The following is a 72,089-nucleotide window of genomic DNA, read 5'->3' as shown; positions in this document are numbered from 1 at the left end:
GTTCATCTACTCCATGGAATACTACTCAGCTATTAAAAAAAACAAAATGCAGTTCTTTGTGGCCAAATGGGCCAAACTGGAAACCATAATGCTAAGGGAAATGAGCCAATCCCAAAAGGTTAAATACCACATGTTTGCCTTAATTTAAGATGATATGATGTTATGTATAACATGTTATGTTTTGAATGTTATATGTTGTGTATAAACTAAAATTGAAGTATAGGTGAGGTGGTCACAGAAGGTGGCTGGGAACCCGCATTTACTTTTAACATATTGGTTACTCATTACTATGTCAATTAATTCCATAATGATGTAAATTTTTGCTGATGGTATGTTGGAGCTTTCAATTGACTGGGATGATACTCTGCTGGCTCTGTCATCAGACCAGAGAGGGTATACCTAAGAAACCGTTGAACTTGACGGGACAATAAGATGCTGGACTCTATGTTTGGTATACGCTTGCAATGGGGAAATCTCAACTGAACTTGAGCTGTGGTTATGCAATAAGGTGGAGGAATCCACCATGGTGGGAGGGTTTGGGGAGGGGTGGGGAGAACCCAAGTATCTATGTAACTGTGTCACATAATACAATGTAATTACTGAAGTTAAATAATAAATAATTAAAAAAAAAAAAAAGAATAAAAATATAAACAAAGGTAAGCAAATACACACATGTAATCTCACAAATGATAGATGTAATGGAGTGTCAGTAATCAAAGAAAATTTACAAAATGCGTATCTACTGTGGAAATGTGCTACTTTAAAAAATATGGGTTTATTAATGTTCACATCTGTATTCACATCCATGTAAACTGCCTCAATTTACACATATTCAGGTTGTTTCCATTTCTGAGTTATTGTGAACAATACAACAGTAACATGGGAGTACAGGCATCTCTAGGAATTAATAATAATTTTACTTCTTTTGGGTATATGCCGTGAAGTGTAATAGTTAGAGTAGTTCATATTTTTCTCCTGTAACTGCAACAGTTTATATTATAACTAACACTTTAGGAAGCTTACTCTTTAAGGTTGTGTGTATATTAGATTATATCATGTGGAAATAATTAATTCTTTTCATATTTGTATGGTTTTTGTTTCTTTTAACCAATTTACCTAGGTAAATATTTCATTACTATGTTGAAAAAGAATACGAGAAAGTGAATAATTGTCCTAGAAGAAAAACATTGAACTTACCATTATGCAGTATCTGTATAGTTGTGCCCTGTTATAAATCTCCTCTATCAAGTTGAAAAACATTCCTTATATATGTATTTTTATTAGACTTTATTCATAATGTAAATTTTTATACATTTATCATGTATAACATGGTACTTTCAAATATGTGTGTTTATATTTCAAACATGTATGTGTATATCACACATATATATGTTAAAAGGTTAAGTATGGCTGATTAAAAATATATTACCTCACATTATATTTGTCAATAACAATCTTAGCAACAGTCTTTCTTTTAAGCTTTTGCATAATTGTTTTAAATTCATTTTTAAAAATTATGTAAGTCTATAAGTATGGATTTACAAACCATTGTTGCAGGATTAATAGCTTTTATACATTTTTCATGTGTTTATTTTTTTGAGATCTTATTTATTCACATTTTTGTTCAAGCATGCAATACATTAGTAACTATGATCACAATGATGTACAATAGGTTTATTAACTTCTTAATATTCCTATATTTTGTAAATAAATATTTAATCAACATCTCCTCATTATGCATTCCCCAATTATCCCAGCCTCTTGTAACCCCAATTCTGCTCTCCAATTATATAACATCAACTTTAACAATTTAAAATACAAGTGAAATCATGCAGTAATTGCTTTCAGTGCTTTATTTTAATGCAATGTCTTCAAGGTTCTTCCATATTATCAAAAGTGACCTAATTTCATGCTTTTTTTTAGTTTTTATGTATTTTTTTAAAATTATTTATTATTTAACTTCATTAATTACATTGTATTATGTGACACAGTTACATAGATACTTGGGTTCTCCCCACCCCTCCCCAAACCCTCCCACCATGGTGGATTCCTCCACCTTGTTGCATAACCACAGTTCAAGTTCAGTTGAGATTCCCCCATTGCAAGCATATACCAAACATAGAGTCCAGCATCTTATTGTCCAGTCATATGTATTTTAAACTTTTTATTGTTATTATTTTATAATACTGTTCCATAGGCCCTGGGATTTCCCCCACTTCTTCCCAACCCCCCCGACAAATAAAAAAACTGGGTTCTCCCAAATTATGAAAATAGCATAGTCCCTTATCTTAAGTCCATCATTGTGGGCTTGGACAATAGCAGAGAGTCCAACAGCCCATTGTCAAGACACATCCAACAGTTTCACTGGGAGGCTATCCTCGATCCGGAAGTAGAGATGCACACTACACCATATTCTCACATCTGGACTTGTCAGTCTCTACCACACAATCACTATATATCTCCCCAAGTGAAAAGCCACAACAAAATCGACAACAGGAAGAAAAACAGAAATTTACAATGCAATGAAGTTAAACAACATGCTACTGGATATGATAGTCTCCGTTAAACAGTTATGAAGTTAAATAACATGCTACTGAATGACATGTGTCACTGAAGAAATGAAAATCAAGAACCTTCTTGAAGAAAATGATGCTACTGTATGATCTATGATTCACTGACGAATTTAATGAAGAATAAAGTGTTTTGAAGATGTGAAGCTAAAAATAAAAACATCAACCCATGAGATATACTTTCTGCTGATCTTTGTTGGTAAAATGTATCTCCTGTAGGCAACAATTAGATGGGTTTTGTTTTTTAATCCAGTCTACTAATCTATGATGTTTGATTGATGAATTTAAGCCATTTATATCCAGAGTTAATATAAATAGGTGATAATTTGGTTCTGTCATTTACCAATGGGCTGTTCATTGATTTAGTCTTCTGTTCTTCACATTTGCTTTTGGTTCTGGTGGGTGCTATTCCTTTTCTTTGTCGAGACCATGTTTAAGCAGCATTTGTAGGGCAGATTTAGAAGAGGCATATTCTTTTAACTTTTCTTTACTGTGGACGGATCTTACTTCATTTTCAAAGACAAGGCAAAGCTTTGCTGGGTATGTTATTCACTCTTTTTTTCGTGTCTCAATTGTATTACATTATATATATGAGCCACATTTTCTTTATAAATTAATTCACTGAGGACAATTAGGTTTTTTCCGTATCTTACCTGTTGTGAATATTGTTGTAAAGTACTGATTTTATATACTTTAGATATACACTTAACAGTGGGATCGCTGGATCATATGGTACCGGATAATTTGGTACCATGAGGAAATTCCCTGCTATTTTTCAAAACTGCTGTACTGTTGTACATGTTTTCCAACAGTGTGCAAATTTTTTTCTCCACATTTTTAATCCTTTATATTTATGTTGATATATTTCTAGAGGTGTGGGGAGGTATGTCATTGTATGTCATTTTGCTTTTCTTATGATTAATATTATTTGGTATGTTTTCCTATATATATATATAGATAATTAGTATGGCTTATTTTGAAAATTATTCAGATATCTCATTTTTAACTTATAAATTTAACATTTTGCTGCTGAAATGTCCAAATTCCATGTATTTTCAATTATATTATTATTGCCTTGTAATACGTATAGTTTTCAAAGCTTTCTGTCATTTTTGTAAGTTGTCTGCTTGCTGTGTTCATGATTTTCTTAACTACAAAGAACCTTATTACCTTGCTATGGTCCTATATTTTTTAAAATCTTACTGGGCTTCTAAAGTTGCATTCAAAAAATCATTACTCAAACCAATATCATGAGTTTTATCTCTGTTTTGTCTGCTGGTAATTTTAGTTTCAAATCTCACATGTAAGTTTTCTTAATTCAGTTTTTAATATATTTTTATTTTGAATTTTGAATTATGTGGTACAATTTCATATAGGCTGGTATTCTCCCTCCCCCCAAACTCCCATCCCCCCAACAGATTTTCCACATTTTACTACAATGGTGTAGTCCTTCATAAGGAATAATAATTTTGTCCGTCTCTTATTTAAGTGTACCCCGACAGTGTTAGTACAGACATTGTCAGACAGTCCAGCATCCCACTGTCTACACATGCATCCCATTGTCCACCCATGACCAACAGTTTTCTTAGTTCACTTTAAGTTGAATTTTTATGTAGTGAGAGATAAAAATCATGATTTTGTTTTTCTGTGTGTTGATATCCAATTTTCACTATATGATTTATTAGAGACACTAAATTTTCTCAATTGTGTATTCTACACTTTGTTAAAAATTAAGTCGAAATGCATGCATTTTTCTCAGTTATATATTATGTTCCATTGATTATGCTTTTAACATGTTTGGTTGATGGTATTAGTTCCACAGTCTATTAGAAGTTAGACAATATGATTTCTTAAATTTTGTTATAATTTTTCATAATTGTTTTGCTTATTCAGAAATATTTCTGATTTCATCTGAATTTTGAGTGTTGACTGTTTTTCTTGGAAGTATGTGATTGGCCTTTTGGAAGGGATTTAGTTAAATTTATATATTGCTTTTGGTAGCATAGAAATTTTAGTCGTAACAATTCTTTTTAATCCTTCAATTTCTTTATTTACCTAGTAATGTAAAGAATTTCACTTCTTTCCTAATTCAGTTTTCATGATGTGGTGATACTTTCCACAGTACCTTCTCTTTTGTCTGCATTCCTCACCAAAACCCCCTTCTTTGTTTTTGTTCTACATTTTACAATGACATACTTTCATTTGATTTTGCAATCATAGTTTTTTTCTTCTGTATTGGGTAAAGATAGCAACGCTTAGAAAGCAGGGAAAAAACCTACTATTCATCAAGAGTAAACAGAAGGGTTGTAATAATAATCAAATCCCAGGATGTCAATTTTGACAATATACATTGCATTTTCTTTACTCTGTGTATTTATTATCACAGATCAGAGAAAAATATGAAATTTTCTTTTTGGGATTAAACATAGTGGTTTTCAACTGCATGCCTAGCTCAAAGGACAATATTTCATTTTAAAATGATTGAGTAATATTCCATGGTGTGCATATATATATATACCATATATATATATATACACCATATTTTTAGCCATTCATCAGTTGATATCTGCTTCATACAGCAGTATAGTCTCCATATAGATTTGTTAGCTGAGGTTAATGTCAAAGAATATTCCCAATTATTGAAGTATTCTGCAGCAAAGGCTGTCATTTTTCTGATTTCCCCTTTTTTCACACAAAAGAAGTTTGGATGAGAAAATATCAGCTCGAGGCACAAATCATTTGCGTAGTTGGTGCCTTAGAGACATCATTTTTGGAAAGAGTATTCTGAGGGTGTTGCTGAAGTAGTTTTCATAGCTCTAAGAAGTTGTTGATGTCACTGCTCCAGGATTGAGGAAACCCTGGATTGATGAAGTACACCCTAATACATCCATAGACCCAAGAACATGCTGGAAAGCTTTGCCATGAGAATTGCACAGCCTGTTCTACATTTTTTTTAATTCATTAATTACAATGTATTATGTGACACAGTTTCATAGGTACTGGGATTCTCCCCACCCCTCCTCACACCCTCCCCCCATGGCGGCCCCTACCAGGCCCGCCCCAGCCCCTGTTTATTCATGTGCCAACCACTGCTGTGGCCTAGCTTCGCCCAACCCACATCCCTTCTGTCTCTAATGCACATCCATGGCTACTGTGGCTTAACTCAGCCCAATCCCTCTCCAGACCCAGCCCTCACGGTGACAGGTGCCATCACCTTGTCCAGCCTGGTCTTGCCTTATCCCTGGTTCTTGTGCTCACCAGTGATAGGTACAGCCTGGCATGGGAGTACCCACTTTTTCTTTGCCAGGCATGTTCCCAACCCTAGATCTTGTGCCTACAGGGGATACTGCAGTCCAGCCTTATATGACTTGCACCCAATCCTTGCACTTGCTAGCTGGTACTGACACCTAACTTGAATGGCCTACATCCATTCTGGCTCTGTGCACACAAGTGCACCCAGTTTGGTCAAACCCCATGCTGGCTGACCCTCAGTCTTAGCTCTTACACTGAACAGTGAAAGCAACATCCCAGGAAGGAAGTCCCCAAAGTTACCCTACTAGTTCCATTCACACCGTCAAGTTTTGTGTGTGCCAATAGGTGTTACAGCCCAGACTGAGATGGCATGCCCCAGGCTCTGAATTCGCCAGCAGGTGTTACAGCCTGGCTCAGCCTGGCTGTGCCCCCTCCCCCAGTTCTCACCATGAGTTACAGTAACGTAGCTCAACCTGGCCTATCCCCAGATCTCATGTGATCTGGCAGGTGTTGTGGACCAATCTGGCCTGGTTTTCAGACTGTCCTGGCTCTCACTCATGCCAGTGTATGCTGTGGATTGACCCTGACTGGCCCACCTCCAGACCCAAATCACACATGTGCCAGCAGGTGTTGCAGCCCATCCTTGTCTAACCTGCTCCCAGTCCCCGATCTTGTGCGTATCAGTGGGAAATATGCCTATCATGGGAGTTACCCAAGTTCATACCAAACCCGCTGTCAGGTGCTGGTGCCTAGGCTGACATGGGTTGCTCCCAGTCCTGGCACTTAAGGGTGGATACTGTGACCTTGTTTTATTGGCTGCACACATTGAGGCTCTTGCCAGTGGGTGCTATAACCTAGCCCAGCCTGACCCACCATCAGATTGGGCTCCTCAGTGACCCAATAGATGCCACGGATTAGCTTGGCCTATCCCACAGCTATTCTGGCTCTCACGAGCCTATCCCTGTCTGGCTTACCCCTAAACCATGCCCATATGCATGCCAGAGGTTGCTTTAGCCTACCCCAGCCCAACTCAACCTGATCCACCCATACCCTCAGCCTTTGAAATTACCAGTAGGAGCTGCGGCCAAGCATGAAAGTCCCCAGTGTTCCCTCTACCATGCTCATTTCCAGCCCCAATTCTTGCACATGCTGGTGGGTGTGCCAAGCCTGGCATGGCCCACCCACAATCTTTCCTCTAACTTGTGGGTATTGCAGCCCAGCGCAACCAAGGATGGTCTGCACCCTGTACTGACTCTCATACATGGCAGTGGATGCTAAGCTTGTCCCAGCACAGCATGGCCCCAGACCTGCCCCAGCAAGTGCTGGTGAGTACAGTATCTTAGCCTGGCCTGCACCCATCCACAGCTCCTGTACTCTAGAGGGAGCTGTAGAGTGGTAGGGTAGTTTCCCAAGTTTCCCTACCAAACCTGCTTCATTCCAGGATCTCACATATGTCAACAGGGGCAGCAACCCTGCTTGATATGGTTTGCCTTCAGTCCTGGCTCTTACATGCATCAGCAGGTGCTGCAGCCCATCATCACCCAGCTTTCTCCCACCCCAAAACCAAGCACCCATGAGTGTTAGGTGAATTCCTGTCAGGTGAGTTTCATGGTCCAAGCTGTCTCAGCCTCTCACCAACCCCAATTCTGCATAAACTGGAGGGTGCTGCCCCTGAGGTGAGCCCACAAGTCCCTTATAGAATCTACCCCCCAGATCTGGTGCTCTTGTTTTCAAGTGGGTACCGCAGCCCAGCCTGCTGTGGCCTACCCCCTGCTCCAACACTCACAGGCAGGCACTGCAGCCTAGCCCAGGCAGCTTTTTTGAGTGCCAGTTGGAGGCAGGTGATGCTGTTTAGCTCAGCCCAGGTGGCCCCTGTGGGTATGTGCCTTGGCCTGATTCAGACCTTGCCTCTGGTTTTCCCTGTCTAAACCATTGTGTCTTAGTTCTCTTGCCTATATGTGAACATGGTTGTCCAGTCTGTGGAACACCCCAGGAATCATTCCTTCCCTGTGAAACATGCCCTCAATCACTCCCACTCCGATATATCCTCAGACTCCTTCCTGATGTAATCTGCAGCCCCATATATAGGGACCAGTGTGGTGTGTCTTAGCCTGGAATTCCCTAGTTTTCCTAGTTATCTTAGGAAAGGAAAGAGAAGAAAAGAGAAGAGAGGAGAGGAGAAAAGAAAAGAAGAGAGAGAAAAGAAAAGAAGGGAAAAGATAAGAAAGGAAAAGAAGTGATGTATGCTGGCATCCTGGTATAGTGAACATGAATTTGGCATTAACCAGGCCCAGAATGTCCACCAGTTATTGGCTGCTTTTCTCCCGGCAGTGTAACACTTGCTTAGGTACAAGGCAACTTAGGTATGATCCTAGAACTGAGGTTGGCATTCTAAATTAGCTACTGCAAATTAGAGAAAACATACTTGTCTTGTGGAGACTTGCTTATTTCACTAAGCATAACATTATAGTTGTATCTGTTCTGTTACTATGTTAGGGTTTAATTATTTTTTGTGACTCTATAGCTTCCCATAATGTATGTATATCAGTTTCTTTTGTACTGAATTTTGTTTGCTCTCAAATTTGCATGTTGTAACCTAAGCCCAAGTTTCTATGAATCTGACCATGTTTGGTCATAGGTATTTGAAGATAATGCTTAATATAAAATGAGATCGTTTGGATAAATCATGATATAATATGACTTTTGACTTTATAAGAAGAAATTAAATGATAGTCTGAGAACCAAGCATGTGAGAACACAAAGAAAGAAACTGCAAATAGTGCAGAGATAACTCAGTGGAAACCCAACCTATTAATCACTTAATCTTGGATTTTAATACCCAGAAATGTTAGAACATATTTCTTTTTTTTAACTTTCAAATTATTTTCAGTTTTTATTATTTTTATTTTATTTAAATTTTAATTAGTTTTTGATAGCCAACAAAATTTGTAGATACAATCCTAAGGACATAATGTTCTCTTCACCCCCTACTCTCTTCACCTTTTTCTTCTTTTCTTTTTTTTAAATTATTAGGCTAACATATTTTAAATTTATATTATGATAAGAAGGCTTAATGCTTCTCAATATAAAATTTTAAGTAAAAAGCAAAAATACTCCAATTTCTTGGAATATGAACAATGATTATAAATAGTAATTGAATGGAAAACAATGATTATTTCACCTATATATGGTAAATTTTCAAGTAATCAGATCATTACAATCAGTCATGCCACATTCTTACCCATTGGATTTGGCATAGGTCTAAAGCAAAGCATTATAAAACTGTATTTGCTGTAGTACTGATAAATATGGGCATTTGTTTCTTTTGCTTTTTTAAAAAAATTTTCTCATTTTAATTGCCTTTTCTTTTAGAAAATTTAATGTTAGCTCCTACACATACAGAGAACATACTTCTGTGGTTTAAAACACCAAGGATGGGGCCCAGGGCAGTGGCCTAGCAGTTAAAGTAATTGTCTTGAACCCACTGAGATTCCTTATGGGCGCCAGTTCTAATCCAGGAAGTCCTGCTTCCCATCCAGCTCCCTGCTTGTGGCCTAGGAAAGTAGTCAAGGATGGCCCAAAGCCTTGGTACCCTGCACCCACATTGGAGACCCAGAAGAGCTTCTGACTCCTGGCTTCGGATTGGTTCAGATCCAGCCATTGTGGCTACTTGGGAAGTGAATCATTGGACAGAAGATCTTCTCTATCTCTCCTCCTCTCTGTATATCTGACTTTGCAGTAAAAATAAGCAGATTTTTTTTTCTATAAGAGAGGAAGAGAAAAGGAGTTAGGTTTGTTGGGAGGTGTGATGAGGATGAATAGAAACTATGTCCTTATAACTGCATCTCATCTGTTAGATATGAATTAAAACTTAACATAAAAATAAATATAATCCCTTAACTCTAAAACTTATTAATGAAACATAATCTTCAATAAGCACATAATTTTCAAAACTTATGTATTCATCTTTGCACCCTTAAAATTGCTTCATCCTTGGTTTTTTTAAGACTTATTTATTTTTATTGCAAAGTCAGATATATAGAAAGGAGGAGAGACAAAGATGAAGGTCTTCTGTCCGATGATTCACTCCCCAAGTGACTGCAATGGCCAGAGCTGAGCTGATCCGAAGCCAGGAGCCTCTTCCAGGTGTCCCACACGGGTTCAGGGTCCCAAGGCTTTGGGCCGTCCTCGACTGCTTTCCCAGGCCACAAGCAGGGAGCTGGATGGGAAGCAGGGATTCAGGGATTAGAACTGGCAGGCTGAAGGAGCTTGGGCCAGATGACCTGAGATCTGTGGGATTGCCACCCTCAGGGTTCACGAACTTGGCACTCATCTCCCATTCAGGCCCAAGGACCAAGCCAAGCAGCCAGAGCCCTGCCCAATCCCCAGACCCCAAGCTCACAAACATAGCATCCACTGCACAGTCGGGCCCCAGGACCTGGCCAGACAACCCGAGACCTTCCAAATCCTTTGCACCTGCTGCTCACTAACGTGGCACCCACCTCACCCACCTCACAGGCTGGCACAGGAACCTCGGTCAGGCGACCTAAGTCCTGCAGGATTCCATTCCCACAGGGCTCGCGAATCCAGCACCCACTGACCCCAGGCTAGCATGACTCGCCTCACCTTAGCATCCTCTATCACATTGCGCATCCTGGCTCAGTCCAGTCTGCCACCAGTTCCAACTCCTGCTGGTGGATACTGCAACCTAGCCCAGCCCAGCCAAATCTCTGTCTCAGCTCTAATGTGAACTGGCTGGTGTTGCGACTTGACCTGACCCCTCCTGTACCCTGTCCTGGTTCTCAGATCTGCTAGTGGTTGCAAAGTGAATAATTTCATTCTTTTTATTAAATGAGTAGTATTTTAGAGTGTAGATGTACCATGATTTCTTCATCCCCTCCTCTTTTCATGTGCTTGAGGTCCTAATTTCTTCCTTCCTCCATGTGTATTCTATTAAACCTCTCAGTCCTAATTTTTATTTTACTCATTAAATTTTTCACCTCCAAAATTTCTGTTTGATTCTTCTTCATGTGTTCTATGTGCTTAGTACAATCCTCATTCATGGCAATCATTGATTTCCTCGTTTCTTTATTTGTACTCTCTCACATCTCATTGAGTTCCCTTACAATCATTATTTCAATTTCTATTTCCTTTATTTCAGAGATTTCCTTCTGTTCAGGATTTTCTTCTGGAGGATTATTGTGTTCCTTTGGAGTTGCCATACTATCATATTGCTTTATGCTCCCTGTGTCCTTATGTTGAGACCTGTGAATTTGGTATACTAAGCTCTTTTTCATTATGGAGTAAATTTTATTGGAAATGAGTTTTAGAATTTAGCTGAATTTCAGGATATCACTTAGCTTGTCGGTTTATCTTTGATTCTACATTAGCCAGAGGGTGTATTATCTAACTAGTTTATGTTAATCAACATCAGCTTTGTCCATAATGTTGCACAGTATTCTAGTCTGCTGCGCTTTCTGGGATTAGACTTGTATCATTGAGATGAACAATCGCCCCACTTGAAATGTTATCTCTAGCTCATAGATTATTCAGTGCCATCCTTGCAGATAAATTTTTGGTGTTTAGGGAGACAAAAATATTTCCCCTTTGTCCCAGTGCCAAGCCTGAAAGATGCTGATATTGGGGCTAGAACATGTCCCTAGTACAGCACAATACAGATCATCAATCCCTCCTCAACTCCTACTAGCAAAGTCCACCTGGCATTGTGGCTTATAAAACCAGTATCTCCCATGTCAGGACTAAAGTATATGAGTGGAATTCTTTTCCAGTCCTATAGGATAACTGCAAGATGCACTAGGTTTTTACTCTGTAAGCACTGGGTCTAGAGAGCTGGAGTTCAGGTTCTTCCATATGCTCACTGGGAAAGATCCACCGACACTTGAGAAATCCAGGATGAGTTGTTATAGTTCTAACATTGTAGGGTGTAGTGGGGGTCACACGCAAGATCTCCTGGTGTGTGACAACTGTTTTTGAGTGGTCTGCCTCTAGTTTTAGCGTCCATAAGCTAAGGTGAATTCCTCTGCTCATTCAGAGTTCATGAGAATAGCTCTGGGTAGATAATGCCTGCAAAATTCCACAGTTGCTGGATGCATTTGATCCCTACATGTTGCCCTAACTCTAATTTATGATGCTGGCAGGAGCAAAACAGAGGTCTCCGTTGCAGTTTTTTACTGCTGAATATGATGCTTTCCATGCTTTCCATGGATGGGGGAGGCAAGGCAAGGAAAATAACAATTTACCTACTCAATACTTGGCAGTTCTCAGATCCCAGTCAGCTCTCCAGGTCAGAGTAAAAGACAATGCATGACTGCAATTCAATTTCAGGGAATTTTGTGAGTTGCTGGCTTGGTGTGTGGTGACTCTGCTTATCTTGACATGGTAAGATGGGGATGTGAGCTCACACTTGGCAGTTGGTGTCCCACGTGGCTGCCTGCATGTGGCATCTGGCCTTGCTCATCTTTTCCCACAGATCTTTTCATTGTTTTCTTTCACTTCTTCACAAAAGGAAACAGCTCTTCCTTTGTTCTTGTCATACCCCAGAGCATATTAACTTAGTTTGGCCCTATGTTATTTAGTTATCTTGAATCTCCACTTCATTTTGGTTTCTTTAGTGTTGTTATTGACTTGGGAATTAATGAGACTTCAAATGTTTCATATCCAAATTGTTGTGTACTGTTTTCATTTGAATTTTTTATGTTTTTGTTAGGAGTTGTTTCAAAGTACGTTCTGAATTTCCTTGTGATTTATTCATTTATTGGCTGTTTACTAGTATGTTCTTGATTTGCACTTTGTTATGTATAATTAAGTTTTCAGTTTATTGTTGATTTTGTTTATTTAATTTCATTATGGTTGGAAAAGAGATGCCTGATTTCAAGCTTTTGAATTTAAAAAGCTGTTCAAACTGAGAGACCAATTTGTAGAAGTTACAGGTAACAAAATAAACGTACAAAAAACGTAGCATTATTTTGTGTTAATGATGAACTCACCAAAAGAGGCATAAAGAAATAAATCCCACTTATAATTGCCACAAAAATAAAATAGTTGATGTAATTTTACCAGAGAAATGAAAGATCTCTACAATGAAGACTCTAATACAGTGATGGGAGAAATCAGAAAGAACGCAAAAAAAGAGGAAAATATTCCTTACTCAGGTATTGAATGAATCAGTACAATTAAAATGTCTGTATTACCTAAGGAAATAAACCGATTCAATGAAACCACTAGAAAAATATCGATGCAATGTACATTTAGTTTGTAACCTTTTAAGTATTGGAACAATAATCATGAAATTCGTATCAATTCTCTAAAAACTCATAACAAATGTAGTAATCTTCAGTAAAAGAAATCCTTCAGGAGGCATCACAATGCCTGAATACAAAGCTATAGCAGTTGAAGCAACATGACACTGGCCTATTTAGATTTATTACTAAATGTTCAATTGTAGAGAATATCCAATAAGAAAACCATAGAAATATATATTCCACCATTTTAGGTAAAGTATTTTGTAAGGTCACTTATAATATACATGCTATACAGTGTTACTTCCTTCACTGATATGTCCAATTGTTTGAATTATTGAAAGTGTTGTGATGTTGTTCTCATATGCTATTGTGTAACTCTTTGTCTTCTGTGACAATCTCTCCTTCACATTTTGAGGAGACTCGCTTTTTAGTGTGAATATATTTGTATATTTTTATGTATTCTTGGTAATCTCAATTTTTTATCAATGTACACATGATGCTAATTCTCCTTTTTAAAATTTTTATTTGTACATTGCTCTCGTGCCTGTTTTTGTCTTTGATCATATGAAACACTTGCTTATATGATAGGGTCATGTCTACTTATTTTCCATTTATTTTATGCTCCAGAATTTTTTTTGTGTAACACTTGCATACATTGATTTAAATCATAGCATATTTAGGGCCCAGCGCGATGGTGTCATGATTAAAGTCCTCGCCTTGCACGAACCGGGATCCCATATGGTCACCGGTTCTGATCCTGGCGGCCCTGCTTCCCATCCAGCTTCTTGCTTGTGGCCTGGGAAAGCAGTTGAAGACGGCCCAAATCCTTGGGACCCTGCACCCATGTGGGAGACCTGAAGGAGCTCCTGGCTCCTGGCTTTGGATTGGCATAGTTCGAGCTGTTGTGGTCACTTGGGGGGTGAACCATTGGACGGAAGATCTTCCTCTCTGCATATCTGCCTTTGCAATAAAAATAAACAAATTTTAAAAAAATAAATCATACCATATTTAAACAGGTGCACAGAGTATAATCTGGTCAAACTAAGCAATTATTACCCTAGGATTCCCAACATTGTTCCATTTTTGATGCCTTCCAATTCACCTCCTCCAGTTATTTCTATAATCAAACTCTCCCAACTTTTCTCCGTTCAATATAATGCTGACTAAATGCCATGACTGTGTTGAGGGACATCCCTTCCATCTCCAATTTACTGAAGGCATTGCTGTTTATGAATGCAAAGGTGTTATATTTTGCCTACTAATTTTTTCTGTATCAAAATAAACATTTTTTTTCAATTTTAATGTGGCATATTATATTTATTGATTTGTCTATGTTAAACCATCCCTACACGTTAGGTAAAAATCCCAATTTGTCCAGGTGAATGATTTTTCTGATGTGTTCTTGGGATCCAATAGCTAGATTTTATTTGAGGATTTTTTCATCCCATTTTTGCCAGGCATATTGATTCATACTTATTGATCTTTTTCTGATTTAGGATTATGGTGATGTCTCAAGGAAGGAGTTTGGGAAGAGTCTGTCCCTTTCAGTTTTCTTGGTTACTTTGAGAAGAAATGAAATTAGTTTTTATTTGTTATTTCTTTTGTTTTTTTAAGTTTTGATACAACTATGTAGTGATGCTATCTTTATTTGAGCTTTTCTTTTTGGGGATATTCTTTTTGTTGTATATTCAGTTTTTCTTTCCTTTGTCTTAATTACTCAATTTTTGTAGATTACAGGTGGCCAGACCTAACATTTCTTAAAGGTTTTCCAGTTTGTTAGCTTATAGATGTTTGTATTAATTCATTATGCTTTTGTATTTCAGTAATTATTTATTGAAACTTTACTTTTTCATTTCTGAATTTATGCATTTGATTCTTCCCCATTTTTGGATGCTTAGGCCAATAGTACATCAATTGCATTTAATTTTGTTTTCAGAAAGCACCTCTGCATTTGACTGTTGGTTTGTATTTTGATTCAATTGTGTTTATCTTCTAACTGTGATGATTTCTTTCCTCATACCAAATTTAGTTTGTTTCCTATTTTCCTAGATCCTTAAGATACCTTATTGCATTATTTATTTTATGCTTTTCTGATTTCTTGATGCAAGCATTAATTGCTGTAAACATCTCCCTTCATATAGCTTTTATAAATTTCTGTTGTTATCTTCATTCATTTCTATGAATTTTTCATTTTACTTTTGATTTCTGCTGTGATCTCCTATTCATTCAAGAGAATATTATTGGTGTTCAAGAGTTTACATACTTTTTAGAGTTTCTCAACTTGTTAATATCTATCTTCATTCCATTGCATCCAGAAAAGACACATGGTATTTCTTTTTTTTAAAATTTATTTATTATTTTTAATTCATTAATTACATTGTATTATGTGACACAGTTTCATAGGTACTTGGGTTCTCCCCACTCCTCCCCTAACCCTCCCACCATGGTGGATTCCTCCACCTTGTTGCATAACCACAGCTCAAGTTCAGTTGAGATTCCCCCATTGCAAGCGTATACCAAACATAAAGTCCAGTATCTTATTGTCCAGTCAAGTTCAACGGCTTCTTAGGTATACCCTCTCTGGTCTGAAGACAGAGCCAGCAGAGTATCATCCCGATCAATTAAAAGCTCCAACATACCATCAGCGCAAATTTACATCATTATGGAATTAATTGACATAGTAGTGAGTAGCCAATATGTTAAAAGTAAATGCGAGTTCTTAACCACCTTCTGTGACCACCTCATTGACATTTCAATTTTAGTTTATACATAACATATAACATACATAATATGTTATACATAACATCGAGACACATGGTATTTCAATGATTTTACATTTGTCGAAGTTTGCATTATGGCCTATCGTGTGATATATCATAGAGAAGTTTCCATGAAAATCCTGACAATAATATGTATTCTGCTGCTCTGTGATGAAATGCTCTATAGATATCAAATAGGTTCTTTTGTTCTAGAATGCAGATTATCTCTTGTTTGTCTAGTTGATGTATCTGTTGATGAAAGTGAGATTTTGAACTCCCACATTATTATTGTATTAGGGTCTGTATCAGATCTATTAACATTTGTTTTATATACCAGACACTCTAAAATTGAGTGCACATTGATGTTAGGATGATTATAGCTGCTGTGTTTTCCTATCAATACCCTGGATTTTTTTTTTTTTGAGCTTTCACAGTTAGTCTGTATGCATCATTGTGGGTGAGGTGTATTGTTTGTAGTCAGGAAAAGAACATCTATTTTTAAAATTCATTTAGCCAGTGCACCTTTAAAAAAACTTTATTTATATCGAGTGAGCAAATTTTATGTATTTTACATTATACATTTAGGAGATCATTTATCCTTCCCACATTGCTTTACCTCCTCTTTAAAATCTCCAACCACCCTCCACCTTCCTTCTTTCTTCCTTTAATAATTCTTATAATAGCATACATTCATTTTACTTTGCAATCACAAAATTACACTGTTAGGTAAAGATTTCAACACATTTCACATAGGAAGAAGGAAAAATGTCCTAATGCTCCTCAAGAACATAAACAAAGGATGTAAACAATAATCAAATCTCAAGAGGTCAGTTTCACTCTTAAAGATAAAATTGGTTTTCATATTCTATATATTAGATACCGTACATCAGGGAAAATTTGATATTTCTCTTTTGGGGACTGGCCTATTTTAATAATCATAATGATTTCCAGTAACTTCCATTTGTTGTTGCAAAACACAGGATTTATTTATTTTTATTAGCTGAGTGTTATTCCATGCTGTATTTATACCATATTTATCCAGCCATCTGTTGATCGGCAACTGGGTTGTTTCCATATCTTAGCTATTGTGAACTGAGCTGCAACATACATAGATATACAAATAACTCTCAATATGCTGATTTCATTTTGCTTGGCTAAAATCTCAGTGGTGGGATGACTGGGTGATAGGTGGATCCATTTTCAGATCTCTGAGGAATTCCAAATTGTCCTCTGTAATGGTTGCACTAGTTTACGTTGCTACAAAAATTAGATGAGGGTACATGTTCCCACACCATTATTTCCCTTTTTTTTTAAGGTGATAGTAGTTCTAACTGTGTTGAGGTAAAACCTCATTATAACTTATATTTGCATTTCCCTGGTCACTTGAGCATTTTTTATGTGTCTGCTGGCCATTTGTATTCCTTTTTTGATGAAAAGTGTCCTTTGCACATTTCTTAACTAGGTTATGTGTTCCTTGAGTTCTTTATACACCACATATATTAATCCTCTATCAGTTGCAAAGTTGGCAAACGTTTTCTCCCATTCTGCTGACTGCCTGTTCAGTTTGTTGATGGGTCCCTTTTAATGCAGAAGCTTCTTAGCTAGTTATAATCCTGTTTATTAATCCTTGCTTTTAATTCCCAATGTTTCTTAGGCATTTTCCAAGAATTCTTTGCTTCTGCCTATGTGCTAAAGAGTTTCTCTGATGTTTCCTCTCGTAATTTAATGGTAGCAGGTCATGGATTTAGATCCATCTATTTTTGGTTCATTATTGTGTAAGGTGTAAGGAATGCATCTTGTTTCACACTTTTGCACATGTAGAACCAATTTTCTCAGCATCACTGAAGAGACTATTCATTCTCCCTAGAGTGATTTAAGTTCCCTTGTCAAAAACTAGTTGGCTGTGGATGTTTGCATTTGTTTTTGGATATTCTATTCTGTTCAGATGTTCTTCATGCCTATTATTGTACCACTGTCAGGATGTTTTGATTACTAATGCCCTGTAGTATATTCTATAGCCTGGTTTGGGTGTTTCTCCAGCTATTTTTTTTTTTGTTGTTGTTGTTGTTGCTTGAGTTTGCTTTAGATTCTTGGGGTATCTGCTTTGTTCCTGCATTTATTTTTATCCATCTGTGAAAACACTTGTTGGAATTCATTTTTTTTAATTTGATTTTTTTCCTCTTTGTATAAATTTTATTTTTGATAATTTTTACATATTTGAATAGGGCACAATAGGTCTAGGGCTAGAGGAAAGTAGGTGAGACCATTGTTTTCACATTCTCTTCTTTCCTTCCTGTACCTGGGGAAGGTGGGACATAAGGGGAGAAGCGACACCCAGCCTCCCAACCATCCCAGGGTCCCCAATGTAGGGCATGCTCCAAGGGTCCCGTTCAAATGGTTTTCATAGTTCAACGGTTCTGTACTGTTGGCAGTCTTGCCATTCCAATCACGATGAAATCTCTTCAGATTCCACTGGCTGACATAGTCCACCTTAGAGACTCTGTTTGCTCAGGTACTCACTGCCAACACTTGGCTAGGGCATTTGATGGTTTTGTTCTATCCTCTGTCCTCTGTTGAGGCACCAGGTGTCCTCTGCAGGCTCCAGTGTATTGACGTATCCTCCATGTGCTTCTGGATGTGCTATCTACTGCTCCCTCTAAGCCATTGAGGAGGCGCAGCTGTGACATGCATTCCATGGTCAGACCATGGAACCTGCAATTTTCTCCATGGTTGGAGTTCTGCGTCCAGCACTTCAGTGGGGGTGGGGGGAGAAAAAATTTTCAAAGAAACTTCATTTGAGGTGATTTCTGCCCTGATTCTTGTGTGTGCTTGCCAATACAGGGTCCCTGAAATCCACCTTAGCATACACTGTTAGTTCCAATTGCTGGGTCAGTTCTGCCTCCAGCTCTATCATTTATACAAACAAATGGGTGTTGTTCTCCAGCCTGATCCTGCCTACCGCACACTCGGCCCCCACACAAAGAAATGGGAGTTGTAGCCTACTAGGAGCAACCTGCAATAAACCCTATCAAGCCCGTCACCTGCCCTGGTTCCCGTACTTGCCAGTATGTACAACGGATCAGTCCAGTCAGTCCCATATACCATGGGTAAGCCTATGGGTACCATAATCTGACCTGGTCTGGGCTGCTGCATTTCTTTGTTCTTGTGCTTAACTGCAGGGACTTGTGTCCAAGCTCATCCATCAGAACCTTTCCCATTGCCAGTTCTTGTGCACACTGATGGGTCCATGGACCAGCCCTGCTTAGTCCACCTCCTGTCCTAGTAGGAACAGTAGCCTTTCCTGACTGACCCTTACCCATTCTGATTCTTGCTGTTGGGTGTAAAAGCCAAGCCAAGTCTAGTCCACACCCAGACATGGCTCAGCAGGGGCAGACACCTCGTCCAGCCCATCCTACACCCACCCTGTTTCTCACAAGCACCAGTTGGTGCAGGAATCTAGCCCAGTCTGGCACACCTGAGACCCAGGCTACACCCATGCTGAGGAAGAATGCAGCTATGTTGAGACCAGACTGCAGTCTCTACTCTGGCCTCCAGGCTCACCAGTGGGACCCACAACACAGCCAGGGCATCCCTTTAGTTCTCTAACCAGGCCTGATCCCAGCCATAGATCATGTATGTGCTAGTGGTTGCTCTGACTCAGCTTGGCACAGTCCCACTCCTGTCTTGGCCCTTGCCTGCAGATGCTGTAGCCTGACCTTACCCAGCAGGACCGCACTCCCAGCTCCCACTGGCGGATGCTGCAAAATGGCCCAGCTCAATCTGTTCTCATTCCTGGCTCATGAAAACCAGTAGGTATGCCAGCCTATCCCAGCTGGACCTGCATTCCATCCTGGTTTCTGCACTTGCCAGTGGGCTATGGTGTGCTTGGCCCCACCTGGTCTGCCCTCTGTCAAAACCAACTCACACACTTGCCAGCAGATGGAGCTACCCTGCCCAGCCTGACCAATAGCCAGGCCTGAACCACGTGCTCACTAGCAGGATCTGTGACCCACTAGGGGAGTTTCCCAGGTTCCCCCGTTTGGTCCACTCCCAGACCCACATCTCATACATGTCAGTGGGTACTTGGCCCTTACATGGCATAGCCTGCCCTATCCATCTGGGCCTTCATGCGGGAGGGTGTGCCTCACACCCTGTTTTAGGATGCTCATGTGGGTGTTGCAGCCCGGATCTGCCCCACTTATTCCCAGCCCCATTGTCATCCCAGCTCTCAAGCTAACCAGCAAGACTTGTAGTTCCATAGGTTTGAACCCATTGTTCCCCACAGAATCCATCCCCGGACTTGGTTCTCTTGCTTGCTAGTAGGTGTCATGGGCCAGTCTGATGTGACACATTCCCTGATCTAACATTCACTGTCACATACTGGGATCTAGCCCTAGGAGATAGGCCCCCAGTCAAAGCTTGCATCTGTGCTAGCTTGTGGTGGTCATCTATGTTCCATGCTAACAGCCCCACCCAGGACTCCCATGTGGGCTGGCATATTAGTCTGACCCATAAAGATCTTCAGGTCACTCCTCTCCAAACCATCAGGTCTCAGTCCCCTCACTTACCTGCAAGTACAATGGCTTGGCTTTGTCATTGAGTGTTCCTCAGGATTCATTCCTCACACGTACAGTGTCCTTATCATACCATAGATGTCCCTAGGTAGTAACTGATACCCACAAAACCCTAGAGCTTACTACTGGGCAGCAAGTGGGCAGAGGCTGGGGCTAATTGTCACACTGGTGACCAAAAGCCCCGAACCCTCCCCCACACCCAGCAGTGGTAGATGAGGAGCTAGGCTCCCCAGCAGGCAGCCTTATGAGGCATGGATTCTTCCAGTCATAACTATGCGCCCTGGAAAGTAAGGTACCCGCTCTGCTGCTCAGACTTTCCTGGACTCCGCCCACCAAGATGGCAGCAATGGGCGGAGTCATGGTGCTGAGCATGCCCGGAGGCATCTGAGAACCCCCCCGCCCCCCAGCATGGTTTCTGTGGAGGGAGGAAATTCTCAGACCTCGGACTTGGACAAGCTCAGGACCTTCCCCAAACCCAGCAGTGGTAAATGGGGAGCTAGGATCCCCAGCAGGCAGCGTGGCACAGCACAAGTCACCAAGCCACAGCAGGAGCCATGTGGCTGGGGGAGTAGGTACCTGCTCCACCGCTATGACTTACCTTGATTTTTTTTGTGTTTGTTTGCTTGTTTATTCAAACTACATCTCTGTGGCTTGGTGGAGTGTCTGCTTCTTTAGTGGAAATGCAGAGAAGTGGTCAACATAAGGTACTCTGGACTGTGCTTAACTATGGGGTGATAGTCCGCAGTGCATGGTAGATCCCTTTGTCAGCATGGGAGAGTGAATTACCATGAATGGCTAGCATAAGCAAAATCTTACCCTACTTCTTTCATGGGTATCTATGCACAGCATTATCTCATCATGGCTAAATCCTCACCTGTGCTGACACATGAACTGTGCAGGACATCTTTATGGTGTCCGTGTGAACAAAAATCCTGATATAGTACAGTTCTGACCATCTGGGTTCTAAGACGTTGAATGTCCAGATGCCCACCTATACATCACAGCCTATCATGCAGTCCCAGAATTTATGATCTTTGTGCTCAGAACCTCCCAATCATAGCAATCTACTAAGCACTGTGAGCCTGCCCTGCCCACAGAGAGATTAGTAGCATTCTCAGTGCCAACTACATTGAATTCTCTACCTTGAGAATTTGCACTCGTGAGCCCATAGCATTGTGAAGGATTTGTGTCCCAAAGGAAGTGTACACCCCAATCAAGGTATAAACATAGAGTCAAAATGCATGGGAAACACAGATTAATTCCTTTTCTAAAATTCCCTGGTCACTCATAAGTATAGATCCTTTTGAGTGCCATAGTTGTTGACTACTTTACTCACCTTTAGATTGTATTATACCTGAAGAATTTACCTAAAGTAGTTTTGGACCTCCCTGACCTCCCTTTGGTTGGTGAGGGGACAAGGGAACTCTTCCACCACAATAATTTGTGGACTCCCTGCTTTCTGCTAAGGCTCCAGTCTGAGCCCCAAATCACTGTAATGACCCCATCAAGATACTTTGGTGATCCTCTGATGCCAGACACAGAAGCTCCCCAGAGACCCACCTGTACTGCATACAAGGTGTTGTGCAGTGACAAAATTCCTATGGCCATAGCGTGTAAATCTCTCATAGTTACAGGCAGCAGGCGATCTTCTCTCAGCCCCAGAAGCCTTACCACAGATGTATTCTCCAAGCCATCTGCTCATTGGTGCCACCTTGGCAGTTTGAATCTGATCACTTGTGGAGTGGGAGATAGGGGTGCCTCACAATTTTAAGAAGGTACCCTGTCCCTTGCCAGTCCTTCAGCCAAGACAAAAACCAGTGTAGACCTTTGGATTGTCTTTCCAATGAAGTCCCCTAGTTGTGCATGCCAGTGTGCTACCTCAGTCTCCGTGCTAGTCACTGGACACCTTGGTAGGGGAATAAGAATAAATAAATGTACTTTCCCTTCTCAGGGTTAGGTGAACTGCCTGCTCCGTATTCCTTGCTAGTGCTCTAAGCTGGATTAAAGCCAATGTTATCTGCAATATTTTTCCTCAGGCAGTGTTATCAGTGGCATGAGCTGCTGCAAGTCTCCCTTCCTTTGGTTCCAAGAAAATGGTATCTCCTCCAGCTCCTGGCTGGAGGACTTGCCTGTAGTGCTCCTACACACCCCTGCATGTTTGTGATGTCCACACTGCTCCAGTGTGTCTGTCTTCTTTCTGTATTATTTCCAAAGCAAAATTATCTCGAATGATCCACTGAGAATGCAATTACTCCATTTTCTTCCACTGTTTTCTGCTAGTCAAAATAGTATATTTTTTCTCTATTCTGCCATTTTGAGTTCCACTCAGAAATGTATTTCAAGAAGTACTCTCTCAGTCTTTATTTTACAATATTCTTTTAACATATTGAGAGACTGTTTGCAATTCTACTTTATCTTTCACTTCCTGGCATTGCTGAGCCTAAAATTTATCTAGAGGTGAAAATTTCTTCTTAAGTCTTTTTAGATTATGTCTTGGTCTGTGGTCATGTGTTTACTTTTTGAAATATTTTGAATTAAGGGATTTTCAAAGACCTCAGTGTGACACTCTAGCTTTTTCACTCCATTTTTTTGCTTATTTGTTTATTATATGCTGTAATATACTGCTTCAGGCAACAGTGGCTTGTTCTTCTGCCTTTCTGTTTTTTATCAAGACTTTGCTTACCTATTTCTCTACAGTTGTAGGTTTTAAGTCACACAAAAGAAACGCAAGCACCTTATGGCTGTCCTTCAGGGAAAGTTTAGATAACTCAAAGCAGATAGACATAGTTACTTGTGATCCACCTCAATTATGTCACCTCCAGAGTCAGATACCCTTATTGGGAATACAAACTGACATTTTCAACATTTGCTACTGCACTATGTATAGGGTTTGGGAATACTGACTGAAATTTGCATATCTTCTAATCTCATCACCTCTTACTTGAGTTGATACTTGTTTTCTGTAACTCTGAATATTTTGTATTATTCAAACACAATTATACAGATAATATTTGTTTAAATTCTCAATGTTTCTGTGGTAGAAAAAAGTCTTGGGGTTCTTATTTGTACTGTTTGGCTTACGTACTGTTGCAGTATTTTGTGTTATAGCACTTCCTAGCTCTTCCTTTTAAGAATTAGAGTTCAATTTTATTGTCTGTGTTTCATCATCTGTCTTGTTCTCATGCTGTTTCTTTTCCTCCGCAATTTGAAATAGTGATCATAGTAATTTCAAATTTGTTATCAATTTTTGATAATTTAATAATCATCTGTCTATCTATATATATATGAATTGGTCCAGACACTTGTTCAATCTTCTGCTCCGACTGTATGTTATTACCTTTTATTGTGTCTTATAATGTTTCTGTTGGAAGTCATACCTGTTAGATCATAATAGGAACTGAAGCGAGTACATATGTAGTGTTAATGACTAGGAATTAGATTGTACTTGATGGAAGCTTTGCAACCCTTTGATTCTTTTTTTTTAAAGATTCATTTTTATTTTTATCACAAAGTCAGAAATACAGAGAAGAGGAGAGACAGAGAGGAAGATCCTCTGTCCGATGATTCACTCCCCAAGTGACCGCAACGGCTGGAGCTGAGCCAGTCCGAAGCCGGGAGCCAGGAGCTTCTTCCAGGTCTTCTACATGGGTGCAGGGTCCCAAGGCTTTGGGCCGTCCTTGACTGCTTTCCCAGGTCACAAGCAGGGAGCTGGATGGGAAGCAGGGCTGCTGGGACATGAACTGGCTCCCAGATGGGTTCCCAGGCGTGTTCAAGGCTAGGACTTTAGCTCTAGGCCACGCCACTGGGCCCCAATCCTTTGATTCTTGATGTTCATATTTCTTTTCCAGCTTCCCTGAATACTTCTTAGAGAACATTGTGTACTATAAGTCTTTTGTCTGAAACCTGCTGAAATCAAACTAGAACCTATTAATATAGTGGTAAAATATAAAGGAAGTGAAACGTCCTCTCTTTTGGGAAACCTCAGTTTTTTAGTAGGTCATTGTCTCTCTCACAAGTTTATAGTCAACATGTATCATTCTGTTTTGTTGAAATAAAAGACTACAGGGAAATGGACTCGTTATAATTTCCTTTCTCCCATTGAGCTTTGCTCTACTGCGGACTTCTTTTTTCTTTCTATAACTGATCACTGTTATCGAAAAGTGTTTTGATTCATTTTGCAAGGGTTGTTCTCATCCCATCCAAGAGATACAAGAGAGGAATCCTTCTCTAATCTTTACTACGATATTCTTTGAAGTAAAACCCATATGATGTGGTGTTGCCTTTGTTTGACTTCCGTACTGGTTACATGAACCCCCATTCTTCAGTGTTCCAGTTGGTTCATATCTCTAGTGGTTTCTTCTGTAATAAAGTAGGCTTCAACTGTAGCTCTATGGATTTTCCTATTTCTTCCCTTTCATAGTTGTGGTTTAACGTAAAGCCTCCGTTCATTTATTGGGCCAAGAACATTTCATGTTTTCAGTTAGCTTTATTTTTTATTGTTGTTAGCACTGAATTGGTAATCTATAAACTTTTAATGTAACAGAAGTCAAACACATGTTTTTAGTTTCTGTTTTCTGTGGTTTTGGTTTTTTCCCCTTCCACACTTTTTAAGCTATAACTTTTATAGTGAACTGATATTTTCCTGAAGGTCGAATGCAACATATTAATTATTTATTATTTCAAGGACATGCTTTGAGAAATGCACACTGATAATGTGTGAAGGCAATTGTCTCATATATTGTGTACACTTTTGGCTCTTAAGTGTATGTGGTCTGGAGGTTATCAGATCTAACACTCATGAGTTAATCACGAACAGAATGTATTTACTTTGCTGAAGTGGCATCCTCTTTCTACCTGCTACAACATTATGTTACTTTGTTACCATTTCTTTCTACTTTCCATAAAACCCAACTATAATAATGCACAGGAATCTGTCTTCTTTCTACACTGCTTGATCGATCTTATCAATTAGTCTGATTTTAAGTGACTCCTTTGCATTAAAAATTATTAAATTTTTTCAATCAATGATGTTTTTATGTTTCCCATTTACAACTGTTTGCCTAAAATATTTGAGACTAAATGCATTAATATTGTATTTTTTGTTCAAACAGACATTTTGAATTCAGGCTCAGTTTTAGTTCTCAATATTACCCACATGTATAAATGTCTTAGTCATCTTTCAATTTACTCAAGAGTCAAACCTGAAAGTTGGAAAGTCTTCCAACTTTCCCTTATTTGCCAACAATTTATTCACAAGTTCTAGGAATTGAGACATATTAGGTATATGATTGTTTCTCTATTTCTCCTCTCCATTTCTAAACTAGAATTATGCTTAACCAGAATTATTGTTCTAGAATTATGTAATGTTTTCTTTTTGTATTATTTATTTTTTCATGAAAGTATTTTATGGGTATAGAAACTACCCCCCTCCAGGCTCTCTGAGATGACTCAGTGGCTAAATCCTGGCTTTGCATGTACCAGGATCTCGTATGGGTGCTGGTTTGCTTCCTGGGTGCTCCATGTCTCATCCAGCTCCCTGCTTGTGGCCTCAGAGAGGAACAGAGAATGACCCAAAGCCTTGAAACCCTACACCCATGTGGGAGCCCTAGAAGAAATCTTGGCTCCTGGCTTTGGGTCAGCTTAGTTCAGGCTGTTGTGGCCACTTGGGGAGTGAACCAGTGGATGGAATATCTTTTTTTCTGTATCTCCTTCTCTCTGTAAATCTGGCTTTCCTACAAGAATAAATAAATCTTATTTAAAAATGAGTTATTCCTTCCACAGCCCCTTTGCTTTCCCCCATTTTCCCTCCACTCTTTTTTTCCTCATATTATTACAATAGTGTAGTTCTTCAGCAATTGTCACAAGTGTAACATACAGGTATATATGTGTATCATGGTATTGTAGGTATAGACAATGGTAGAAAATCTAGTATCATATTGTCAAGGCATATTTAACAGGTGCATTGGGAGTCCTTTTTTATCCAGGAGTAGAGATACATACTTTAATGTATCTTCTTCACTTCCTGATGTACTCATTTCCATTCTATAGTACCTATGAGAATATATGTATACATGGTTACCTGTAGATCTGTTTGTTTCGGGTTTTACATGAAGATTGCCTTATAGCAGAGAGAACGTATGGTATTTGTCTTTTGAGGATTGACTTATTTTATTGAGCGCAGTGGTCTCTAGTTGGGATCATTTTGTTGCAAATGGTAGATTTTTATTCTTTTAGGAGTTGAATGGTATTCCATGGGAATATTCTTATCTTTAATATTTATTTTTATTGGAAAGACAGATTTACAGAGAGGAGAGACAGAAAGATTTTCTGTCTGCTGATTCAATCCTCAAATGACCTCAATGGCCAGAACTGAATTGATCTGAAGCTAGGAGCCGAATTGATCTGAAACTAGGAGCCAGGAGCTTCTTCTGCATCGCCCAAACAAATGCAGGACTCCAAGGCTTTGGGCCATATGCCTTTTCTTTCCCAGGCCACAGGCAGGGAGCTGAATGGAAAATGGAATACTCAGGACATGAACCGGTATCCATATGAAAGCGCAGCTCTTGTAAAAAGAGGATTAGCCAATTGAGCCATCATACACATCTCATGGAGTATTCTTTAGTGTGTTTCTGTTTTCGTTACGTGCCACCACAATGCATTTATTACATAATATAAACCAAAATTGGAAACATCAAATAGTTAGTATATTTCAACATTTCTAAACGTTTTCAGTAACTTCTCATTCTATTTAGGATAAAATCTTTAACTGTAGCTTGTTCTACAACAAATGGAGTTTCCTCCTAACTTCACAATTTCACCTAGTTCTACTGCCTCACTTATTTTACTTTATTGCCTAGAGCTGTGTTTCAGCCGATTTTCTTGGCTACAACAGAACCCTTACAACTGAGCAATTAATTTAAAAAATAGGTATGTTTTGACTCAAAATTCTGCAAGTTCAAGACGCATAGGACTATTTGCTCACCTTGTGAGGGCATTGCCTATCTTCACCTCATAGCATAAAGTGAGTGGGCAAATGTGAACATGTGGAAAGAGAAAAAACCTGTTCCCATGGAAATGCATCTAGTCCCATGATAGTAGAGATACACTCTATCTTACAATAAGAGCATAAGTTGTTTCATAAGACCTCTTGTCCCATGACTCAGATACCTTGCACTAGACCCCACCTTCCATACATATTGAGGAATTAAGCTGCAACACAAGTTTTAGTGTAACGGCTTTGAGCTCTTGCTCTTTCACCTACACAATCAAATCGTTCCTTCTCAATTATCCCTAAAACCTACTCCATTGCAGTACTAGCTGAAAAGTCCAGTTACCTTATCTGAGATTGAAGGCAAATTTTTCTGCCTTTGAGCCTGTAAAGTCAAAACATATTCTCAACATCCAATACAGAATAGCGGCAAAGGGATAGAATAGATATTTCCAATAAACTAGAGGATGGACCCTAATGCACTTGAACAGAACTATTTTCACACTATTCTGGGCTCATACCACATAGCTGCTCTTGTACATTAGTGTTACACGCTAGTTCCTATATATTTCCAATGTAAGAAATATATACTTCAAATACCATAACAATTTGGGGGTCCAGGTGGGAATCCTGCTTCTGGTTTTGCATTACGTATTGCCTTTCATGGGATTCTTGTTGCTGAACTACAACTGAAACTAGTCAAAAGAATATTTGTAAAAATCCCAAACTGGGTGTGTTTACCCAAAGTGCAGATAATCTATTATTGACATTGGGGTGGTTAAAGAAAGTAGGTATTTCTTGCAAAGTAGAGAGCAAGGAGTCAAACATTGCCTAAGTCCCAGGCTACTCAAGGAGTTAGAGATAAATGTTGTTCTAGATTTAAATTGGAGCTGAGGTGTATGATAGGCTCATGTCCAAGTTACTCATTGGTCAGTGAAGTGCATGGCCTTGGTTCAGTGATGCCATGCTGTTTAGGGAATGTATGATGGATGGCCAGGTGGGTGCAGTTGTGCTGGGAGCTATGTGAGTGCAACAGTTACATTATGGTCAGACCTGGAATTCCCCTACCCAAATCACAAATCATTGCAAGATAACACTGCCCATCTAGTTTCTTTGTTGGAGAAACTGACTTCATAAATCTGGTGATCAGAGCCTTGTAAGACAAGCTGGATCACCCCCTAAGTTAGAAAATTCCTTTTGATATAGAACAAGGACACCTTAGGCTAAGGAGGGAGCTGCTTCATTTCATATTATGGGAGTTAAATTTCACTATCTATGGTAACTTTGCTTCTGTGACTGATTTCTCCCTAAGATCCTAGGAAGTTCTGTCATGTTTTGAAATCTTGATGGAAGTTGCCTCATCTCAATTGCTCTCTTTTATTAAATTTTTAGTTTGAATTTTTAAATTTTATGTTACAATTTCATAGAGTCTTAGATTTCCATCCCCTCAAATTCCACCCCATGACTGATTTTCCCCACATTGTTATAATAGTTCTTCATAAGGAGTCACGATTCCATCAGTCTGTTATTTAAGTGTGCCACAACATTGCTGATACAGACAATGTCAGGCAGTTCAACATTCCATTGTCTACACATTTCCAAGTTTCATTGGAAATCCATCTTTGATTTGAAAGCAGAGATGCATATTGCATTGTATCCCCACAGCTGGATATGGTAGTCTGTATTACTCCATCACAGCATTATATCTCCACATCTGGATATGGTAGTCTCTATTACTTCATCATTATATATTCCCTTAAATGAGAAGTCACGAAATAAGTTCAACAACTTGTATGATTTAGAAACATCATCATTAACAATAACAACAATGACAAACAAAATTACAGCACCATGGAGTGGAAAAAAACCTACTCTAAACTTTTCCAATACCCATTACACATGTATAAAGCTACTTTTTCTTTTTACGTATTGTCATAACAACATCCCACTCTATACCACCAATGTTCTGTCTTAGTCCTTTTTCCATTGCTATAATAGAACACTTGAGAATGTGTAATGTTTAAAGAAAAGAGGCTTATTTTGGCTTATGGTTCTGAAGTTGCAATAATATGCTACCAACACACATTTGGCTTCCTGTAGCTCCAAGACAGACTGAAAATACAAAGAACAGTTAGGCACATGTGGAAGAGAGAGTCAAACACTCTATTACAACCTGCTCTTGATATACTAACTGTGCTTTTGCAATATTGTGCTTCCTAAAGTAATAGTTAGTTAGAGCCAGAACCCTCGCCATTTAAACATTTCTTAAAGGCCCCATAACCTTACAATTACAAAGAATTTCAAGATGTTTTATGATGTAGAAAAATTATACTGACACCATAGTAACTTGGCAAATGAGGAGTCGTTTGAAAATGTAAACCCACAAGACAGGATGCTGTAATATTTTGATACAATATTCCCATAAATTAGTATATCACAATAGATTATAAACTGAAGATTTCACTTTCACATCACCATATACTTAATGTCTTGTTGGAACATTACACATATTTACCAATAAATGATACAAAAAAGGTAAAGATAAAATTATTTCAACACACAATGAAAAGCTAATGAAATTAATTCTTCTTGTTTCATAAAACCATGATATTGCTTATGTTATTTAACAATACTCAGGAAGTAGAAAGCAATGAAACACTACAAAGTGACATAAGAGACATTATATTCTATAAGAAGTATTATTTGATTTGTTGTGCAATATTTTATTATCATCCTAAAATAAGACATAAAATCAAACATAAAAAAATCATTGCCTATGATTATACATATATATGTGTATATAAGTGGAGTTCAAGAAATGAATATGAAATAATTTTGTACAGCTTTTTAATGTGTTGTGATATGAAAGTTAACAAAGCAAATAGGAAAGAGTAATATACAAGCAATAAGAATTTAATTGATATGGTCATTAATTGTCTTAGATTTCTTCTAACTTTAGGCATTTCCTGGGTATGAAATTTTCATTGTTATTTTCTCATAAATTGTCAGACAAATTAAGATGATATGCTCACCCTTTCTGCTGATAATGGTCACGGGAAAATCTAAGAATATTTTACCACACCTCCTCCTCCCTCACTATCTTTCATTTAAATTTTTTAGATAATATGTAGTTATTTTATATCCCAAAGCATAATACACCACTATAAAAAGCATTGAACAAAAGTTTAAAAAAAGAAATATGAACAAAAAGGGCAAAATCTATAGCAACAACTAAATGAAAATATATCATTTTTCACTCTATGTACAGTAAATTTAGAAGTAATCATAGATTATTAAAAGTATAGTGATATATATGTTAGCAATTTGAAGAAAGCATAAATAAAATATTAGACAAATTATACTTGCGGCAGTATTGATACACATAGCCTTTCTTTTTTTTTTCTTCTTCATTCATTGTTTTAAAACTTCATATCCTAACATTAAGGGAGAATATATTTATCTGTGTAAAGTGATAGCTCATTGTGGTTTTCCTAGATGCCTGGTGATATCACATATTTATTGGCTATTTTGTATTTACTTTGAGAACTATCTGTTGAGGTTCTTCGCCCATTTTGCAGCTCAGTTGGATTTATTTTGAAGCATTTATATTTTTTAATTTTATTTGAAAGGAAGATTAACATAGAGGTAAGGATACACAGAGAGATATCCTATCTGCTGCTTCACTCCCCAGATGGTTATAATGGCCACAGGTGGGCAAGATGAAAAGCAGGAGTCAGGAGTTTCATCCAGCTCTCCCATGTGTTGCAAAGGCCCAATGACCTGTGTTGTCTTCTGTTGCTTTTCAAGGAGCAATAGAAGGAACTGGATTGGAAATGGAGCTGCCTGTATTGAAATTGGCACCCATATGGGATGTCAGTTTTGTAAGCTGTGGCTTAACACTTTGTACCACAATTCCAACCCCTGTATATATGTATATATAACTGTTATTGTTGGTATCATGTAAATATTAGTCCTTTGTCAGGTAGGTAGCCTGCAAATATATTTCCCATTCCATTGGATTTCTGTTCACACTACTGGTTGTTTCCATTGTTGTACAGAAGCTTCTGTATTTGATATAATACTATTTGTTTAAGTTTTCCATTGTTGCCTGTATTGGGGGGTTTCAATCAAGAAGTTGTCACCTACAACAGTATGTTAACATGGTCCCCTAAATTTTCTTTCAGTAATTCAGTATCTTTGTCCATGTCATCTGCTAACAGAATTTTGACTTCCCCTTTTCCCATTTTGATGCCATTTATTTACTCCTTCTCTATAATTGTTTTATTTGTATTCCCCAAACTGTAATGGGTAAAAGTAGTGAAAGTGTATATCTTCAGCTTATTCCAGATGTAAGGTGAAATAAGTTCACTTTTTTCCTCTCTGGTATTATATTGGCTGTTTGTCATATATAGCCTGTATATAGCTTCAAAATGATTGAGATTTGTTTCTTCCATATTTAATTTGTGCAGGATTTTTATCATGAAGTGATATTTTCCATCTGTTGAGATGACAATGGTGGATTTGATCTTCATTCTGCTGACGTGATTTGCATTTATTAATTTGCAGATGTTAAGTCAGCTTGAATCTTTGAGAAATCCTAATTGCTCATGATTTCTGATCATGTTGATGTATTGGATTCAGATTGCTAGAATTTTGTTGAGAATTTTAGCATCTAATTCATCTGGAATATGAGTTTGTAGTTTTCTTTTTCTGTTATTCCATTGTTCTTGATTTCTATTTTTATCTTTGTATAGTCTGAAAAGATATGTGATAATTCTGATCTTTTAAAAAATTACTGAAATGGATTTTGTCTTGATGTATGATCTGTCCTAAAGAAAGTACCACACGCTGATGAGAAGAATGTTTACGTTATCGCTGTTGGTTGAGATGTTCTGTAAATATTACATAGTTCAATTTGCTCAGTGATATGGTTCAAATCTGAAATACCTTTGTTGATTTTCTATCTCGATGATCTGTCCATTAAATGATAGAGGGGTGCTGATGTCCCCCAATGCAGTTCTAATGGAATCGGGAATCTGTCCGACTCCAGACCCTGGTTTCTGGTTACTGGTGATGCATAGACACATGGCTGCAGCAGTGATAGCTCGGAAAGCTGTGTCCCTGCTACCTACATGAGCTGCACTGGGTCCCCCTTGTGTGCTGGCTTCAGCATGGCCCAGCCCCAGATGTTGCAAGAATTTGGTAACTGAACTGGTGGGTAAGGATTTTTTTTCTCAGTATCTCTCCTTTGCAAATAAAATAAATCATATTTAATAAAAAATATGCTCAATCACTAAGTCAATTTAATGTTTTCAGGTTGACAACATTAGGTACTCTGTCATTAGCTTGGGAGATTCCAACTTGTTACAATTTTTAAAATTTTCTCTAAATGTGTATATGCTTTGCAAATATTTTGTTAAGTTTACTCTTGAACACTTTATTCTTTGTATCATACATGAAAATTGAAATGACATGTTCATATTTTTATGAGGATTCTTTAGAAAGGCTTTATTTTTTACATTGATCGTTGTACTTCATTGTATTTGAGCGTGCAGGTGGGTGTATATGTTGTACATGCATTAGGATTTGTGGTATGAAAACAGTTTTCTGAACATACAGATTGTTTTACCTCCTTTCCAATCTGAGTACCTTGAAATTCATTGCTTACCTGATCGTATTTGATTGGACATGCGATTTAATATCAAATAGAACTCTTAAGAAAACTTATTCATGTTTTTCCTGATATTAGATAAGAATTTGATCTTTCACTATTATTATATTAGCAATAGAATTTTTTTTTTAGAGTTGCCCTTTATACATTTGGTGCTACTACTGTTACCCATATATTGAGTGCTCATGTTCTGCAAGAACGTTGGATTTTTCCCAAAGATTTTATTTCTGTTAACTATTATTCTGAGACTGATTTTTCTAACAGTAGGAACATAGGACCATCACATGCATTTTCTGAGCATATTCACATCCCATAAGAGCTACACATAATGAATAGCCTTTTAGATCCCCAAGGATGTGCTGGGGGGTGTTATCAAAGCCTGTTCAGGAACATGATCCTCAGAACTTCCTTTGAAGTTCGGTTTACTTTACCACTTGCTGCAGTGATATCCACCATCTTAGGAAGGCAGATGTTCAACAATTGCCTTTTGATTCTTTCCAGTAATAACTTCAGGAAGAAAAAAGATCTATCCACTCTGGGCAATCTAATAAGTCAAATAAACACAGTATTGAGAGGCTGTTCTTCATGGACAGAGAAAACTAATAAAGACATTTCATTTTTGAAACTGGAATTTTGACTGAACTCCAAACCACATTCACCCTCACTAAGTTTTAAAGTCTTCTGATTTTCTCTGTGATTATAAACCTGTTGGCTTTCAAGGCAGTTGTGGATATGGGGGAGAGAGGAGTAGGAATATAGCAAACCAAAAGTGCCAGAAGCCTTTTTCACTGAGATTCTGCCAGTTTTTTGAATAATATCCCAGCCAACTTGTGTAAGTTATATACTTGGATGATTGCTGTGACATTTAACTTTGTGACTGGAAAGACTAGGGTCCGTGTTAGACATGCCCTTTCTTTACATGTTAGCCTTGATTCTATCATTTCAGATCAATAATTTTTGTGAAATCTAGCCTTTGAAGAAGTGTTAGAAAATTATTTATATAGAAGAGAAAACTGCGATGAAGCATTTGAACATTTCCTTTTCATGGCACACTATTTGAGTAACATGGCTACATCTTCCATATTATACAAAAATAAATAACATGAGTCAATAATGCATTCTGACACTCTCATGAAATTAGATGGAGATATAGGCATTACATGGTGTGTTTCTTCAGATCGTAATGTATCATATATTAACATGTTACTAGTTTTCATTATTACAGTGAAACAAAATGTCCGTTATTTGAACTTGGACCTTTATCCATCTGAAATGATAACAAGTTAATATTTCATAAACAAGATTTAGAGGCATCAGTAGTATAGCTAAAATGCAGCATACATGTCATAATGTGTTTCTATACATGGGTAGGCTTAAACAAAGGGAATCCTTGTTAGGCCTGTAAAAAAGATATATGCAACCCAGAGTAATAGGAATCTAAATATAATGTTCATCCAGTGAATTTGATTGTGTTTGTTAAGATAAAAAACTAAGTGACACAGATAAGGTGAGAATTCAAATTGAACCCCACACATAAAGCTGAATCCCATGAAGCAAGAGATTCATACACTGAATAAAATTTTTGAAAGTGTCTAGCAGGGATTATTAAACTTGTCCCATATTTTAAGAACAAGATTTTGGGCCTGGCGCGATACCCTAACAGCTAAAGGCCTAGCCTTGAACGTGCCAGGATCCCATATGGGCGCCAGGTCTAATCCCAGCAACTCTGCTTCCCATCCGGCTCCCTGCTTGTGGCCTGGAAAAATAGTCGAGGACGGCCCAAAGCCTTGGAACCCTGCACCCATTTGGGACACCAAGAAGAGCCTTTGGGCTCCTGGGTTTGGGTCAGCATGGCACCGGCCATTGTGGCCACATGGGGAATGAATCATCAGATGGAAGATCTTCCTCTCTGTTTCTCCTCCTCTCTGTATATCTGATTTTATAATAAACATAAATTAACCTTTAAAAAAACACAAGATTTTACGTATGCATATAGCTTATAAAATACAGATCCAAATTTTTACTTCAACGTTACAACTCTGCAGTATCAAGCAGAAGAAAGTTCTTTATATTGAAAGTCATTCTGAACATGGACCACAGTTAATTTCTGCAGACGAACAATTCCTCATTCTATTAAAGTGTCATCACAGAAAACCTTCGATTGTGTAATTTATGAATAAAAAATATTACTCCTCATTGTTCTCGAAGCTGCGAAGTTCAAGATCAAATCTCCAGTATGTTTAGTGTTGAAGGTTTTTCCCTCTGCTCCATAGTTTCTTTGTAACATGCCTTCCCATGGCAGAAGACAGAAGGTTGAAAAGGGCTAAGAGGCCCCATGGAGTCCTTTTATAAGATATTGATCCCATTGTTGAGGGCTCACTTAATAACCTCCAGAAGGCCCCAGATCCTGCTCCTATTGGACTGGGGACTAATTACCAACAAGTAATTTTAGGGAATATAAACATTTAAAACAGAGCATAGCAGTACAAAATATTATTTTATCATATAAAAATTCACTTTAACTTTGAAAACTAAGACTAATTTGTGCTAGCCAGAGTCAGAAGTAAACAAACTCAAGTATTAATGTGCTACACCACTGTGTGTGGCTCCTCGCCCTTGTTTCCATTCTGTCAGGAACTGCTAAGACATGGACACCTGAGCGTTTGATGGCATCACATAAACCTTGGAGAGTTTTGTTGTTGTTTTGCACAATTTTTCTTCTAGATTTTTGTCTGACTGAGGTTTTCTCCAAGAATTATAGCTCAGAATTTTTTTCTTCTCTCATTCACTCTGCTCTTAAGACTTTCCATTGTATTTTTTATTTGTAATAACAAATTATTTATTTCCAATAATTCAGTTTGATTTTTTAAAAAAATATCTGAGAACGATTGCTTCATTTCTTGTGCATCTGCTCTTCGTTGTCTTCGAAATGTTTATGATTTTTAAAAATTTGTTATCCAGAATCTCTTCTGTGTCTTCATTTTCAAATTTCAAGATTGAAATGATTGTATCCACCTTTGAGCATTATGTTGTGTTCCTTGTTCATACTGTTTGTGTAGCTCCTTTGACCCTTGAGCACTGCAATGCACATTAGTGGCTTTTCTCTTCAGGTACATGTTATCTTTGAGCTGTGTTGCTGCGATTTTTTTTAGATTTATTTATTTTTATTGCAAAGTCAGATATATATATAGAGGAGGAGGGACAGAGGGAAAGATCTTCCATCCAATGATTCACTCCCCAAGTGACGGCAATGGCCAGTTCTGCACCAGTCTGAAGCCAGGAGCCAGGAACTTCCTCCAGGTTTCCCACGCGGGTGCAGGGTCCCGAGGCTTTGGGCCATCCTCGACTGCTTTCCCAGGCCACAAACAGGGTGCTGGATGGGAAGTGGTGCTGCTGGGGTTAGACCCGGTTCCCATATGGGACCCAGGTGCGTTCAAGGCTAGGCCTTTAGCCGCTGGGCCACTGCGCCGGTCCCCTGTTGCTGTGATTTTAAAGGTACATCAAATCTTTTAAAGGGATCCAGTAGTGTGGGGATTCAGTAGTGTGCACTTGGTGTGGGCCATGTACTCTGGTCAATCCTCAACTATGGGATGAGAGTACCTAGTAATATTCCAGTTAGGTGTGATGGATCACCTACCTGTCCTCCCTGCGGAGTTAGCATTCACTACTACCAATTTAAACATCACTTTCCACTGGTTGTTTTGAAGTAATTTATAACCCAGGTTATTCCACTGTGGCTGTGACCACTACCCACACTGGTACTTGTGCCATACAAGAAATCTGTGGAGCTCTGTGTGTGCCTTGGGATCAAGCTATCCACTACTTGTAAATGTGAGGTCACAGCTTTCTTGTAATTTGTGTGTGCAGTTTTCCTACAATCCCAAGGTGCACACAGCTCCACACAACTCCACAGAGCTCCACACAGCTGCACCAACCTTGCAGAAGCCAGCTATCTATGAGTTCATAAGTCTTGATTTCTTAGTTTCTAGATTTGCAGACAGACTTCTGTTTCTGTTTAGTGTCCAGTTCCTGACTCATTCTCTGATCTAGACCTTAGATCAGTGGGGAACACGGACCTGTTTTCTTTCTGGAACCTGCAAGAAGCTAAGCCAGTGAATTAGTTGAATCTAGTCTTTGGATGGAACCTATGGGATCCTCATTTGGTCAGTGAAATGAGTTTTTAATACCAGATTACACAAAAGCCCAGCAGAGAGCCAGATGTATACTCCTACCAAGCCTGGAAAATGCACAAATTACTATTTTTCCAGGCACTTTGCTGTCCCAATATGGGGTCTCAGTGGTTGGAGCCAGGCCTCTGACCCAAATGGCGCCCTCTGGCCCATGGATTAATGGATCCACATGTGATAAGGAGGGCTGGGGTTCACATTCTACTCTACTCCATGCTCCTATGTGCAGGAGCATCCCCGCTCTTCCTTGGCTTGTGTAGGAACACAGGATCGGTGGATCCCGTGACTGTGACAGGAATCATCTCATTCTCCTCCCATCATTGCACTTTTCCAACTTTCTCATGGAGTTTTGGAGGAAATCTGGCCAAGTGCTACCTCCTGCTGTTTTTGTGCCCTGAGAAATTGTTTTCACTACCCATCTTTCCATACTGTAACCTGCGATTGCATTTTGTGATTCTCTCCCTTGTTAACCTTTCCCTGACAAAATCAGTGTGTCTTTACCCTATTCTGCCATCTTGGATCCCAAGTCTAGAAACTTTTGTACTGCCTTCCTAATGCATATATTAGCTGTCTCCCATTTACACACATAAACACTCACACACAGAAAAAAACATGCATGTAAGTGGCTATATGGTGTACAGAGGAAGTCCTCAAGAAATGCAGCCAATAAATATTTATTCAAGAAAATGATAGTTAATAAAAGTATGTGATATTTATAGAATTATTATATAGTAATACATATGCATGCATACGTATCGACTTTCTATATATTTGAATACATAGAGATTGAGAAAATGATTTATATAGTTCTTTCAATAATTAAATTTATGATGTAACAAGTTTTTTAGATTTTGTCATATGAACATCATATGTAGGTATTATATCCACTAACATACATACTACTTTTTCTTGAAAACAGGGATATATTACACATAAGTCCAAAATTTATAAGGCAGGCTGTCAGCTAAAGAAATCAAGTGGGATATAACATTTCAGTCTTGAGTCTCTAATACATAAAGCAGTTCAGTAGGCTGGAAAGTCAAGCAAACTTGTTGGAATCATGAAGTAGAATTTCTTCTTAAAGAAAACTCATTTTTTTCTTCTAAAAGCCTTAATCTGATTGGATGGTGTTTATCTACATTACGTTTGGCAGTCTCTCTTTTATGTCAGCTGATTATATCTGTTTATTGCATTCACAAAATACCATCACTTAACATGCTAAACATACACATTAACTAATTCAGTGAGCAACTGCATATATATATATATATATGGTTTGCTCCTACTATAAGTCATTAGGAAAAAAATATAAATTAAATTTTTAAAGAACAAATGAAATTTTGATTACATCAAAATTATTCAATATAGACTAGAAAAATGGAGAAATTTATGAAACTAAAAGCCCTTTCTTTTGAAAGGTTAAGCAAAATAGAGCAGATATTGTTAACTAAATTTATGAAAATAAATGAGAATTATAATATAAAATGGAACAATATTATGTCATTTCATATAACTCAAATAAAATGGAAAAAATGTTAGGGTGACACAAATCACTGAAACTGACTTTAAAATGAATAAATAATATTAATGTATCTGTACCAAGTAAGAGATTTATTTAATAATCGTAAATTATAAATAAAGAAAAGGTTAGGTCCAGATTATTTCACTGCCATGTTCTCTAAAATATGTACTTATTTTTAAACATGCATTTGTTTATTTGAAAGGCACAGTGACAGACAGAAAAAGAAATACCAAGAAAGGCAGAGAAAACAGATCTTATACCTGCTGCCTCATGCCCCAAATGGCTGCAGGACTCAGAGTATTTAGTCCTTGCTTGTGATGCCGACACCTCTTATGTGAACCTCTTGAAGTCCGGGATACTCTACTTCTGACCCAGGTCTCTGCTAATTAACTGGGAAAGCAACAGAATATGACTTCAGTGATTGGGCCTATGCAGCCGAACTGTAGATGGAGGCCTTGGTTCCTTCTGGTTCCAGCCTCGGCTTTACCCAGCCCTGACTATTGTAAACATTTTGGAGGTGAACTAGGAGGTGGAGCACTCTCTCTCTCTATGTCTCTCTGTCTGACTGTAACTGCCATTCAAGTAAATACTTTAAAAAGGAAATCATCCTTATCTCCCACATAGGTGGAAGTGGCACAAGTACTTGGGCCATCTTACAGTGCTTTGTCAGGCATATTAACAGGAAGCTTAATCAGAAGCAGACAATCTTGGGATCAAGCTGTTTTGTGGGTTATATTTAAAAGAAAAATCAAAAAAGCATTGATTGAAAGCTCTTCCAAATAATGAAGGATGAGAATATACCCCCAAATTCATTCTACAAGGCTAGAATTATCCTGATGCTGAAACAAACTGCATATATATATATATATATATATATATGCATATATATATATATATATAGTTTGTGATATATATACATATAGTTTGTGATATATATATAGTATATATGAAAGCTACACCAGTATCACTTATCAATATGAATTTCAAAGTCCTAAACAAAATATATACAAGCCAAATTTACCAAATGTAATGCATATATAATAATATGTATATATGAGATAAATATGTATAAGAAGTGGTATTAATATCAGTTATACAATGTTTATGCATATATGTATGCATTTAGATTTGTATCTGAAGATTATCAGGTATACCAATTCATTAGAATAATTATATTATGTAAACTATTCTCACCAGATAAACTGTTTGAATAAAAGGAAAATCACTCTTTTGTGATGAAAACATTAAAAGGTTAGAAAAGGAAGGGTAAATCTTCAGCTTGAGAATTTTGTATTTGTAAAAATATCATAAGTATCATTACAGTTATTTGTTAAAAAAAAAAAAAACCTAGCGTGCAGTGTCATGGCTCAGTGCCTAAATCCTGACCTTGCATGTGCCAGGATACCATATGGGAGCTGGTTAGTGTCCCAGCTGCTCCTCCTTCCGTCGAGCTCCTTGCTTGGGACCTGGGAAAGCAATAGAGTATGGCCCAAAGCATTGGCATCCTGCACTTGTACGGGAGGGCCAAAGGAAGTTCCTGGCTCTTGACTTCTGATTTTCTCAGCTCCAGTCGTTGTGGACACTTGGGAAGTGAACAAGCAGATGAAAGATCTTTCTTTACCTCCTTTTCTCAGTAAATCTACATTTCCAATAAAAATAAATCAATCTATTAAAAAAATCTCCCTAGTTGTTCCCCATGAACAAGACAAGGATATCTGCTGTAGTTACTTACTCATTCTAACCAGGGGTTTAACCAAAAGAAGAAAGTAGATTCATGCATATTTGATGAGAAGAAGTAAAATACACTTATGGATGAAATGAAAATAGGCCATTGGGCCAAGCCATAACCAGTGACCTAACGTCCATATAGGTCTCCTTTGTGGATGCAGGGGCTCCAGGACTTGGGCCCTAAACACTGATTTTCCAGGCATGTTAGCAAGGAGCTGTGTTACAAGTGGAGCAACAGGGGCTAAAATAGGAACTCATATGGGATTTTGCTGTCATTGACTGGCATCTAACCTGGTGCACCACAACAATGAATCAACAATGAATCAACTATTTTATGGCAACAATGATAGCTATTCAGCCTGAGAAAGACCTGTTTCCTCAGCAAATGATATTGGAATGACTGGGGAGTCACATTCAAAAGAATGAAATTAGAAACTCAACTCACAACTTGTACAAAAAATTACCATAATTCTATTTTAAATCTGATGTATACAAGGAAAACTTGTGAGAAATGTAGGGATAGATATGACTCATGGTCTAAATTTGCAATGAACTCTTAGCTGTAACACAAAAATGTAAGCAAGGAATGATAAAATTTATAAATGGAATTATATCAAAATTAAAAACTTGTGTAACTTTTAGGACACTATGAATATAATAAAAATGACAATACAGAATAGGAGAACATATTTACAAATAATGTATCTGTTGAAGACTAACACCCAGAGTATATGAAGAACATTTATCACTCAATTTTTGGAAGACAGCCTAATTAAAGAGATGCAAGAAACTTCATAGACATTTCTAAAAAGGAAATTTTAAGATATGAAACAATAAGTACTTGAAAATATGCTTGACATGATTTATTATCAGTTATTTAATCCAGTATACCAGATTAAGTCATATGTGCCCTGTGTGGGAGTATGTGGGACATAGTCCTGCTTCCACCCTTGACTTGAGGTTCCTGCTAATGTACATTCTGGGAGGAAGCATGTGGTGGCTCAGTTGCATTGGGTTCCTGGCACTTCTATGTGACACCCAGATGGACTGCAAGCCCAGTTGTCACAGATGCTGCGGAGTGAGCAAGCTGATAGATCTCCTCTCCCTGTATTTTCTTGTCAAACTGCCTTGCAAATAAATAAAACCATGATAAGTAAACACTTTAAAAATCAGAATGTGATAACAATTCTTACATACTGCAATGCATAGAGTCAAAAGAGGGACAATAATGTTGAGGAGCAGGTGAAAAAGTCTCAAACATTAAGGATGGAAATGTAGGGCCCGGCGTGATAGGCTAGTGGTTAAAGTCCTCGCGTTGAATACATTGGGATCCCATATGGGTGCCAGTTCTAATCCCAGCACCCCTGCCTCCAGTCCAACTCCCTGCTTGTAGCCTGGGAAAGCAGCTGAGGATGGCCCAAAGCTTTGAAAACCTGCACTCACATGGGAGACCCGAAAGAAGCTCCTGGCTTCTGGCTTCAGATTGGCTCAACTCCAGCCATTGTAGCCGCTTGGGTAGTGAATCATTGGATGGAAGATCTTTCTGTCTTTCCTCTTCTCTGTATATCTGCCTTCCCAATAAAAATAAATAAATCTTTAAAAAAAAGAATAGAAATGTAAACAGTCATAGCCATTTTCAATAGCAAAGCAGATTTACAGAACCCTGAATTCAAAAGAATTGTCATAAGACGCAGCAGGAAATGCCTTGTAGGGCTATACCTATGAGGAAAAAATGCCCAGGTTCGCACAAACCCATATGCAGTATCACTTTGCATCAGCATAGTTTATAATAATTAAATGGCAAAGGTATAGCAAAGGTCCATCAACTGACTGATACATAAAATGTACTATACCAAAACAGCTTAACCTTGAAGATTTAGAGTGAATGATGCCACACACCAAGAACCACCTGTTATATGATGTCATTTATGTGAAAAAGGGCCAAAAAAGATAAATATCCAGTTACAAAAATATTTTGTGTGGTTCACATGGAATTCTGAAGAGGAGAGTGAAAGATGAAGGGACCTGAGTTTCCTTTTCATGTAGGAAAGTATTATAAATGATGTAGCATTTTCAGGTATCATTGAATATACTAAAAAACATGAAATTTTCCACTTTAATGGGTGGATTATATTATGCCTAGAATTTCTCTCCAAATATTTTGAAAACACACAAAAACAAATATAAAGGAAATGAAAAAAAAAGCTGTTTTGAGAAGATTATGATATTTTACACTCCAGCCTGACTATGTTGGGGTTTAGTTTCTCCTTTCAGCAAAGAGAAATATAACTTTGACATTCCACATAGAGCAGCTCAGTCCAATACAGAAGGCAGTTTCTCTTGGATCAGCCCATGACTTGATTTTGTTCTAAAATTAGGTATCTGCCTTGTGTTTATGCGTTTATTAAATCTATCTATATGTATGATTTGCCCATTATGATAAAAATCTCATAATTTAGGGAACCCTAGTGGCTAAAACCAAGCTCCTCCCCCTTCTGAGGCTTATCCCAGACAACTGTTGCTATGGTGAGATTGTTACATACAGCCAGCCAGCCTATAAATTGCCTGTGCCGACAGTGGGCCACCAGAAAGGAGACAGGATCCATGGGTTAAAGACGGGGTGTTCTGACGGGTTGGGAACTGCCAACCAGCTCCATCTGGGCAAAATCCAGAGAATTTTAGAATCTTGTCATTTTCAAACCTCCAGAGGTAACCATTGACTCATAAGAAGGCCCATCTGGTCTGTCTTTATTTTAGTGAAGTCTGGAAGCGAAGGTAAAGACATGTTTAAGTCAGACTTGCTAGATGTTCCTGCTGTAGTCATTGACAATGGCTCAGGAATCTGTAAAGCAGGGCGGTCTGGAGATATCGCACCCTGTATTGTTCTTAGCTCAGTTATAGGATATCCTAGACATAACATATATTCTAAAAAAAAATACAAAACCAAGTACTCTGTTGGAGATGAAGCTCTGGGGAAGTATCGTTCTCTATATTTACATTTTCCCATAGAACGTGGACAGGTAACAGCATGGGATGACATGGAGAAATTCTGGAGCCATGTTCTTGAGATAGAGCTGGAAACAAAACCTAACGAACAGCCCATACTCCTCAGTGAGCCCTCCTTGAACCCGAGGGAGACTCGAGAACGAATTACAGAGTTAATGTTTGAGAAATTCAATGTTCCAGGTTTCTATCTGGCCAACCATGCAGCAATAGCTCTATATGCGTATGCCTGTGTCACAGGCCTTGTGATTGACAGTGGCGAAGGACTGACTTGCGTGGTCCCCATCTTTGAGGGTTATGCTCTGCCTCATGCAGTCAGCAAGCTCTGTGTTGCAGGCAGAGACATCACTGATCGCCTGACCCGTCTCCTTCTGGCAAACAATTACATCTTACCCTGCATATTCAACAAGGCCGTAGTGGATGACATCAAGGAGAAGACGTGTTGCATCACTTTGGGATCAGATAAAACACTACACAAGAGAGTGGAGGAATACATACCGCCAAGACAATACATACTTCCAGATGGAAATGTCATCTCTGTTGTGGACAGTATGATGAAAGTACCAGAAGTTCTTTTTTCACCTAATAAGATGGGCATTAATACTCCAGGCCTCTCAGAAATGGTCTCCAACAGCATCGCAAAATGTGACACTGACATCCATAAAGACCTGTTTGCAGAAATTGTGCTGTGTGGTGGCAGCACCCTCTTCCGGGGACTGGAGCAACGACTCCTGAAGGAACTGGAACCGTTAGCTTCTGAAGAGAACCACATTAGGATCATCGCTTCTCCTGATAGGTGTTTCTCCGCATGGATCGGCGCCTCTGTTATGACATCTCTGAGCACCTTCAAGCAAATGTGGGTCACTTCTTCAGAATTCAGTGAATTTGGGGCCTCTATAGTTCAGAGAAAGTGCTTTTAAGAAGCATTGAACACGAAGAGCCGCTGGAAGTGCAAGATTGCAGGAGTACCTGTGTTGGGGGGGATTACCAGCATGCCTGCTACTTCAGCAAAATGTTCAATTAAAAGCTTTTGCCATTTAATATTTTGGCGTGTTCTTTTTAGCACGAGAATAATTTCTGATTTATGTCCTGCATGTTTAAGTGATTAAAGGCAACTCCTCTTTTCCTGTGTACCTAGTAGGTTCACTCCTGAGAAAGCTTGGAGTTCTTTGTTGATGCAGTGGCTCTTTTCAACATTTGCAGAGATGATGCCTGAGCACCGTTGCTAAAAGAATAACACAGTATTACCCATTGAATATTTTTTAAAGCAATTTTATTGTTGATGATGTTTACATAGTTGATCAGGGTGGGACGAAACCAAGGTTAGAGGAAAGTTGGTGAGACCATTGTTTCCAATTTTTTTTTTAATTTTTCTTCTTCTTGTTTCTGGGGAAAGGTGGGGAGATAAGTGGCAAAGTCACACCCAGCCTACCAACACCCCAGGTACCGGTGATAGGAATGGCCTTCTGATATCAACCCAGGGTCCCTGATGTGGAGACACTGCAAGGGTTCTGCTCAAGTGGTTTCAATAGGTTTGAAATGCTGTCATCGTGCAGATCCAAGGATGAGGAAATCCTTCCAATGTCCATTGGCTGACATAGTCAACCTTAGAGTCTCCATTAGCCAAGATATTTGCTTTCATTGCTTGGTTGGGGTAGTTGTCCGGTTTGTTTTGGCATCCTTCCTCTGCTATGGTACCAAATGTCCTCTTAAGGCCCTGATTGGCTGCCATATCCTCTGTGTGCTTCTGAGTCTGCCATCCACTGCTCTATTTTTTCCATTGATGAGGCCCAGGGTTTTTTTGGCATTTTTTAATTATTTTTAATTCATTAATTACATTGTATTATGTGACACAGTTTCATAGGTACTTGGGTTCTCCCCACCCCTCCCCAAACCCTCCCACCATGGTGGATTCCTCCACCTTGTTGCATAACCACAGCTCAAGTTCAGTTGAGATTCCCCCATTGCAAGCATATACCAAACATAGAGTCCAGCATCTTATTGTCCAGTCAAGTTCAACGGCTTCTTAGGTATACCCTCTCTGGTCTGAAGACAGAGCCAATCAATTGAATCAATCATCCCAGTCAATTGAAAGCTCCAACATACCATCAGCAAAAATTTACATCATTATGGAATTAATTGACATAGTAATGAGTAACCAATATGTTAAAAGTAAATGCGAGTTCCTAGCCACCTTCTGTGACCACCTCACTTACATTTCAATTTTAGTTTATACACAACATATAACATTCAAAACATAACATGTTATACATAACATCGTGTCATCTTAAATTAAGGCAAACATGTGGTATTTAACTTTTTGGGATTGGCTCATTTCCCTTAGCATTATGGTTTCCAGTTTGGCCCATTTGGCCACAAAGAACTGCATTTTGTTTTTTTTAATAGCTGAGTAGTATTCCATGGAGTAGATGAACCATAGGATGAGGCCCAGTTTTGACACATACAGTCTACTGTCAGACCGCCAATCCTGGACGTGAGCCCTAATGTACTTCCACTGCCCGACCTGTGGAATTCCCAAGACCCTTTGCAACTGCAAACACCAAGCATCCACAAGTGTGCCACTGGGTGGCTAGTGGGCATTTTCTGGTGCCATTGACAAACTAGGCTGCCCAACCCATGCCCTGCTGGACCCCTAACCACCAGCACCCACAATGCAGACAGGTCATAGTACGTGGTCCAGGTAACCTGGGAGCTGCCAAAGCCCTCGCCCCTGAGATTCAAAGACTTGATACTATGCAGGCAGGCCTAAGAACCCAGGCCAGGAGTCCTAGGCTCTGCTGGAATCCTCACCCCAGGCCTAAGGACCTGGGAAAGGCAACCTGGGCCCTGCAGAAGCCCCCATCCACAGGGCTCACAGACCCCCGCCAACCACCACACAGATTGGCCTAAGGACACAGGCCAGCCAACTCAGTCTCCACCAGATCCCAATCCCAGGGGCTCATCGACCCAACACCCACCATATACGTGAACCTAAGGACCCAGGCCAGTTGACATAGGCGCCACAGGAACTCCACCCCCGGGGCTCACGGACCCAGCACCCACTGTGCAATTTGAGCTGAAGAACCCCAGGCCAGGCAATCCAATCCCTGCCGGATTCCCAGTCCCCGAATCTCATAGAACTGGCACTCCCCCACTTACCTTTACTAATGATAATGATAATAATAATAATAATAATAGTAATAGAGAGAGAGAGAGAGAAAGAATAGGCTAGGCAACTGTGGTGGCACACTGCTATGATTAACACAGATTTGGCATTAAGCAGGCCCAGGATGCCCACCAGCTGTTGGCTGCTTTTTTCTCAATAGTGTAACACTCCCCTAATTATGACACAACCTAAGCCGCTGCCCATACTAAATCTTTATTGTAAATTTTGTTAGATATTTATAATAGATGTAGCTTCTAGATATAGAATTACCAGTGATAGTGTACAAATGGTGGGGCGGGGAAGCTAAGAAGAAGCAGGAATTCTTTTCCGTTTTTAGGGCTTATAAACCCTATGGTTGGACTGAATTTTAGTTATCCCAATAGGACTGTGACACTGTTGTTTTGAGATCACACAGGTAAAAGGGTATTGGGCAGAGTTGAACAAAGTATCATCATTTAATTAAGAATTTTTGAGCTAACCCTGCTCCTACTTAGAGCATTAGGGAATTGGTGTACCTACTTGATTCATTGTGGTTTTTTATGTTTATTTTTTCAGTGATGTTTGTGGCATCACATACTTGGGGGCAAAAGTAAACAGTTATTGGTAATAAAGTAATAGTTGAATAAATTATGCATTAGGAACTATTTTTCAATAATTTAGTGTTTTGTTTTTTCCTCAATTATTGACAGAGAAGTAGAAATTACAAGGGCATCTTTTCAACAGATATTCTGGTAAAACAATGATATGAGAATCAAGCTGGTGCAATAGGGTAGGGACATGTTTAAACAGACCAAGAAACGTTAGCCAGTATGAAGCAGACAGGGTACATTCTGGGAAATAGGAGAGGACAAAACAACAGCAGAGGGGTATCTGGAGACTGACAGACACTGGAAAAGAGAGGAGACAACAGTGTGGTGTTGCAGTGACCCCAGCGGCATTCAGCAAGTGGCAATCTGGACTCCATAGGCTGCTGGAACTACACGAGCAACGAAATGGGAAGGGGTGTTCACTGGGAGTTCAAGAGGTGAACCCATACAAAGAATTGCTCATCCTGCTGGTCTGTTTGATTTGACCAGAAGAAACAGAGCAGCAGATCCCAGACAGGCAGTGCCAGAACAGGGTGGATTTCACAGCCCACTCTACCCTCTAGAACCGAATTGGGCACCATTTTCTATAGAGATACAAAGGCTATGGACAGTACTGTGCATGCACTGGGCTGGGAGTGAACTCATTTCTGGCTCAGTGAACTGCAACAATGTAACATCCTACAGGTTCACCCAGAATGGGTCTGAGTAGCCCTCAGACCTGATGGCCAGCAGATCAAGAACTCTAGTAGTGGCACATCAGGCGCCATTTTGTACAGTGCGGAAAAACTTTAAGCCTGCAGGGACAACTGTGAGCTGTGCATGCACTGAGCTGGGAGGGAACTCACTGAGCTCAGTGCATTGCACTGTTCTCACAGGGAAAATAATACTGATTTTGGCATCATATGGGTCAAACTAGGTCTGTGTGGCCCTCACACCTAACACCCAACAGATTCTGGCAAGATCAGCACTAGCAACAATGTAGTTATATAAGACACCGGATGTCTCCCTAATCCCAGGAACTACTGTAACAGGAAGTGGGAGAAAGGTTGTACAGACAACAGTACAGCCTTACAATGGTATCACAGGAGGTGGAAACTGGTGAGCCAGGAACTGGGGCTATGGAGACCATGGTGGAAGTCAAACACAAAAACCCAAACCATGAACTCGCTGGAGAGAGTGGCACAAGTGGCTGAAAACAAAGAAATTAAGAATACAGTGGAATAAATTAAAAATACAATGAAGAGTGTCAAAAATAGAATGAAGGCAGCAGAACAAAAATCTCAGAATTCAAACATATTTCTGTCACCACAGGAAACAAACAAAAAGCTGGAAGCAGAGTTGGGTCAAGCTTAAAAAAAAGTATTCAAGACTTGAAAGACACTGTTAAAACACTAAATATAAGAGTTATGGGAGTCCCAGAAGATGCAGAAAGAGAAGCTGGGTTTAAGGGTGTATTCAATGAAATCGTAAGGGAACATTTCCCTAATCTAGAGAAAGAATTAGGAAACAACATTCAGAAGGTACACAGCACCCAACAGGGTTGTCCAAAAGCAATCTTCACCATGACACATGATAGTCAAGCTCTCTTAAAGCGAGCATAAGGAAAAGATCCTTAAATGTGCACGTGAAAAAAAATCAACTGACATGTAAAGGAATGCCAATTTAACACACAGGAGACCTCTCACAGGAAACTCTACTGGCCAGAAGAGAATGGAGCAACATATTCCAGATTCTAAAAGCAAAACAATATCGGCCCATGGTAACATATGCAGCAAAGTTTTCCTTTGTCTTTGAAAATGAAATAAAACTTCCCTAGTAAAGATTTAAAGTTAAAAGAAAATGCCTCTTCCAATCCTGCCCTACAAAGGATCGTTAAAGATATTCTCTGAGGGATTAGAACCTGCCTGTCTTGGTCAGTGGGAAGGGAGACCCGGGCTGTGTGTCCCAACTCAGCTTAACATCATACCCCGAGCTAGGTTCTTCACCATGAATTTTCCGCAAGTGGATATACAAGGGGTCTATGCAGAAGGTACCCAGTGTTAAGTAGATGCAGCTGATGACTTGTTGAGACTGTCCCTTTAAGAGCTGTTCTTTCTTGTCCGCTGAGTCAGCTAGGTTTGGGGCATGTGGCTGTAGATTGAAATTCCCATTTCGTTAGCCTCTAGGAAGCTTGGGGCTAATGAGATAATTCCCATTAGGAGAGTAAGGAAGTGAAGGTAGCTGACCTCTTTCTGTCCCTAATTTATATGATTCATTGAAACCGCCCCCTCCTCACCTTTGGCCCTTTCTTCAGTCACCGCTTTGAACTCTGTTTCCTCTGTCCACTCTGTCTGCCAGGTAGGCAGACAGGCCTCCAGTTTCCAGCAGGCCCGGAAGCCTGGGAAGGTTGCCTCTGCCCTGCCCATGCGTTTGGGCTCTGCTCTTGGCAGCCACAAGGGAGAATCCCTGCCTTCCTTGAGATACCTCTGCTAGATTGCAAGAGCCAGAACTGGGGGCCAACAGGCTGGGTTACGCCTCAGCAACCACCAACAAGAGTTGGGGCCTATAGCAGGCCACAACTGGTGGGCTGCAACAGCATCGGCAAGCATGAGAGCCGGGGCCTGAGGTAGGCCTGATAGGAGATCATTGGGGATACCTCCACTTGGCGGTATCACCTGTTAGTTAATGTGAGAGGCATGGTTTAAAGTGGACCATGCCTGGTTAAGCCACAATGCCCACCAGCACACGCTAGAGCAATGTCGGAATGTAGGGTGGATTGGGCAAGGCAGCAGCATCCTCCAGAGAGATCTGTGATTGATGATAGGCCATACCAGGCTAGGCCACGTGTGCCACACATGAGGTGGAGGCAGGGTGGGTCAGACTAGGCAGCAGTACCCAACTGCATGCATGTAAGAGCTGGGACTTGGTGTCGGCTGGCCCAGGCTAGTGTCACAGAAGCCACTGGCATACTTGAGAATCAGGATGGGCAGCATCAGTATAGGCTGTGGCACTCGCTGATGAGAATCAGTGCCATGGTGGACCATTTTGTGACACTCACTGGCAAATTTAAGAGCTGGAGCTGGGAGTGGGCTAGGATGGGCTAGGTTTAGGCTGCAGAAATTGGAGCTGGGTACAAGCTGGGTTGGGTTAGGTGGAAGCATACACTGGGACGTGTGAAAAACAGGGATACGGATGCACATGATAGGATCTATTGGAGGTTGCCCTGACTAGTTCCATAGCACTTGCCAATTTGTGTGAGAGCTGGAGTCAGAAGCAGGACTGACCAGGCAGTTACACCCACTGGTACTTGTGGAAACAGAAGAACGAAGGACTTAATTCTCATATTTTTAGATGATTTTATGGTCTTAAGTGATAATGTAAAGCAATGTGTTTTTAATTTGTCACTGATGACATAGCTTGTAAATCATGTGGCCTAAGCAAGCTTCAGCAATATTAAGCTGTCCTCAACATTGTACAAATATGCCGACAAAACAGTGTTTCTTTTTTTTAAACTAGAGCAGTCCTGCCTTAAAATTCACTATAGTAGTAAGATTTATAGCAAGTGGTAGTCTGGAAAATGTGACCTTGGCACAAATATAATGACCAATCTCGTAGTTTAGCAGCTGAGGTCCTTAGTCATTTATGCTTCCTGTAGTTTGAGATACATTAAGCACATTCTTTTCAGCTCCACACCAACCATGATAGTCAGAAGTAATAGTACAACTGGTATGGAAAACTTATGGTGATTATTTCTACATATATATAAAGGCCATAAGTGTGCTGGGATAATAGTTTTTTGTTTAATCCACTGCTAAAAGCCCTACAGAAGCTAGGCTGATCCTATAAAATAACAGAGAACTCGCTGCAAGCTCAAATTCCCAAACTGCACCTGCTGTCTTAAATGTGATATTTTATTATGGGAAATTAACTTTTCTTAAAGAAATGGTTTGTAATATCTAGTTCACTAAATGTGTTTGCTCTATTTTATTCTTACCAAAGTTCCCTTAAAAGAAGTTCTAATTCATTCTTAATGGAAAAGTGTATAAATTCATACTGATTTGCTCACCTTTTTGTGGTTAGTATGAAAGGATAGAACATTAGTTCAGCCTGTATTGAGGTCATTATGAATTGGAGTATATGAAGTATGATATACAGTGGGCTCTGATATAATGCATGTTTTCAAATGGATAACAGACAAACCCTAAACAACTAATTCGGAGTTTTGTTTCATCTCAAACATTATTGTAGACACAGATATCTGCAGCATATTGGACATCTTGTCCAAATTAAGGGACATATTGTAGTTTCTTGTAACTGTTACCACTAAGAAAGAAGCATAGGATGAGGTAGACCTTTATGGGGTCTAGTAGCTAAACAGACTCTACTGACAGATACAACTCAAACAATTGTGCTGCATGACGCAAAATGGTGGCCTGCTTTCAGGTGAAACCTACAGCAAGAAAGAAACCTGTTAGGAGGCCAAGTTGCCAGGATGAAATTTCTGCTATTTGGCACATATGACTCGTAGACACATGTTTTTTGTCATTGTTGATGGAAAAGTGAATAGAATAGAATTGTTGGTGGAATGCTGGAAAATACCAGAAGCATAATTACATCAAAGATCCTTTAGATTTCTGGAGGGTAATAATGCAGTCTGAAGCACAGCAGCACACAGAATAAGCCATTTTAAAATAATTCCTGATGTGCTTCACTTAGCTGGTAGAGATAAAACACCTCATCACAAAATTTCATGTTGTTAGAATCATTGCAATAGTACATTTCTCTGAAATAAAATTGTGATTACCTTTTTTACATCTATGCATTCTTTTTTAAAAATTTAGGAATATAAATCAAAAACTGGGAGAAATTGATATAGTAAACTTTTTCAACAAAGTAATAATTTCCAGAAACGTGCCTATACCTCTGTAAGAAAAATAGAAATCACTAAAAAGGAAATGGGGTAAAATAAAAATAGGTAGTTCATAAGTAAGAAACCAGAATATTAATATTTTGTCTCAGGACTATAACTGAGACTTAGCTCCACTACTACTCGTTTGGATGGTGATTTGACTGAGACTTGAAATATGTATCACGTCATGGTTTCTAGATTTTTGCCAGTTTATACATAAAATTTAATGTGGGAGTAAGAAACAGATTACCCTTAAGTGTTGCAAAATGATTTCCTTTCCTTTTTTTCTTCTTTTTGTAGCAGCATCATTGGTAATGATCAAAGACACTTAGTTTGTTGATTCCCAACTATTATAATCTTGAAGTGACGTGGTGGCAAGCATAGATTTCAGTTTGCTAGGTTCGTATTGTGTACCCTGGAATAGCTGTGTTATGGTAACCAAAATTTCTTACAAATATACTTACAGAAATTGAAGACAGCATGGGAATGTTTAGTAGTGGGGACACTTACACTCTTACTCCACAGTCCTTGGATCAAAATGACTAAGGAAAACATTTCATCACAAATGATGTCGCCTTATCCTAATTTTAGGTGTTATTGCAAACTGGAAACTCTGGTGTAGCAGCTAGATTTTTTTTTTCTGATGCACCATTAAAACGGTAGCTTCTACATGGTATGACATGTAATCTGATTAGAGGATCGCAAGGCTATTTGTCCAGTATCATGCTTTGTTTGCTGTAAAGTGAGTTCCTCATTCCATAGAGATTAGTATAGCATAATACAGTATAGAATAGTATGTTAATATTTTAGCTAAGATACCCTAGGCCAGAAAATATATCTTCAGAGGATATGCTAATATCAATAAGTATGAATTGCTGCTTTTTTTTTTTTTACTGGAGAGGAACCTTATTCTTGTATAATCAATTGATTATCAAGTATATGGTTGGTCTTCTTAAAAGACAACATGATATCTTGTGGTTCAACACTGCTTTCTGTTGTTGTCAGACTATCTCTGAGTGCCTGGGAAAGAATACTTAGAGGAAGGTGCTTGAGAAAAATCTTGTGATTTGGACCCAGCATAGTAGCCTGTTGGCTAATGTCCTCGCCTTGCATGCCAGTGATCCCATATGGGCACCAATTCGTATCCCAGATGCTCCACTTCCCTTCCACCTCCCTGCTTGTGGCCTGGTAAATCAGTGGAGGAAGGCCCAAAGCCCTGGGACCCTGCACCCCACGGGAGACCTGGAAGAAGCTCAAGGCTCCTGGCTTTGGATTGGCTCAGCTAGGGTCATTGCAACTACTTGGAGATTGAACCAGAAGATGGAAGCTCTTTCTCTCCTTCTCTCCTTCATTCTGTAAACCTGACTTTCCAATAAAAACACATAAATCTTTTTAAAAAATCATGACTCATCTTCAAACTGTCACTTTAATATCACATCATATAATTACTTCAAATTAGGGTACAGAAATATTGGCATGTTTCCACCTGCACATCTTCAAAGCATGAGTGTCTTCATCAGTACAGATTTTAAGCAGTAGGCTGAGAATGTATTCTTGGGAGACAAGTGTTCACTTCTATGCTTGTTTAAATATTTTAAAAACTAAATTAATATATACTGTTTGGAATGTTGTTTAAAGCAGCAAGAGGCACTCCCCTGTTATTCCAGTAATATAGATATAAATATACACATATATAAATAACATGTGTAGGTATATATATGTATTCAATATTTCTTCTCAAGAACAGAAGTTGGAAAGCTATCAGCACAGTGTGGCTGCCTGTTTTATAAATGAAGTTTTATTGAAACATATGCATACCTATTTTGTATTATCTGTGGCTGCTTTTGCGCTAAAACAAAAAAATTGGGCAGTTGTAAGATTATGTGCAATAAAATCCTAAAATATGTTCCATATGACATTTAAGCAAGATTTTAGAGAATCTTGATCTAGACTTATAGATATGGTTGGCACTCAGCATTAGTTTAAGATGTTATTGAATGCTTTGTCATGGACTAATCAATGTCACCAAATTTCTAGCCTGTGACATCTGTGTCCTCTCCTTTCATAAATAATCTTAAATGTTTATATTTTGGGGCTAGCTAAAGAAGTTCTATATACTAATTTTATCTTAGTTATGTTTCAAGTTTTGGTATTAGACCTAAAAGATTTTTAATGAATATCATGAAATATAAAAATTTATTTTTTTAGTACTGAAAATTATGTCAACATTTAGGCTTACTACATTGATCAATCATGTACCAAACCCAGATTATTTCTGTCTGGTTCTTCTGTAAGTATCAACATTCAACTCGAATCTCAAATTACTCACCAGCTTGTCCACCCTCTGAGATCATTGTAATACAGTAGTAAATGAGAAAGAGGTGAATTGACAAAAAGTGGCATGTTTCTAACTTCCAAGTGAATGTGGATTTTCACAACTCTGTTGTTCATATCCCCTTTTCTAAAAAGGGTCACATGATGATATAAACCTTCAAAAGAGTGATAAATGAAGTTTTTATTCCAGGTATTTATGTGTCAGCTGAAATTCTACCACTTTTAAATAAGAAAAAGGTGTACAGTTGGCCATGCATTTCACAAAAGAAGTGTTTCCTGATATAAACTTTGGCGTAAGAACATCTTAGTAAGAATCTTCAGCTAGTTCTGTAGCCTAGTTTATTGTTATTTAAAGTTTGTAGTCATCTTTTAGAATTAATGTCATATCAGCAATTTTCTCTCTTGTTTTAAATGTGCGATATAAAATTACATGTTTAAATTAGATTGCATAATTCCTGTCATATAACAAGTGGCAAACAAATGTTAACTACATCTGTTTGACGATATGGAATTAAAAATGGTATTTAAACATTTAGCTTTGCAGAAAATCTTAGAAACAATATAAAACACACTGCTAGTGATTTATTCAGCATTCCTTAAAGGTTGAGTAAAGAAATATTTCATTTCACTAGTATAGATTAGAAAATGTGATATTTTTTAAAGATTTATTTATTTTTATTGGAAAGGCAGATATACAGAGAGGAGGAGAGACAGAGAGGAAAATCTTCCGTCCGATGGTTCACTCCCCAAGTGACCGCAATGGCCAGTGCTGCGCTGATCCGAAGCCAGGAGCCAGGAGCTCTTCTGGGTCTCCCACGCGGGTGCAAGGTCCCAAGGCTTTGAACCATCCTCAACTGCTTTCCCAGGCCAATTAGCAGGGAGCTGGATGGGAAGCAGGGTCGCCGGGATTAGAACTGGTGACTTTATGGGATCCCGGCACGTGCAAGGTGAGGACTTTAACCACTACACCATCGCTCCAGGCCCAAAATATGATATTTTTTCTACTATATAATTCAGAGCTATTTTAACACATGCATTTATTATTTATAAAATAAAACATACTGAAGTATTATTTAAATATACTAAAATGATGAATGCATACATAGTAAATCTAATATTCGATGAATTTTGATAAATATGTATATTAATTTTGGCTCAAGGTATATGTTTTTTTTTAATTTTTATTAATATTTAGCATCATTTGACAGTTTCATAGGCTCTGGGAATCCCCCTCCCCCTCTACCTCCCCTCCCCCTGGTGGATTCCTCCACCTTGATGCAGTATTACAGTTCAAATTCAATCAAGATTCTTTCCTTGCAAACGTATACCAAGCATAGAGTCCAGCTACTTATTGTCCAGATGGGTTGAACAGTTTCTTGGGGAGACCATTTCTGGTCTGAAGTCAGAGCTGGTATAATATCATCCCAGTCAATTAAGAGTCCCAATATAACATCAACAGCAATTTGCAATATTATGGAATTGACATGGTTTTGAGTAACCAGTATGTTAAAAAAAAAAAAAGCAAATTCTTAGTCACATCCTATGATTTGCTCATTGACATTTCAATTTTAGTTTATATACAGGACCGACTGCTATATACCTCAAAATGGCTATAAGGTACCATTCAGCTGTCTCGTGTCTATTTCATTTTAGTATTTAGCCATTTGTTGTGTTGAAGTATAATTTTGTTGGTCTTGGCAGATTTTGGGATAATCTAGACTGGCTTGTAACTCTAACAAGGTATTTGTCAACATTTAAGGTGCAGAACATTTTTTGTTTTGGGGGGGTATGCAGGAAAATCCTCAACACCATGGTGAGGAGTGACTAATCTTTGTGTCCCACCCAGCAAGACATGAGCCAATCCACGCCAGCTCTTTCCTGTCAGATTTCAAGCTCTATTTTCTGTTGTTTGTCTATTTATTTTAGGTTTTTTTTTTAGTTTGTATGATTGTTTGTTTGCTGTGAGGGGTTTTCGAAGCAATCCCGATGGTCACTGCCAGGGAGGGTGGGGGTCCAGAGGTGGAGCCAGGCTCGGACCAGAGAAAGCTCTCCTCCCTGGTCCCGAAGGACATTTATTGTTCTTCTGTGTCTGCGGACCGCTCAGGGCTTCTGGTTGTCTTTCCGATGACGTTGGTTTCTGCACGGTAGTGTTTGGACTTCTTCCATCCCCTGCGGAAGCTCCAGTTGGGGGTGGGTGACCTCAGAGTACTCAGCCTCCGTGGGCATCCAATTCCCTGTGGCCTCCTTGGCAGTTGGGATATAGTCCTTGTTGCTCGTATTAGTAGTTTGTGGTGAAGGTCTGGGAGTCTTCATGGTTGGGATCCAAGCTTCCTCCTTACCACCTGCTCCACCCTGGAGTGCCCCCCTGCTCCACGCACATGACCTCCTGTTAAGAGGTTTTCAGGATCGCACCCGATTCCCCCCTCATGCATTGGTATAGTAGTTTTACTATTGTTTAGTGCCGCTTTGAGTCTGTTGTCTATGAATTACCAGATTTGACCTTGATAGGCTATATTGTACTTTTTTCTCACTCTTTTTATGGTCCTGAAAGATTTCCCTGCACTCCCTCCCCATTACAGGTTAACACAGCGTATTGAGGATATAGTAGGTTTTACAGTTTTACGATGTAGATCTTAAATATTCTGACATTAATTGTTGGTTTATAGATTATATCGCGTTATCTTATTGCATTGGATACAGGTTGTTAGAGATTGCACTAATATTAAAATATATAGGTACTATCTTTCAAGTTGTCATCTTTTCATCTCAGATTAAGGCGAACATGTGGTATTTAACCTTTTGGGATTGGTTCATTTCTCTTAGCATGATGGATTCCAGTCGGGCCCATTTGTCCACAAAGAACTGCATTTCGTTTTTTTTTAATAGCTGAGTAGTATTCCATAGAGTAGATGAACCATAGCTTTCTTATCCAGTCTTCTATTGATGGGCATTTTGGTTGCTTCCAGGTTTTTGCGATTGTAGATTGTGCTGCTATGAACATAGGCGTGCATGTTGGTTTCTTGTGTAGGAGATCTTTTTGATATATCCCTAGGAGTGCTATTGCTGGATCATATGGTATGCTGATTTTCAGTTGTTTGAGTATTCGCCAAACTGATTCCCATAGAGGCTGTACAAGTCTGCAGTCCCACCAGCAGTGGAGAAGGGTTCCCTTTTCCCCACATCCTCGCCAGCAAGTGTTGGTGGTATTATGTATGTGTGCCATCCTTACTGGAGTTAGGTGGTACCTCATTGTTGTCTTCATTTGGATTTCCCTTATTGCCAAGGAACTTGAGCATTTTTTCATATGTTTGTTTGCCATTTGGGTTTGTTCTTTTGTGAAATGTCTGCCCATTTCCCGTGCCCATTTCTTGAGCAGTTTGTTCTGGTGTTTTGGTTGTTTTGTAGCTGTTTGTATATTCTGGAGATCAGCCCTCTATCTCCTATGTAGTGTGCAAAGATCTTCTCCCATTCTGTAGGTTGTTTTTTTACTTTGTTGATTGTTTCCCTAGCTGTACAGAAGCTTCTTAGTTTGATGAGGTCCCAGTTGTTTATTTTGATCTCGATTTCTACTGCTTTTGGAGTCTTTTTTAGGAAGTGAGGGCCTACCCCTAAGTGTTGCAGTCTGTTTCCAACATTTTCTTCCAAAAGTTTGAAGGTTTCTGGATGTAGGTTTAGGTCTTTTATCCATTTAGATTCGATCTTGGTGTATGGTGAGAGATGTGGGTCTATCTTTTGGTTTCTGCAGGCTATCAACCAGTTGTCCCAACAGCATTTATTGAATAGACCTTTCCATTTGCTTGGGTTGTTGTCTGTTTTTGTCAAAGATTAATTGACTGTATCTGTGTGGGTTTCCATCTGTTGTTTCTATTCTGCTCCACTGATCTTCCTCTCTATCTTTGTGCCAGTACCAGGCTGTTTTGATGACCACTGCCCTGTAGTATGTCCATAGATCCGGTACTGTAACTCCGCCTGTTAAGTGCCTGTTCTTCAGAGTGGTTCTGGCTATTCGTGTTTTTTTGTGTTTCCAGATGAATCTGTGTATCATTTTTTCCAGTTCGATGAAGAATGCTGTGGGTAATTTGATTGGGATTGCATTGAATGTATATATTGCTTTTGGTAGTATAGACATTTTGATGATATTAATTTTGCCTATCCAGGAGCATGGGATGTTGTTCCATCTTTCGAGGTCTTGTTCTATTTGTTTTTTGAGTGTTTTGTAATTTTCTTCATAAAGGTGTTCTACGCTTTTGGTTAAATTTATTCCCAGATATTTCATGCTTTTCTCTGTTATTTTGAATGGTAGCTTGTTGGTTAGATCTTCTTCCATCTTGCGGCCATTTGCATACACCATGGCTGTTGATTTTTGTTCATTTATCTTGTATCCTGCCACTCTGCCAAATTCTCGTATGAGTTCTAGGAGTCTTTGTATTGAGTTTTTTGGTTCTTCTATGTAAAGAATCATGTCGTCTGCGAATAGTGAAAGCTTGACTTCTTCATTTCCAATTTGGATTCCTTTGATTTCTTTGTCTTGTCTTATGGCTTCTGCAAGTACCTCTAGGACTATATTGAATAGCAGTGGTGATAGTGGGCAGCCTTGTCTTGTTCCGGATCTCAGTGGGAAGGGATCCAGTTTTTCTCCATTTAGTATGATGCTGGCATTGGGTTTTTCATATATTGCTTTGATTATATTGTGGATTGTTCCTTCTATCCCCACCCTGGTTAGGGTTTTTAACATAAAGTGGTGTTGAATTTTGTCAAAGGCTTTTTCTGCATCTATTGATACTATTATATGATTTTTGTTTTTCAGTTTTTGGATGTGATGTTTCACATTTATGGATTTCCTTATGTTGAACCATCCCTGCATTCCCTGGATGAAACCTACTTGGTCTGGATGGATGATCTGTCTGATGTTTTTTTGTATTCTATTGTTGAGAATCTCAGAGTCAAGGTTCATCATGGAGATCGGTCTGTAGTTTTCCTTCTCTGTTAATTCTCTATTCGGTTTGGGGATTAAGGTGATATTGGCTTCATAGAATGAGTTTGGAAGAGCTGCTTCCTTTTCTATTGTTTTGAAGAGCTTGTGAAGGATTGGGGTTAGCTCTGGTTGGAGTGTTTTGTAGAATTCTGCGGTAAAACCATCTGGGCCTGGGCTTTTCTTTGTTGGGAGCTCTTTAATCACTGATTCTATTTCTGATTCGGTAATGGGTTTATTCAGGTCTTCTGTTGCTTCTGGGGTGAGTTTTGGTAAGTGGTGGGAGTCTAGGAATCTTTCCATTTCCAAGTGGTTATCGGATTTGTTGGCGTATAGTTCTTTGTAATAATTTCTAATTATTTCCTTAATGGTAGTAGTGTCTGTTGTTATGTTGCCTTTTTCATTTTTGATGCTGGTAATTCTTGCCTTGTCTTGTTTTTTCTTTGTCAATCAGGCCAGTGGGGTATCTATTTTGTTTATCCTCTCAAAGAACCAGCTTTTTGATTCATTTATTTTCTGAATGGTTTTTTTAATTTCTTTCTGATTTAGTTCTTGTCTTGTTTTGATAATTTCTTGTTTCCTCTTGTTTGTGGGATCCTTCTGCTGTTGCTTTTCCAGTTCCTGGAGGTGTGTGCTTAATTCCTGCATTTGTTGCCTTTCTTGGGCTTTGACGTGCGCGCTAATTGCAATAAACTTACCACGTAACACTGCTTTGGTGGGGTCCCGTAAGTTTTGACTTTTGTATCTGTGTTTTCATAAATTTTTTGATCTCGTCTTTAATTTCTTCTCTAACCCATTGTTCGTTTAATAGCATATTGTTCAGCCTCCAGCAGTTTACGTGTTTCCTGGGACATTTTGAGTTGTTGATTTCCAGTTTCACTCTGTGATGGTCTGAGAAGGTACATGGTATGATTCTGATATTTTTGTAGTTAGTTAAACTTGCTTTGTGTCCTATTATGTGGTATATCCTGGAGAAGGTACCATGCACTGCTGAGAAGAAGGTGTAGTCTGTGGCCTTAGGATGAAATATTCTACAGATGTCTACTAGGTCCAGTTGTTCTATTGTTTGTTTGAGTTCTGTGGCTTCTCTGTTGAGCTTTTGCTGCATTGATCTATCTGTTGGTGTTAGTGGGGTGTTCAGATCTCCCAGAATTATCGTATGTTCATCTATGTCTCCCTTTAAGTCCAAAAGTAGTTGTTTCACGTAGCTGGGTGCCTCTGGGCTAGGAGCATATATGTTAAGAATTGCGATTGGTTCTTGTTGGATCCTCCCTTTCAAGAAAATGTACCGCCCTTCCCTGTCCTTTTTGACGTTTGTTACTTTGAAGTCCATATCATCTGAGAATAGGACTGCCACACCAGCCTTTTTTTCTTGTCCATTGGCATGGAATATTTGTTTCCATCCTTTCACTTTGAGTTTCCTGAAGTTTCTTCTGGTTAGATGTGTTTCTTGCAAGCAGCATATAGTTGGGTCCTGATTTTTAACCCAGTCTGCTAATCGGTGCCTTTTGAGTGATGAATTTAAGCCATGTGTGTTGAGGGTTAATATTGAGAAATTATACTTTTGCCGTGCCATATGCCTGTGTTTTTGAGGTTGTTGGTAATTGATTGTCGTTTCTGTGGATGCACTTTATTGAGATCTCCCAGATTGCCATCCTTGCTTATGGCTTGCTTCCTTTTTCTCTGGGAGTAGCGCATTTCTAAGGAGATTTTGTAGAGCTGGTTTTGTGTTGGCATATTCTTCTAATTTCTCTTTGCTGTGGAAGTATCTAGTTTCGTTCTTGTATACAAATGAAATCTTTGCTGGGTAGAGTATTCTTGGTTGACAGTTGTTCTCTTTCAGTACTTGAAAGATTTTGTTCCACTCCCTCCTTGCCTGGAGCGTCTGTTCTGAGAATTCGGCAGTGATTCTGATGATTCTGCCCCTAAATGTAAGCTTCTCTTTGGTTTGTGCTAACCTTAGGATTCTTTCTTTGTATTCATTGGAGGGTAGCTTGATTACCACGTGTCTTGGGGAGGATCGTTTTGGGTCCACCCTGTGGGGAGTCCTCTGGCCTTCCTGAATTTGAATTGGACTCATGTTCCAAGCATTTTGGAAGTTCTCCTGCATAATTTCCTCAAGTACTGGTTGTATGCCTGTCTCTCTTTCCACTCCTTCTGGGAGCCCCATGATTCTGATATTTGACTTCTTGATGTTGTCGTTCATCTCCTGGATCGTCTTGGTCGCCTTGTGTAGTTGTGACTCTAGTTGGTTAATAATCTGCCTGCTTTCATTCTGGGAATCTTCCAGGTCGGATATCCTGTCTTCTGCTGCTGTAATTCTGTTGGCTAAGCTCTCAACTTTATTCTTCAAGTCCAGGATCTCGTTTTTGAGTGATTTTGTTTCTGTGATTATGTGGTTTTTAAAATCTTTGAGCTCGTCCCATCGTTTTTCATTGTCTTTGAAGAGTTTTATAATTATTTTTCTGAACTCCTTATCAGAGACGTCTTCAATTTCTTCGTCTGTAATCTCTGCGATTGGCCTGGCTTTATGGTGGCTTTTTGGGGTGGAGGAAGCTGTGTCTAGGTCACTACCTCTCTTATTGAGTTTCATATTTGTGGCCCAAGGTGTTGCTGAATTCTCACCCTTGACCTCTGTTGCCACCTAGTGAGTGGCCTGAGGTCTTGCTAGCCTAGGTTTTTGTTTTCCTTCTGGCCCAGGGAGTTGTTTTTGTTTCCCTTCTGGGTTTCAGGTTTCAGCGCCTTAGGTTTCAGTGCCTAGGATTTTTTGTTGTTGTTGTTTTGCTTTGGTTTTTTGTCTGAGGCAAGGCTGCTTTCCTTCTGCCTGGGTTGACCCAGAATTTAGTTTAGCTGCAATCCTGAGGTAGCCCCTGGCTACCGCACTTCAGGGTCTGAGCGCCCTCCCGGTACTGTGGCGTTTTGTTATGGGGGAGTGTGTGTTAGGTAGCCATCCCTGTCTTTGCCTGGGTCCCGCCAAGGTTATTAATATTGCCACCAGTGCTAGAGGTTTCAGCACTCCTGCAGTCTCCAGCCACCACTGGCGTGGCCTTGTGCAACGATCTCCCAAAATTGCCTGTATATTTTCCATTCAAAACTCCCGCCGGCCTTTCCCCTGCTGGGTTCCCAACTCACAGTTTTCTAGCTGTGGTGCCACTGAGCCGGCCGCTGAGCGCTGCCTTGGTTTATTTGTTGTTGTTATTTCTGGTTGATTCTCCAAATTGGGTGGATCTTGTTGATTCCGCAGTGTCCTGTGGGATTCGCACACCTGTGTATACTATTTTTAACTAGACTTGCTCCTTCTTCTGGCACTTTTTGGCCCTCTCTCTCTGCCTTCCCCTTTACATCAACCCTCCATGATCAGCCATTTTTTCTTCCCTTCAAGGTATATGTTATATAAATCTTTCCTGAAATTTGTTCTTTATCATCTTGCAATTATTTTCCTCAAGCCCTAGTTCTAGGAAAATATTAGTGTTTATCTATTATTAAAGAATAATTATGCCCACTTTATATTTATAGAGTTGTCTGAAAGTCATAGAGACAGACAGAAACAGAGAACTCCTATTCACTGGTTCATTCCTGAATGCCCACAGCAGCAGGGGCTCGGCCATGTGAGAACCACGAGTCAGAAAATCAATCTGCGTCTTTAATAAGGATCTTCTGATGTCTTGAGCCAATACCTGCTTCCTCCCACGATCTGTATTAGCCTAAAGCTAGAATTGGGATGCAGAGCTTATAATCAAGCATAGGCCCTCACATATGAAATTTAGTTTTCTCAAGTTGAGTTCTTAATTGCTAGACCAAATACCTGCCCTTGTCTGTTTTAGAACATCGAAAGAGGAATAATTATGTTAATTTAGCCATTTTTATTCATATTTGCTTAATGTATCTTTTCCATTCTTTTATTTATAACTGTTATTAACTTTGCAGATAACTATGTTTCTTTTTTTTAAAAACATATTTATTTGAAATACACTTAAAGAGATAGGGAAATAGAGACAGAGGTCATTCATTTGCTGGTTCACTCTCCAACTAGTTGCAAGGCCCAAACTTAGGTGATCGGGAGCCTGGAACTTCTTCCAGGTATCCTAAATGGATACAGGAACCCAAGCTCTTGGCCATCTTCTTCTACTTCCTAGGAACATTTGCCAGAGCTGGATCAGAAGTGGAACAGCTGGGACTCAAACCGGCACGCATATGGAATCCTTGTGCTTCAAGTTGCTGCTGTACCAACTTATCCATGGCATAGAATTAAATATTACATTTTCATTTCATCTATTTTTGTTTGAAATTTCAAACTCATTATACTTTTAATATAATCATTACAGTAGTTCTGGTTAAGTCTACATATTATGTGTTTGCCTTTCCAGTCTTTTATCTTTGTTTCATTTTGTAAAAATTTACATGAGGTATTTCTCCTGCAGTATGGCAAGCTAGCAGATCATTGACTGCTTTTTAAAAATTTGCCTTAGATTGTTGCTCTAGAATCTATAATAAATACATGTCATATCTTTTTAAAATTTATTTTTGATGATGACTAAATGGTATATTAGGATGGGAAGGATTAGGGAAAAGTGGATGAAATTATTGTTTCCAAATTTTCTGTTTCTTGTTGCTTTTTGGGGAAAGGTACAGGTAATGGGGGAAGCCACACTCAGTCTCACAAATGACCCAGGGGTGGGGAACCATCACCCGATATCAATCCATGGTCCAATTGGGTATATGTTCGAGGGTTCTGCCCAAGTGGTTTGTGTAGTTCTGAAATGCTGTCAGTTTTGGCAATCCAAGGGTGAAGCAGCCCTCCTAGTGTCCATTGGCAGACATAGTCAACCTCACCCAGATTTTTGCTGTCATCGATTGGCTGGAGTAGTTGTCCAATTTGTGTAGTTCTCTTTCCTCATTCTCCATGTTCATCAGAGTCTGTGTCTACTGCTCCACCTTTTTCACTCATAGGTGCGTCCAAGGACCCAGCACAGGTGAACAATGAAGTATCCACTCCACTGCCCCTGGAGATTACAAACCCAGCGCTCACCTCAAGGGCAGACCCCAGGACCTGGGACAGGTGACTTGAGTCTCACTGGATCCCCCACTCCCAGGGTTCACGAACTCAGCACCAGGGCCCCAGGACCCACGACCCAGGCCAGGCAACCCAGGTCACATTGAATCTCCCATCCCTGTGGCTCCCGGAACCCAGCACCCACTTCATAGGTGGGTCCATGGACCCAAGCCAGGTCACCCAATCTGCTTGGCTGCGCACTCCCGGGGGCTCACGATCCCGGCACCCACTGATGCCAAGCTGGCATGGCTCATCTCACTTCAGCATGCACTGTAGCATTGTGCATCCTGACTAAGTCCAGCCTGTCCCCAGTTCCAACTCCTGCTGGTGGTTGTTACAACCTAGCCCAATCCAGCCAGATCCCTGTCCTGGCTCTAATGTGAACTGGCTGGTGTTGTGACTCAACCTGGCCGCTCCTACACCTTGTCCTGGTTCTCAGATTCGCCAGTGGATGTTATGAACTTGCCAAGCCTGGTCTGTTCTCAGATCTGACCCACGTATATGCTGGTGGGTGCTGTAACCTGGCATTTTCTGAGCTGTTCATTGCCTTTGTTCTTGTGCCCACCTGCAGGGAGTTTCCCAAGTTCTTCTATTGGGATCTAACGCATAACAGTGGCCCCTTAGTCAATAGGTAGACTCACCCCTGTAGAACTGCAATCTCCACTGGCATGCCCAAGTGCTGTGAATGGGATCAGATATGGCTGGAGAGCTAAGGGGACGCCACAGCTGAGTTTGGGTTGGCATGGTTACAGCCTCCCTTTATTATTATATATGTTTTTATTTTCAATAAATGAGATTATATTCTGGTTAGGAATTGATGTGTTCCTGTCACTTTCATTGTGTTGGTAAATATACAGGCTAATACATAGGCCTTATCTAAGCCCTTAATTTCTCTCAGGCATTCTTTCTTCTTTCCTTCTTTATTTTAGGGAGCTTTAACTGAACATTTTGAATGTTAAATATATATATGACTGCTTTGTCTGTTTATTCTTAGTGAGAGCTGACAATTTTTTTATGTTTGGAGGAATTAAACATTTCGTCTCTGTTGACAAATTCGTTGGTGTGATATAGCAACATTTCTTTAATTTATAATGTCGTTAGCAACATATTTATATTGACTTTTCTTCCTTAACCTTCCTAGTTTTGACTCTGTTTTTCCCGGCCAACTCTTTATAGATGCTTTTTTTAAATTTTAATGATTGTCTCAAGGAATATGCTGTTGCTTTCATTGATTTTGCCTAATTTTGTTTCTCAAGCTATTGATTTCAGATTTTATTCTTATAATTTACTTCTTTTTTTTATAATTTATTTCTTTAGACCCAAGTTTTCAGCTATTTCTTTCACTGGTTTCTCTCAAATGGAACTTTAAATCATTAATTTAAGAGGTTTATTTGAATATATCGTTTTATATAACTTTCTTCCGTATACTTTTGGCTCAGTCTCACATATTTTCAGATTTAAAGTTTTGATTTTTATTCAATTTAAAATATATTTATTTCTCTTATGATTTCTTTGGTCCATGGATTAATTTTAAATACATTTCTCACAATATATTTATTTGCTTGTGAATGAGGAGCATATGTCATTTCTTTGTGGATAGAGAACATACATTGGTAGTACTAACCCTGCAAATTTATTGAGGCGTTTTACATGACCTCCAAATATACATATTTTAGGAAGAGTTGTGTCTGGATTGGAATTGAATGCATGTTCTTCCATTTTTCATGAAAGTTCTATAAAAGTCATACATGTCAACATATTAGGTAATATTTTTGAAGTCTGCCATATATTGGCTGATTTTCTGGCTAATATATCTTTCAATCAAGTGAGAGAAATTGTTTGGCTTCCATTCTTTTTCTGGACTCTTTCTCCACTTTTCTATTCCTGTTAAGATTCAATGTATAAGTACTGAAACATTACTAGGCACGTAGATGTTTAACATTTGGTGAAGTTTACCCATTTATCTTTATGGAATTATTTTCTCCATTCCCTATAAAACTACCTAGCCTAAAATCTAACTTACTGATTTTTAAAAGAGTGTTTAGACAGACAGAAACCAAGCAATAATGTAATTGAGAGAGAAATTTTCTGTTTCTTCAGCCCTTATTCCCCACGATACCTCCCACCCCAAACATCAACAATAGCTAGATCTTATCAAGACCAAAGCCAGGAGCTGGGACCTCCGTTCAGGTATCCTGCATGAATGTCTCAGACTCAGGAACTTGAGCCACTGTTTGCTGTTTTCTAAGTGTATTGTCAGGGGGCTGATTTGGAAGTGAAATAATCGAGACTCAAACTGACACTTTGGTCTGGACTGGGCATTTGAAACAATTGTTTAACGTGTACCATAACATTAACAAGTATGGCCATTTTAATGTTATTATTAATTAATTTATTTGAAAGGCAGAGTTAGAGAGAGAGAGAGATAGAAGCAAAGAGAGAGATCCGAGATCTTCCATCTACTGATTCACTCAACAAGTGGTAGCTATAACCAGAGCTGAACCAGGCAGAAGTCAGGAACCACGAGTTTCTTCAAGTTATCCCATGTACAAACACTTGGGTCATTTTCTGCTGCTTTCCCAGATGTTTTTTCACTGAAATGGGTAGAAAAATGGAGCAACAGGGACTCAAATCTTTGCCCACATGGGATGCTGACAAAGTGGTTTTACATGCTGTATCACAGAGGTGGCCCCACATCATCTATTTTAACTTTCTTTACAGCAATGTTAATATTGTGTGTCTTTTCATGTTTTATCTGTCTATATCTTCCTATTTAAAATGTATTTATTAAAATTACCATTTAATTAAGTTCAGTCTAATAATCTCTATATTTTAATCATATTTTAATTTAATTATCAGTATTACTGGATCTGCACAAATCAGTTTGCTAAATGCTATCTACAGTCAACTAATCTTTCATTTTATCTTCTTTCTGGTTAATTATTTTTCTTATGTTATCTATCTATTATTGACTTTATGTATCACTGTTTTTTTTTTTAAGTGGCTTTCCCATAGTTTAAAAATACATTTTTGGGTATGAAGTTACAGTAAAAGTGCTAGTATTCTATTTTCAGTAGGGTGATTATAGATTATTATAATGTAGTTTATATTTTCTTTTTCGAATATGGAAGGATTTTTGAATTTTTTCACCATAAACACATGATAAATATTTGAGGAATTTGCTATAATTAACCTGATTTGAATAGTGGACCACTTGCACACACAAACATACACTCAAATCAAAATATCACATTACCCAATAAACTTATACAAGAAGCAACAGAAATCAGAGTGATATTTAGCCTAGTAATCTAGATGCTTATATCCCATATAGAGAGCTTGAGTTCCTTTCCCTATTCAAGCCACTGATTCCAGTTTCCTGCTAGTGTACTCTGTGAGATAGGGGTGATGGCTGAGGTACTTGGACTCCTGCCACCCACATGAAAGTTCTGGATTGACACATCGTTTCAGATATTCAGCAGAGAACTAGCAAATATGAACTCACTTCGTCTCTTTCAAATAATTTTTAAAAACAAAAAGATCAAGTAAATAAAATAGGAAAGGTCGTCATATGTTGATGATGTGCTTCACATGATGGCTCAGTCACTAAATCCTTGCCTTGCAACCACCAGGATCCCATGTGAACACTGGTTTGTGTCCCAGCTGATACAGTTCCCTTCCAGCTCCCTGCTTGTGGCCTGGGAAAGCAGCATAGGATGGTCCAAAGCCTTGGGACTCTGCACCCCCATGGGAGACCCAGAGGAAGTTTCTGTCTCATTGCTTTGGATCAGCGTGGCTCTGGCTGTTCAGGCCACTTGGGGAGTAAATCAGCAGATGGAAGATCTTTCTCTCTGCATCTCCTTCTCTCTATAAATCTGCCTTTCCAATAAATAAAAATAAACCTTAAAAAAAGATGAAAAATGCACATCATGAAAATTTGCAGTTTACTTCTTTTTTTCATGTTAAACACTTTATTTATTTTTAAAATTTTACTTCTTTTTATTATTATCATTTTATGATACAATTCCATAGGCCCTGGGATTTCCCTTATCCCCTTCCCAATTCTCTCTCCCCTCACTAAGTTCTCCTATATCATTACTCTAGTATACTTCTTTCATACACAGTCCTATGTCCATCACTGCAGGCATGGACAATGGCAGAGTCCAGCATCCTATTGTCAAGATAGAGTAAACAGACCCGGCATGGTGGCCTAGCGGCTAAAGTCCTTGCCTTGAACACGCAGGGATCCCATATGGGTGCCAGTTCTAGTCCCAGCAGCCCCACTTCCCTTCCAGCTCCCTGTTTGTGGCCTGGGAAGGCATCTGAGGACCCTTCACCTGCATGGGAGAGTTGGAGGAAGTTCCTGGCTTCTGGCTTTGGATTGGCACAGCACTGGCCATTGCGGTCACTTGGGGAGTGAATCATCGGATGAAAGATCTTTCTCTCTGTCTCTCCTCCTCTCTGTATATCTGATTTTGCAATAAAAAAAATAGATTTTTTTTAGAAAAGATACAGTAAACAGCTTCATTGTGAGTCCATCATTGTCTGGAAGTAGAGATGCATTATATCCTCACAACTGGATTTGACAGTCTCCATTACACAGTTACTATACATCCCCTAAATGAAAAGCCACTATATAAAATCAACAACAGGAAGAAAAATAGAAATTTACAATGCCATGAAGTTAAAGAACATGTATCAAACCCTTCTTTTAACTTCATTTTTTTGTGAATTTTTCATGTGCCTTCAAGCATTGTTGCTTGGTTTTTGAATTTTCTTCTTTTATTTAGCCACTGAGCCATTGCAGTGGCCCTGCCATCACACATTTTTAAATTATCAAGTTACATTTCCATTTCCTTTTCCCAACTGTGGCATTTTTCTATATGTGCTATTGTGCAATGTATATGTAATGAGCCCAGTATTTCTTACTTAAATAGCAGTTTCTTCCCATATCCTCTGTTTCCCTGTATGGATTAACATTTCTGCTTAGTGTTATTTTATTTATACCTGAGAAAATGCCATCAACATGTCTTGTATTGTGAGGGCTGGATTGCTGAAATTTTCTCAAGCAAGCTATATCTGAAAAATAACAGCTTGCATCTTATTTCTTTCTCTTTTATTGTAAAAACATTTTATTTATTTGATCAGCAAAGGTAGAGTGAGGGGAGAGAGCAGGAACTTTCATCCACTAATCCACTTGCTAAATATGTGCAATAGCTAGATATGGTCCAGAATGAAACCAGGGATCGCTTCTCGGCCTTTTGGCTAAGATCAAGTGCAGAATGAAGCCAGGTGCTCCAAATGGTCTCTTACTTGGGTGTCTAGGCCCAAGTAGTTGAACCAATTTTTGAGCTATTCCAGGTCATCATTGGGGAACTGGATTGGAAAGGATAAGAACTGGTGACCATATGGGATACCGGCCATAGTGCTGGCCCTGAAATGTATTTTCACATGTATGGAATTCTATGTTGAAAGCTATTTTATTTTGTCACTTTAAATTCATTAATCTAATTCATATTGGATTGAAGTTTAATCTTCCACAAATTCAGCTATTTTTTGTGTGTTTATTCTATGTATAATGTGACTTTTTCTGTTGACTGTTTTTGAGATTTTTGGAATTAAGTTATTAATGGTCATTTTTATGCATTCCTGGCTTCCTGTTAAGATTTTCAAGGAAATTCCATGCAAGCATTTAGTTTAGGGTTAATTTGACCACACCAATAACCTTTGGAGTATTCTGCTAGGTGACCTATGGATTAGGAGAACTATCAACTGTGGTTAACACAAATGCTTGCCCCTTTTAGAGATCTGCGCATTTTGCTCCTGCTCCTTTTTAGTGGTTCTTTCCCTGACCTGATATAGCTAACTCACATGCATTTGCTGAATTACTCAAAGATCTCAGAGTAACCTTTTGCAGATTTCCCAAGTTTACGTATCAAGAGCTCTTTTCTCTACAGTGCAGTGACCTAAAATCTGGACCAATCTGACATCCGTGGACTCATGATTGTCGTTTTTATAAAGAAGTTTTTTATTTTGTTTATTGAAATGCAGAATTACAAAAAGAGAGAGAGAGAGAGAGAGAGAGAGAGGCATAGAGAAAGGTCTTCTGTCTGCTGCTTCACTTCCCAAATGATAGCAAAGACCAGGGCTGGTCCATGGTGAAGCCAGGAGCCAGGAGATTTCTTTGTTTCCCTCATGAGAGCAGGGACCTGAACACTTGGGCCATCCTGTGCTGCTTTTCCAGCCCATAAGTGGGGAGTTGGATCTCCAGTGGAACAGTCTGGACTGGAACTTGCACGCATAGGTGATCGTGGCAAGGAGGTGGTGGCTTAAACTAGGATGCCACACTGCTGGCCCCAGTTGTCTTTTTAAAATAGAGTAGTGAGACATTTTGCATTTTCCCTACTTATGCTGTTGCATTGAAACTTCCTGTCAATCATAAGCTATGCTTATAGCAGCATTTATCATTTTTCCTTCTATTCTTTTAGGAAGCAACTATCATGAGTTTCCTGTCCTTCAGTATCTGAGAATAATTGGGCTCTGTATCTTGTCCTTGGTTTTTAGTTATTCAACAGAAGAGAGAAAAATCTGTTCCCTATTGTTTTTCATTTGTGAGTATATAATGCATTTTTTTCTTCTCATTTGCTTCTTCATTATATTTTATGCATCTAACTCATTAGCATACTGTAGTAGTGGCAGATATGTGGTGCAGTGCTTGACTCACTGCCTAGAATTCCTGAATGCTATATCTATTGCATGGTTGTGTTGCTTTTGACGAAGCTTCCTGCTGATGTGCACCTTGGGAGTCAGTGGATGATGGCTCAAGTATTTCAGGTTCCTGCCAGCCACCTTAGAGATAATGCAATCCCAACTTTGGATTTAGCCTAGAGTCAGCCTTTGTGGCCGCTTGGGGCGGGAATCAGCATATGAAAGTTCTCTGTTCATCTTTCTCTCTTGTTTCTCTCTCTGCCTGCCTGTCTTTCAAATAAAATAGGAATTAATATAGGAACAAAATAAATACTGGAGTACTTCAAAAAATTCATGGAAATGGATTTAAATCACGCCTTTATTTGAATTGAAAAATTTTTGAAATCCATGGATAGGTTTTCCTATTATGCATTCTCTTGGCTTTTCAGAAAAAAAAAAACATAATTGATAGTATTTTACTGCAAAATAGACTTATATTTTAATTATATTTTCACAAAATTTTGTGAAGTGTATTATAAAAATGCCCTTGTATATTCAGTTTGATGTTCACAAGAATTTTGGTATTAGTATTCTATATATTATACTTTTGATATATTTGCCACTTACGTTTATATCTTAGCAACATTTTTATTTGCTTACATAAGTAACATTACCATTCTTTTCATGAATTTTTCTTGATACAAATTTGTATGTGTATTATTTTCTTTCAAACTGAAGATTTCCCTTTTTATTATATAAATTCTTATAAACTTTAAAAAATTGTAGTCAGCTAGATATGGATTCTCTATTTTGACTTGAGTATGTCTTTTTCCCTCCCTAGTTTTTGATAGATCCTTTTTTTCTGGATAATAAATTCCCCATTAAC

At 38.9% G+C, this 72,089-nt stretch overlaps 1 protein-coding gene across 1 annotated transcript; it reads left to right on the top strand.

Annotated features, from left to right (window-relative positions):
- Positions 1-43,068: 43,068 nt before the first annotated feature.
- LOC101533021 (actin-related protein T1-like) lies at positions 43,069-44,516 on the top strand. The gene has a single exon (XM_004587676.4). It carries the CDS (start codon positions 43,297-43,299, stop codon positions 44,434-44,436), a length of 1,140 nt encoding a protein of 379 aa, XP_004587733.2. The 5' UTR covers positions 43,069-43,296; the 3' UTR covers positions 44,437-44,516.
- The last annotated feature ends 27,573 nt before the right edge of the window (positions 44,517-72,089 follow it).

This window comes from Ochotona princeps, chromosome X, assembly GCF_030435755.1.
Source record: "Ochotona princeps isolate mOchPri1 chromosome X, mOchPri1.hap1, whole genome shotgun sequence".
Lineage (NCBI taxonomy): Eukaryota > Metazoa > Chordata > Mammalia > Lagomorpha > Ochotonidae > Ochotona > Ochotona princeps.
Note: the sequence above shows the minus strand (reverse complement) of the source record. Positions and strands in the feature narration are given on the sequence as shown.

Excerpts from the sequence above, each read along its gene's own strand:
- LOC101533021 (XM_004587676.4), top strand. The coding sequence starts at position 43,297 with ATGTTTAAGTCAGACTTGCTAGATGTTCCTGCTGTAGTCATTGACAAT.